Source organism: Lepidothrix coronata, unplaced genomic scaffold (assembly GCF_001604755.1).
Source record: "Lepidothrix coronata isolate B3197 unplaced genomic scaffold, Lepidothrix_coronata-1.0 Scaffold64, whole genome shotgun sequence".
NCBI lineage: Eukaryota > Metazoa > Chordata > Aves > Passeriformes > Pipridae > Lepidothrix > Lepidothrix coronata.
The window spans coordinates 3,355,631-3,427,719 of NW_016690244.1; the positions used below are offsets into that span (position 1 = coordinate 3,355,631).

General features: G+C 38.7%; 1 protein-coding gene and 1 long non-coding RNA gene across 8 annotated transcripts; one reads left to right on the top strand and one right to left on the bottom strand.

Annotated features, from left to right (window-relative positions):
* Positions 1-837: 837 nt before the first annotated feature.
* TOPAZ1 (testis and ovary specific PAZ domain containing 1) lies at positions 838-44,138 on the bottom strand. 7 transcript variants are annotated; one of them, XM_017817989.1, is made up of 21 exons: positions 42,070-43,449; positions 38,033-40,670; positions 33,291-33,352; positions 30,787-30,917; positions 28,829-28,890; positions 26,926-27,038; positions 24,594-24,664; positions 23,737-23,874; positions 19,486-19,549; positions 18,190-18,341; positions 17,877-17,969; positions 17,479-17,594; positions 15,984-16,053; positions 14,803-14,977; positions 13,278-13,378; positions 9,224-9,389; positions 8,252-8,416; positions 7,007-7,210; positions 5,756-5,939; positions 4,319-4,514; positions 839-1,548 (listed from the first exon to the last, which is right to left on the bottom strand). In XM_017817989.1, exons 1-21 carry the CDS (start codon positions 43,223-43,225, stop codon positions 1,366-1,368), a joined length of 6,240 nt encoding a protein of 2,079 aa, XP_017673478.1. In that variant the 5' UTR covers positions 43,226-43,449; the 3' UTR covers positions 839-1,365. The 7 variants fall into 7 exon arrangements, with proteins under 7 accessions (XP_017673481.1, XP_017673478.1, XP_017673477.1 ...); XM_017817988.1 differs by having other exon boundaries at positions 840-1,548; positions 24,594-24,679; positions 38,033-40,667; XM_017817987.1 differs by having other exon boundaries at positions 840-1,548; positions 24,594-24,679.
* Positions 43,007-51,380, top strand: LOC108498817. Its single transcript, XR_001875322.1, has 3 exons — positions 43,007-43,056; positions 49,869-49,941; positions 50,323-51,380. It is a non-coding gene; the product is annotated as an uncharacterized LOC108498817 (long non-coding RNA).
* Positions 51,381-72,089: the final 20,709 nt, after the last annotated feature.

The window sequence follows — 72,089 nt, forward strand, 5'->3', positions numbered from 1 at the left end:
CACTTGTCCCCTAACAGAATGAGAATTTTAAGCATTCTTTTTGCTTAATTCTAAGTTGCTACAAGTGGCAATGGAGCTGTTTTCTCCTTACTCCTTTGTTTGTTCCGGTCCTGGATCTGCACGTCAAAAAGGAGCATCAGTTTCTTGGAGAAACAGTTCCATCACAGGCAATGGCACAGAACTCAGACCAATCACGTCAGCATTAATTTTTGATACTACTCATCATCCTAGCAATTTTAGAAGAAGTTACGCAGAAGGAGCTAAGACTGAAAAATGTAGATCTGGGATCTGCAAAAAACCCTCCCAAAAAACCCAAGCCCATGATGACGCAAGATACATCTGGAGAATGTGAAAGGACAAGAGATGTGAAGTAGTCATTGCTTTTAATGTGGCCGTATTTTACTAAGATGAGGAATATGGCATTAAGATTTTAGTAATTAAAGTTCCATTACTATACCAGGGACATTTTATTATTTTTCCTGAAGTGAAACTCTCACTGACATCCACTTGAATTCTTCAGTAAACTGAGCACAGCCTGTAACCCTGGCTGTAGCCTCATCTCAAGTCTACAGTTACAACTGGAAGCTGGCCATCTCCACAGCTGGGAGTTTCAGCCCAATTTATTCATGAGCATTTGCTACACTATGTGCTCTGGTGTGGTTAAAAACTGCACAGTCTGACTGATTTCACACTTTCTTAACCTCCCCATGCAGCATATCATACTCCAGATTCTTGTAGTAGCTACAAGATATTAAACTGTCCACATCTACTTTGCTGTTTCCCCATCCTCCCACATACCTAAGAACGTTAATTACAGGGATCTGAATAGGGATCTGAATAGAATTAAATAATTTAATGACAATACAGACACTCAGATATCTTGAATATTTTATATAAAGAATAAAAAACCATTTATTAACATCTTAACAACTTCTCCAAAGGGACCCCCCCAATTGCTCTTTATAAAACACAGTGTCAAGCTCCTATTTCCAGCTTTTCACCTCCGTCCCCCACGTGGGTTCAGAAACTCTCAAAACTATCAATGCTTTGAAATAAAACTGTGGTAAGCCTTTCAAACCCCATTATTCTGTTTTAGTTACAAGAAACTGTCCATACCTAACAAAAGCAATCTTTCCAAGAGCATACCGTGTAATCAGTGAAAACTGAAAAATATTTTCAGAGGCAATTTCTCATGCATCTAACAACATTCCAGCGTTGTCTACACCAAGCTACCAAGCACAACATAGGAAAGTTTTTATTTGCACATTTTTCTGTCTGTCTCTGCAAAAAGGTACACATACATTTTATTTCCTGTATGAAAAACTTTATCAAATTAGTTGCTTAAAGTCAAACACAGAAGTTCTTTCAGTTTAACTTACATCTGGGAAAAAGCAAAAATATGGATATCGTCAATATATTGAGTGGCTGGCTCTGCAAAACAGCATTGTCTCTATTGTACTTAACTTTACTCTTCAGAACATTTTTCCATCTTTCCAGGCTTGTTTCCATTCCACACTGGAGTTTTGTCTTGTTTGGCCCATGGAATTTCTGTTACCAAAATACCGAGAATGTTACTCAAGAAACCTTTCTGGCCTTTTGATACACATCAAAATGGCCAGAATTGTACTGTATTTCATGTAGACCTAGACAGGACAAAAATGTGAAACACAGGACTTAACAGCAAAGTTTTTTAAATTGCCTACTGGTTTGTCACGTGGGTATATATATATATTTCCCATGTATATATATATTTCTCATGTATATATATATACACACATATATATATATATATCTACAGGGAGAAACACTATATTGCCAGAAAGACCAGAAGCCCCAGCTGTAACAAAAGTTCTGAGCAATGATATGGGGAGCTTGCATTGCTGGTTAATATAAAACATGACAGAGACTGCATCCTATCAGCTGAAGATGATACTCAGGAGATGGAGCCAAAACATTGCAAAAATTTTACACAGTTCCAAGTTAAACCTGAAGGTCAATGATTAACCTCTGTCTGAAAAAGAAAGCAACATTTGGGTTTTTTTTCTGGGGATGACCTAAGTGAAAATTCAAGGTTGCTTACAGTGGAAAGAATTCTGCTGTCTCTAGAACATCCCAAGATTTGAAGCCATACAGATTACAAAGAGAATTTTGTCCTTCTGCATCTCTCAAACACAGTATTAGCCACATCTGGTACTGCTTACAGAAATGTGGGATTTAGCTGAGGGTCAGATAGCCTCTTAATTTCCCAGGGAAATTAAGCTACAAAGGATCTTACAAAAAGTAATTATCAAAAATTACTTAGTTTCTCACTACCAGTTTTAGTTCGTTGAAACCTTCCAAAATTGCTCTTGTCACTAATGCTGGAGTGGCTGCAAGAACATCAGTTTAGATCCCTCACTGGAAACCTGGTCACTTCTTACCCAGTCTTTCAGCTCCTGGGAAGCAAATGCAATTGGATTTGACCAGGTAGATGGCCTTACAAATGGCAGAGCCATCTCGGTGAATACCAAGGGGTGGAACCCAAAGTTTGTTTGAACAAGTGCCAACTGTACTTCAAGAAATTTTGAGGTAAGGGGCTTTTAAAGAAATGCCATTTGATTGTTATTACTGAATCCACCATTTTTTAGAGGGAAGACAGATGAGATCCTCACAGAAGAATGAAAACACAAGAGCCTCTATCTTTGCATTTTTTTCTGTACAGGTGGCACAGGAGGAAAGTAGTGATCTTGGCTGTCACCGCAGTCAATACTCTCCTCCAGTAGCAACTCCCAGACAGACTGGATGAGCAGTGGTATTGAAGAAGGTCAGAACCTGGCCCTGAAGAGGGTCAGGAATCTAAGAACTGATAATCAGGTTCATGACATCAGATTAATGGCATGAACCTTAAGACGAGAGTGGCAACCTCCCCCAGAGAGAAGAACCACCAACACCCTTTCAAAACCCTCCACAACCATCCAGGAACAAGATCATGGCGGCTTTCATAATTCAGAGGTACTCTGTGGCTCAAACTGCCACAAAAGGACACCTGCAATAATGCTCTTGGAACTGGGAAGAGACTTACGCTGCCCGAAGGGAGGGAAAGATTTTTCAAACATTCAGGTCTTATGCCACCATCTTGATCTCCCTTATGATGGAACAGCCTTAAAAACACGTGAATTTCTCTACCCAAAAGAGCAGAACTGTTCAGAACAAAAAGCTTTGGAAGGGATGGAGAGCAGGACGAAAAGAGCTGTATTACTGGCATGTTTGTGAAGGTTGGTACTGGAGATATAAACTAACACTACACAAAGTGGGGAGCTCAGGCAACTATCAGCTTTGACAGAGGTCCCACTGATTTGCCACAAGAGCTTTTCTGATATGAAATGTGTGTCTCTTCTTACTCAGCCTGCAGATCAGTAGATGGAAGTGTGACTTGAGCGATTCATGCTCCGAATCTGATTCAGAATTTGCAGGTGGGAAAAAAGAAATCCTGAAGAACCAGGGATGGTGGTACAAGCTTGCTAGAAGCCTCCATCTCATCGTGCATTTGGCAGAAACTAAAAAATGGGCTAACTCACCTTCCTCTAAGAGCATAACCAAGGGAGAAAGCAAGTTTTCCTTTTCAGTGGAAGTACCCATATATACAAATGTGAAGCTACACATGAGCTATTATCAAGATACAACTAACCCTTCATCTGTGAGCAACATGTGTCTGTGAAGAAAGGTGTCCTAAGTCAGGCATATCTCAAGTGATTTTGAAGTTATTTTCATCTCAGTGCTTTTTATTGGGATCTTGCAGTAAGGAAGTTAACATCTAAGGTGCACACAGATGGGTCAACATCCTCACAAGTTACTGTGAGGAAGACAAAAGGAAACATATTACTTCTACAGACTGTGAAGCAATGTGGAAAATACCTCACACAAGAACAGCAGATACACTCAATCAGTGCACTTACCTATACTTATACTACACTTACACTATCACCTGCTGGGAGAAACAAGTCAGTACTAGATTCTCTGTAAAAAAGGAGAATGTAGGTTCTGAGGCTGCAGCTTCCTCAATATCTAATGATGTCATTACAGAACATCTATATAAGTCAGTGTGACATTTATATACTTAGGGAAAAAAATTACTCTTTTTGTGCTACTATCTGCATTATCATCAATATCAGTATTTAAAAACACAACTTGAGTTTGAAACATTGCTGTCAATCTGTAAGGCACAGTCTGAACACAGTGGGAACTGCCTTTATTACTCTGTATTATTTTGAAGAATGATTGCTTTAACCATTAAAAAACAAAAGTCTTAACTATTTAATAACTACCGAAACAGCCAGACCTCCTCAGCCCATTTCATATTCTCCTGAAGCCATTTTAGAGCAGATGAAAGCTCCAGGCTGTAAACCTCTTCCATATGAACATTCATTGTCATATGCTTAAGAAAAAGCTTTGGATCAGATAAACGAGCTGCTAGAATCAGTCTCTCCACTGCCATTTGATAGGCACTGTTATCCTGAACTGTCTGATCTTCACATCTGTAAGAGAATTTTCACAAATACAAAATTAGGTACCATACAGGCCTTGTGTTGCTTGCCTGGCAGCAACACTACTGGCAGCAAGATTACAGAAATATTAAAATAAATCCATGTATTCACTTCACTGATAATACATTATGTTAATTTCTAGACAGATTTTAGATTATTATTCTGAAGAATTAAAAAGTCAGAAAAAGTATATTTTTAATATATTTTACAGTAATGAAATGTAGTAGGCTTTAATGCCAGTGCAAAGTAGCTCTGCAATATTCACAATTCATGAAAAAATATTTGTCTCTGGGCTGGAAAATTCAGTAAAGGAATGCAAACCAAAAAGGTTTAATCATTTTTGGCATGTAATCACTTTTGGAACAAGGCTGTGCCTAAGTTACATGCCTTTATTTTTTTGCAAGAGCAGAACTTACTCTTTAAGAAAACAAGCAGAGGTACAATAGCATACATATGAAAACAAGAGATAAAAACCTCCTCATTTATCAAAGGAACAAAATTAAGAGGTGTATTCCTTGGGAAGGATACAGAGGAAGGAAGACAAAATACTAAAGTTTTGGAGATGCACGTGTTCATAGTTCTTAACAAATGTAGCTTTTCTATGCAGTTACATTATGATGCTGAGCCAGTCAGTCTCAGAGAAAAGTGGGTCTTGAAAAATAAAATTACAGGTATAACCTAGTGACAATGGTTGGTGGTTTACAGACAAATGGAAAAAAAAGCAACAAAACACATTTCTAATCTGGATGTATTAAGACTCACAGAAAGTGGGAAAAGAAAACACTAATAAACTTAATATTGAGCTATTCCTCATAAAGAAAATTAAATAAAATGGCTTCATGCACTTTCCAAAAAACAGCCAAGAAATGTTAAGAGTTGGTTTTTGAAAGAATCAACATTTTGACTGTGCCCTTCTACTCCAGTACTTAACCACAACACAACAATCTATATAGCAAGGTATTAAGTCATCCCGTTTTTGAATATACAGTACATTCTTAGTGCGGCAGACACATTCAGTTAGGAAACACAAGTCACTATCACTCTGGAACTACTACTTTTCTGCTACACACGTGTAGAAATTATAATGATAAAAAAAACCCCAATTCCGAAACAAAGATTAAAAACAAGTTTAAAACCAAGCATCCTCTTTCCTAGACAGTGGGAAATAGGATCTCTTGTTAATTACCTCATAACATGAACAATCAAAATAGTACATTTATATGACAACAAACCTTTTCAGTATTATTTGAAGAGTCTGACTAGTAGTCATTGGACTTTGAATATAACTGGCATTTGAAACAAGAAATATTTCAATGGCCAACAGCATCTCAACTTCAGACAGGTAAGATGGAATCTTCAAAAGTTTGTGGTATGAATTTCCCTGCAGCTGTGGGTAGCAACCCAATGATAAAGCATCTGAGAATAAATGCAGAAACATGAGGAATTAGGACCACCAGTACTTAACACAGATCTGTTTTCTTCTCTGTGTGACTAAATGTGGAAAAAACCCAAACCCTTAATAGATTTTACTATTTCACCGATGAAGTGGCCTGATTTGAGAACTTAGCAAATAGTATTCACACATAATATTCACTGTTGTAAAATGTTATTTTTTTCCATGAGTATTATCAGCTATGATTAAAAAGCTCTGACAGAAATCTGGAGACACCAAGTGTGTAATAACACAAGTACAACTTATGGCAGGTCAGACAGAAGCTCTATTAATCATGATCAAAGTGAGAGAACATTTGAACAGCACCTCCTGCTTTTTTCCCCTAACTTCTGTTAAGTGATCCCAGCAACCCAACCTACATATACAGCATTTTAGGGGGGGAGAAAAAAAGAGAGATGAGGAAAAACTATCATTTTAAGGTTAAAAAAGAACAAGAGGGATGGACTCAAAGTAGACTGCTAACCACCACAATTCTAAGACAGAATCAAACAGTAAATAATGTGACAATGTGGAGCGACAACTCTTGGTGGACCCCAGCAGAGTGGCACACCCAGTATTATCTTAGCTCAGAAATGGGGAGTTGAAAACAATTTCTGACTATTAGCTTTTAGTTGAAAGGCATTTTCTTATAGTTAGGATAAACTTCTTAGCCAGACTTCTCAAATCTTACATATTAATAATTTTAGCACCACAGCTCTAAACAGATGTATAAGGAAATATAATTTGCCTAGATGAAAAAGTGAAGATGATGCAATTTTCAATCATTTCAAGGGTTCACATTTCTGAAAATCTGAAACTGAATATAAAAAATTTATTTAATCAAAATTACATTTACTTCAATGCCAGGTAGTATGCAATGATTCTTATTTTCAACTATTTCCTAATAAATACTTTGGTTACAAATAAATTCCTGAGAGTGACACAGAAAGTACTGTTTTTCTCTTACCCATTTCTTCCCAACATACTGAGATGTTATAAGCATGTTATCCAAAGACTGTAAGGGAAGGACATTGTTTAAGAAGCCACTTACTTTTGTAATATGTCCTAGCTTTAGACCACAAAGAACTTCTTCCCAAAGCTGTGATTAATCTTCTAAGTAAAATAAAATCAATAGCAATATTTTTTGAAAGCATGAAGTCTACTGCAGAAGATGAGACCCCAAGGCTCTTGTTCTCAAAACAGGCATTTATCAGCTTGTTAAAAAGGCAGCTGTACTGAGAAACATCTACAATATCTGAAATGAAATGAAGAATATTAACTACTGAAGTCAAATGCAAATCTAATTGAAGAATCACTTCCCAATCAGTATCTAAATGAGGACTCTTGCTTCTATCAGTAAAATGGAACATGGGATAACATGAATGCTTTTTTCATCAGAAGTCTTTTCATACACTAGTTCATTTATATTGTGAAAGAGAAGTGTTAAGGTCCAAGTAACAATTTGCTGCCCAAACCAAGAGGATCAGATAAAAATACATTCACTTGCTCAAACTTATAAATACAATCTTTACCTGATCTCTTGGGCTTAAAACTCCCACCAATAAAAATCACCTCAGTGCTTCCAGTTCTGCTTCGACTCTGAACTGTCCCTTTCCTGGCAGGACTGAGCAGCCTTGTTTGTATCCACCTCATGCCTCAAAGAACTGGATCCTTTCAGTACTCTCTAAGTAGATGGTCTTCCAACCAACCTCTCCTAACATTCCTAAAAGCACACACTGGCAACAGACTGAGACCTAAACAGAGGAATCAGCTGAGGTTTCCTCAGTGGAGCTTAAGCAACTATGCATCTCATTCTGAAGTACGTGTCCAGAATTTGCAAGATAAATTGAGCCCAAAAGAGCACTTAGTTCTTAGCATGGTATGTAAAAGATGTCTAGGTTAGCTAGCTCAGTTATAGGAAAAAAAAACCCCTAAGGCATTCATCTGAAATTAGGATAAAATTAATCATGCCAATTATATCCCTATTTGATTTCACTGTATAGACTCTGTGTGATCCTTAAAAATTTAATGGGTCTTTCCTGTTGCCCTGTGTAATTGAGTCAATTGGAAAAAGAGGACAGGTGTATAAACACTGTGTGTGTGAGAGTGAGTGTGTGTGGCAAGAGCTGCAGAGTAAAATACGAATTTAAACTAACACAACACTCTGGAAAAAAAACCAGGCTTGTCTAAAACCATCTTACTTCTTCAACAAATTTTAGCTGGAAAACAGAAAGAAGAGCACAGAATTATCTTTTAAATTTTTAAGTCTTAACACAGTACCTTTTTCTTTACTTACCAGAATGTTTTTGCAAGCCTGGGAAGTTCTGCAGAACTTCAAAAGCCTGCCTGTACAAACTCTTACTCAAGTATTTGTGCACTAGGGTATGTAACAGATTGCGTCGATTGAGGATGTCCATTTTATCACAAGGCCACAATGGTGCATTTGTGGTCCACTCTGACTCTGTGGCAAACAACAGTGCAGTGTTATTTCTGTGAACTGAAACTGCTGGGCGCTGAGATTTTTGGCCATTAAGAATATACTGTAAACTGTAACATAAATTTCAGATCTGCACAGAAAATGCAGTTCTAGTTATTAATAATTCATTCCTTATGACAAATGCTCTTCTGATGGATTCTCTGAACCTTTATATTGTAAAATACTGTTAAACATCACAAAAGTAAAATGGACTGTCAGTGACATATATACATTTGTAAATACCTATATATATCTATAAAACTGAGTAGCAAATTTTAGATCCTAATATTAATTTATAGAACACATTCTATTCTTTATACTTCTGAGTTTCTTCTCCTTTCAGGAGATCAGAATTCCAAAAAGCCGGAAATAATATGTTATTTAACTGCAGAAATATGGTACTATTCCAAAGTAATTATATTAAATGGGGATACTGATAGGCATAAAGAAACACTGTATTGACCCAAGCCTGAAATTTTTTGACATTGAATGTCCCCTGGCTCAAAGGAAATCTACATGGAGCAGGGTCATTTTCCAAGCTGCACTCCTCCCTCATTACAGCAGACTTTTGTGTAGAACGGTGTTGATACCAGACTACTGCAAAAACTTTTCTGAAAAATATTATGTATTATATTATTTCTTATACATATCAAGACTACTACTAACCAGTAAGATGGATCACATTTGCTTTTGTTGTCCCAGTATTATTAACTTTATTTAGTAACATAAAGCAGCTTGTATCTTTTATCTAAAATTTGTCATAGAAGGGACAAATTTAAGTCAAAAGCTTACCTCTCAATACCCTTGTCGCTCCATCCAAACTTCCACAATTAAGGAAGATTTCTGCAGCTTTATTAACAATCTGACATCTTGATGCTGACTTCCCTGCACCTATAAGTCCTTTCATGAGTGTAAAATGTATCTGTAGCTCGTGCAGTTTATCCAAAACCTTCCTTCCCTAGTGTTAAGAGGGAGAAGGGAAACGGGGAAGGTCAGAGAAAGCAGTGGTATCAGTGAACAAGGAGTGTATTTACACAAAATACAGCAGATTTAATTTAGTGGTATAGATTTACAGGCATCAGTTCAGTTATCCAAACTGAGTCAGGGGAGAAAACTTCTAAAGCAAAACTTCTAAAGAAGGGTTAAGTTTTTTTTGTTTTACTATGTAGGCAAAAAACCTTGACCAACCCCTCGTTGAAGAGTTCCCAGCACACTATTCCCCACTATTTCTATTATATAATGTCCCTATACAGTATTTTTAATATACTTTGTAATTAATTTCTATCTGCTTAGTTAATTTTTTTATTTTTGATTCCATTCAGCACTACATAATCTGCAAAATTCTAAAAAGATCATACAAGGATTTTTCTTTTTGCAGTAGAGCTATAATTGTTAAATTGAAATCATTACTCCAACATAAGCGAAAGCAAACACTGATAGTTGTATGCAGCAGGACAATAAACTGGAAAAAGTTGGGCCTATCTGGCCAACAGTGTAACAACCAACAACTTGGTTGACTGCCAAGATTCCAGGCTGATACTCAGACTGGTTTCCTAGAGAAGCTTCGTCTTAACTTTTTCATTGTTCTTTTCAGTCAAAACCGGAAGAAAGGTAGCAGTCTCAAAGATAATTAAGATCTGACCAATCTAAAATAGGTAATGATGAAGTCAAGGTGGGATATCACAATAATGTTCCCAGCAAGGCAAGGCCAGGCAGAATTCAGTACTTGCCCTGTCTGGCCGCACCTTGCTAGTCAAGCAACACGGACCAAGCTCCAAACGAGATGTGTTTCAGCTCTTGTTTAGTGGGTGCATCAATGAGGAAGCAGCTTATTAAAAATTGTGGTTTTGTGTGAGCATGCATTGTGGTGGCAGAATAAGGGTCATGAAGGTAGAGAGAAAGGGAAGTTTAGGAGAACAGAGAAGCTGACAGAAAATGAAACTCACTTGCAAGAAGCTCATGATTTGAAAATGCTTTATGCATATGTACATACATACTGCAGACTGGCATGTGCTCAAAACTGGAGACTTTCAAAGCCCTACAGGTATCTGCAATTGTTTATCTCAGCAAAACGCATAAAAATACTAGAAGTATCACTGCAGTTAACATTTAAAGTGTGAAGAACCCATTCAACTGTAGATGTACGCAGCTGAAGGGGAAACTTACATACCAGAAAGACTCAGATGAGAGCAAAACAGAAACTTGAAAATCTAAGTGCAAACCAGAGACAAAATATAAAATTTAGGAGGAACTGCATCTATTCCATCCTTCTGGCAAAAGGAGGGGCCACTGAGAAGTCTTCTTTATAGGAAGACGGAAAGCATGCAGCTATAAGCAGAGAAATAATCTATAAAGGAAGGGCACTCAAAATCCAGTTGTGGAATGAGATCCTTAATTGGACTAGAACCTCTGACCAATTCTCTGAAATATTAAAAAGCTGGAAAAAAAATAAACCATAGCAAAGTCCTGCAAGATAGGAAATAGATGAAATAGGAAGCGGGTGAAATAACTGGCAAAGGAGCATTAATGTTACAGGATTCTCTACAAGTACATATCCAGAAAGCAGTCTAATGTTGCTTGAAGAGCCACTTCCATGGAAGACGTATTCATGTTTCAAATCTGCATGTTTTTTTCAAAGTACATCTGTTTTATGAACCTTCCTTACCTCCTACAAAGAACGCTCTCTTCAGGACCAAGGAGCATACATATTTCCCCCCTGAGAGCCACCAATCATCAAAGCTATGCAATAAAGGGGTTTGATGTTCATGAAAGAAAAGCGAGCTGAAAAGCATATCTAGAGTTTCAGATAGTCCAGCATATTCATAAAATGGCACAGGGCATGTCCTAAAGCACAGTATCAAGTAGATACTAGCCTCTAACCACAGGATTAGGGATTTATCTGATACATATAATGGAGTGAAACTGATTGGAGAATGGTAGAAATGATAGATCCCTGAAGCGGAGATCAATTTGGGACCTGCTAGTTCTGATAAAAATCATTCAGAGCAGAGCCTCATTCACATTCCCATATGGTCAGCACAGGTTGTCTATAAGGCTGTTTGAAGATCTTGGTCAGCAGTCCGTTGAAAAGTGGGTTTGATACCTAATGCAACATTTTCAAAGAAATCATGATCTTTTGCTCCAGACATGAAAAAAATCATAGTATTGAAAGAAGCATCTACTTTTAGTAACTCATGTTGTACAAGAAAAACACTACACATGCTTTTGACAACTTCCACCTCTGAAATTAGGACATGAAGATGAATGTCCTTGGAATATTAGGGATTATGCAATCCAAGTATCAGGATCACCCTTAAGAAGTATCTGTAAAACAGCTAAAATGTATGAATGCATATGAACACTATATGCTGAAGAAGACAGCCAAATCCCAAGCCAAACTAAACTCTTCAATGGGCATGTGAGCACTACCACTCCTCAATGCCAAAAATTTATATCACCTCTTCTATGGTTAGGACTATCTTAACTGTTCTATCTGCTAAGTTTTGTGGAACAAAAATGCCTAAAAACGTTCTAGCGCAGTATTACGTAAGTGCTAATGCAAAGAGCCTCTCTCCTTCCCTTTACTCTTAAACAGTACCACACTGTGCTGTAGCTTGACAGGGACCTGCTAAATTCAACTCAACAAGCTGATGCTGAAAAATTAATGATTCATCAGAACAGGTGTACTGCTTCTAGACTAATCACCTCTATCAAATATCTCCTGGGACCTGGCTTAACCATTAGCACAAAAGACAATTTTATTCCTTGAGGTGAACCAAAATGGGTTCCTTGATGACAATTCACAAAAAAACCCAACCCCAAACTTCAAGAGACAAAGGGAAGAAGACAAAGAGAGCATTTCCTTTTGTTCATAACAATTCATGCTGGAAATCATCTTGTATGGGATGAGGAACATCCCAGTACAGCATAATTATTAGCTGAAAGGATCAGGCCCAAGTTCAGAATTTGATCACTGAACAAAATACACTCCAAAATCGCTGGTGGTTTATATTATTTCTTATGCTGTCACTTGTCATGTTGCATTGTATAGGAGATTCTGTCTGGTATACACCGCTTCCTTCCAGGAAGAAAAAGATGAATTTAACACTGAAGTAGATATTGCTACAGTGAAAGTATGACCAATACTGCATGAGGCCTAAGGAGCGTAAAACATCCAGTCAAAAGTCCAGTCTCTTAGTCCTGGCCCTTTATAATATTTGACAGCAAAGAAAGCATTGTAAAGGGTATTTCTTTGGGATGTCCGAGTTTTGCAAGATTCACAGAATTTAGAAATTTATTTTCTACCAAAGAAAAGCACTTCCAGTGGAGTTCTGAGGAACAGTTCACCAAGAGCAGCAGCAGCCTTGCTACGCTGCTTTTCTGTCTTTCTGGCCTTATCCATGCTATTTGAGGCCAGATGCAGAAGCACCAGTGCAGGAAATTGCCGAAACTTCTCTAAATATCACTTGAGTTGTGAGGTCTCAAAACGCAGCATTATTGCCAGACAGAAGAAACACACATTTCCGGGAAACAATCCCATCAGCACCTCACCCTAGAATATCAGGAAGACTGGTCTCCTAATTCAGATTCAACCTCAGCTCAGAAATATCACAAGCTGAACCTGAACAATCAAATTCCTAGGTCGCAAGACAAAGTTATGATGGGCTCCACAGAAGCCCACTGCTCAGAAAGGCACAGTGAAATGCTTTGATCCAGCTGGACAATTAAGAAGTATTAAGATGGTGAGGAGGCAGGTGGAGCCATTCAACTAGAGAAACACAATTTAACATCTAGAAGAGAAATTACTACTTTTTCTTCACGTCAGGTTCCCATAGTCCAAGTATACCTTCGTCCACTGCAGTACTTCATGATAAGAATACATTACGCTTATTCCAGTCCTTCCAATGAAAAGTCTGTCTGCTTCGTTAGGTTGTGAATTTTTCATTACTGGAAAGAAAACGAAAAGCATTTTTAAAAAAAATTTACATGTAAATGCAGTTTAAAAGAAATTAAATGCTTGAAAAACACAGTCGTGAAAATATCAAATCCGTTTTCTGAAATATTTACCAGTAAAAGTAGTAACTCCTTAAGTCCTAACCCTGGAAGTAGGGTAAGTAACTACAGTTTATTCAGACAGTATTTCATAGTAGTCTAAGTCATCTATAAAATAACTGGACATATAATGGCATAATTTAGCAACATCATTATTTGTAAAGTAAGCTTTACATTTTCTGGCAACATGAAGAAATTTTGGTAATTGCAGAACTGAGTAATTACAAGTTTTTCCAAACGTATTGTACCACCTCTTTGGTCTCAACCCATTCAGGTGTGGGAATATTTTTTGTACCATTAGAAAATAAAAATAAATATTTTAAAATGTAGTGTTTATTTACCTTGTATTTGCAATTTCTATTTTTGTATATGCTCTCTAATGCATTTAATATATTAGCGCAGTAGTACATAAAAAATTGGGGGTGAGTGCTCAAAAATCTTTTACTGATGGAGGTGCCTATCAGTTTGGAGACCACTGCTCTAGGGAAGACAGACTAAGTTCCAAGCTCTGCCAAAATATTCTCTCTGTGTCACAACTGGAAGCTGTGATAGCCATTTAGTAATACAGAAGTCTGTGGTCAGAAAGGTCATGTCACATATCTGGAATAAGTATTCATCATGTTTTAGTAGTTAATACAGGATGAAAAGTATCTGAGTCGTCCCTTATAAAACACTTAAATATCCCACTGACACTTCACTGAGCCTCAGTAATTTGTGAGCTTATCAGGAAGAATGATACAGATATGCAAATGAAGGGGCATACGGAGGAAAGGGGCAACTAGAAGGTGTTTTGTGGACACAGCACTTGGAGAAACTCTTGGTTCTTTAGAGAATACTTCTAAAATCCAAATTACTAAGGAAAAGCAATAAATTATGTATATGATGTAACCCTGTTCAAGGTGTTTTAAAATACACGACTATATATATATATTGACAACTCTAAAGTTTATTTATGCTATTAATAGTGTGACACTTCACATGACAATACTTAAATACATTTGCCTTTTTCCTGAGTATAGGCCATTCTTATTAAAAGACCACAAATTTTGGGTTCTCTTCTTGATTTCACAAAGATCAAGTGTTCCTCCTTCAGAATTTTCTTCTGACTTTAAGTGTAAGCTCTGTGGACTTTACTTCTAGTAGAAAATGTCTTCTACTGAACATTACAGCTGATTGCATTTGCAACTCAAGAAATTCTGAACACTGTAACATAAAATTAACTAATAATCATAAAACCATACAAAACAATTTTTTATCTCTTTTAAAACTCTACAAAGAAAAGGGATGAACAAAAAGTATTTATTGTATCTTAATTTTACCTGCATCAGCAAAATCACAGAAAGGAACTTCTGGTCTGTCTGACTCAGAATCTCTGGTTAGTATTTCAGCAATAGATAAAAATAATTTCTGAAAATCCTCAAAACATTCACATCCAGTTCTTGCATTAAGATACAAAGTTCCCAGCTTGGTCCAATCCCTTTTTTCCTTACAATGCTGTGAAGAAGGCAAGGGATAAAGATAAGCAAACCTGCTTCTAGAACACCAAACAGAAAATATATTGAAATTTGAGAGATACACCTGGGATAGACTAAAGCAGAAAAAAGATAGAGATGAAATGGTACTGCCAAGAACCTTCATGTTCATATGGTACAGTTTCATGTTGCCTAACTTGCATGGACTACTAATTACTTCTGTCCCTCAAGAAATAAAATTTCTTTTTTCATGTCATGACCTCAAACTGAGGAAGCTCATAACTTATGCATCTTATTTAAGAACTGGCATTCATCCAGTATTTACTATCCTTTTTTTTTGACAGGATACACACCGGATTTATGGTTATTTTCTATATGAGTCAGTCGTTTGCTTGTCAGATCACTTGGTAACTTTGGTGTTGAAGGAGTAAAAGAAGGTTCTTCCCTTCTTATATTTCAGTGTCTGGATTTGAGCACTATGTGTGATAATATGTAAACCATAATTGAGCATAATAAGTAATCTGACCTTGAATATGAAACACACAAGTGTCCAACTAAAGAATGTTTTACAGTATTTTCATATTCTTTAAAATTCCTGCTTAGTGTTGTCAAATGCAGCCTTTTACAATTGTGTGTTTTTATACTAGATGTGAATTCTATCTGCTAAATAATATAAATAAATTTTTGGTGAGGAATGATGCACCACTACCAACTACAAGCATAACAAACGTAAGGAATAGGAAATAACTGCTTTAAGTTATAAAATCTTTAAATTAGATGCAAAACCAAGATACAAACTACAAGTATGTAAATTAAAATACTGACATCACAGAAAAGCCAAAGACAGTATTCCCTTGCATGTGAAGCCTTCCCAAACATGGCTTTACATAAAAGCATTTGATCATAAGCTCAATATACTCCATAATAAAGCCCACTAATTTAGAAAGGTGTAGAAATTGCTATTTCTTGTACGTTTCAAGGGCATAGTTTAAGTATTCCAACAAGTCTGAAGAATGCACATACTGTACCTGAATTTCATCTGCTGCTAAGTTGAAATCAAAAAGCCAGTTCTTTTCAAAATGGTGTCTTTCTCTAAATCTTCCATATGAAAAAAATATTAATACTTAATTTTAATACACCCTATTGAACTAAATTATGCACTAGCAGAAGATAAACAACAAAAGACCATATATGAACAATAAACTGATCTGATTTTTGATTCTGTTTACTTCACATTACGCAAACTGCACACTGAAAACACTCATTTACAATCTTGCCAAGGGAAGACAGTAAATGTATTAAACAAATAATTGAGCAGAGCTAGTTTTACAGAATATATTCCCTTGTCTCAGTTGAAGTGTAACTGAAAAGGTACAAATGAGACTTGCAAATCCAGTAAGTAAACACAGAACTGCATTGTATGTATTTCTGACATAAAATGACAACTGCAAATCACCTTCAAATACCTAGGAGCACAACACTTTATTCTGATGCCACCACTGAAATGATGGATACATCTACTCAGTGCGATGCTACGACATAGAAACGCATAACCTACACAGGGCATGTGCTAGCACAGGTAACTGAAGTAGCACAGGTGCTCAGTCTTCAGAGATACAGACCATTTCTCACCTTCAGCCGAACTCACATACATACTGAGGCAACCCGGAAGAAGTCATTACTTTGTGAATCAGATTCCCGATACAAAAAGTGATTAAAATGACCTCCAGCATTTGTGGTAAATTGCATAGGTAAAAAAAACAGAGATCCATGGCTGAAAGTACTCTATGGGAAAAGTATGCAAAAGCAGAAAATAATTTCTACAGTTCTTTCAGTTGGAACACTGGTGGCTTGTTTTCAGATAGTAGATGCTGCATATTTGGTCTCCTCTAAGAATCAAAGGTGTGTTTATGAATCACAAATCTAGTATCTCAGTTTGCACGTGTGTATACGATGCAGATGATACAAAAAAGAAGAAGGATCACAATCTCGTTCAAGCGATGCGGAGGTATCAACAGTTTTGGAACAGATTTGACATTTTGCCCAGCATAATCCAGCAGTACTTAAAAATGATCCTCCTCCCTAGCAGTGTTGGCACAAGTGTTTATCTAATCACACCATAAAGGAAACTAGAAAACTACTTCAGATTGTAACCAATCCTCGTATTGTCTAGAAGGGTTATTTTTTGCAGAAGTATTGTTTGCTTATGTGGGCATAAATGTTATATTAAACCATGATGTTTTGAATTTGACTAGTTATATAAACCTGTAGCACAGCAGGGAGCAGATTGTACAATGATGGTTGATATGGAAAAAAAATAATAATCAGAATCTAAGTTTTGACTTAACATTCCTTGATCTTTGAAGCACAGTAGATTGACACCACTTTAAATACAATTAGGCATGATACGACAGTATTTTAATTCAAAACATCTTTTAAAGATTTTACATAAATTTATAAAAATAGAATCTAAAGCAGGAACTAGACAGATATAATTAGAAAAACAGTTCCTTAAAGACATACCTGGATTTTATGTTCAAAACAACACTTATTTCCCAACTAGAAACTTGCAATTGGTGAAGTAACTTAACAATATAGTCAAAATGGTCTAACTCAAGGAACATACCAGCATCAACGAGCTGTAATATCAAAAAAAGTAAGAAAAGTAAGCATACAAAAAATTGTGATCACTTAACGCATTTTCAGAGGTAAGTGGCAAACAACATTGGGAAAAACATGTCACAGTGAATCTTACTCAAAAAAGAATGGATTAAATAAAAACCCGTACAACCAATTCAGCTACTCACAATAACACTTTTAATATTATTTCAGTACAATTTTTTTAAAGTAATGTGTTTGAGTTTTAAAACAGGGAAAGTATTTCAGAAATTCCAACAAGTAGCAGTAGTACAAACTCATACCTTACGAAAGGTACGGATTAATGTAGGCACAGCATCTCTTAAATTCAAAGAAGCCACTTGCTCAAAAACTTTCAGAAGAACATCTGTAGTTGGCTAATTTAAACAAAAAAAAAAAAGCACAATCAGTTTTGCAATTCTGTTCAGTAACGAAGCTTAGAGATTTTATAATGGGAACTTTTGAACTGCTCCCCTCACCCGAGATTTGAGCACCAGAGTAAAACCAAACTTATTAATACAAATGGCATAATAACTCAAACTTGGAGTGTGGAGAAACTACGGAACAAAGATTTAAAAATATTCCAAAGTCACCTACCAGTGTCTTGATTTCTACGGTTACATTCAATATCCAAAATACCTCCTGCAACAAGCAGTTCTTGAGCAGAGAAACAAGAAGATCATTCAACACTTGAGAAGAAAAATCCACACCAGGAATAACTCCTCTGTAATACCGCACAAATATTTGAACTGAAAAAGCAATTAAATTAATTTCACTTTGGGGTAACTGATGCTAACTATTTAAGCAAGTTATTTCCTTACATTTTAAATGCAGTGTAACAACCCTTAATTATCCAAGATATTATGGGACAGCGATATGGAGAAAAATGTGTGAAAGAATCTAGTTTGAATACAGTGTTAACCTTACTAGATCCAGACTGACTATTATGAAATCCCTCATATAACTGAACTGAACACTGTAAGCCCTGTAGATTTCAAGAAAGCTTAGCTGATTTGGTGCAGGACAAGAAGAATGCACAAAATCAGGTCTGATAACATATGTGTGTCAAGGTAGTAAGGCCTTTCCAGACATGAAGCTCTAGAAAGTGAAGTGCAGTGTTATGGCGGATGGTTTTACAACCTGTTGTATTAGCTAGCTTTCCTTGACAGACACGTACCATAGCTTGCTGGTACACAGTGTTACCCACATTAAAACGCCCAATATTTTAACATGGGAACAATACAGCACTGGGTGGAACTGAGTCCTCCGTTCACATTCTGCTACACCCCGAGAAGCTCTCAAAAACTTAAGACTGCTCAAGACAGGTACAAAAGGAATCGCTGTCCAGAGTGAAAAAAACCCAAACCAAAACAAAGTCCTCTCTGACTGAACTCAAAAGCTCAGATGGATCTGCATCAATTGCAGTTCTTAAAATGGGTTAATCATAATTGCCTGCATATACGGTAATGTGTAAGGACTAAACTAAAGCCGTTTGGGTGCAGTAGCAATACTTCAAGAGCTTCATTCTAAAGGTTTTGGGTTTGTGATGTTTGGCCAGGGTGTTCAAAAGCACCTTAACAAAATTTGAGTTCTGTTTAACATCCCCCCTGCCCCAGTCATGCATTTCTACTCTCAAATCTAGTTACAGTCAGGCTAAGTTCATTTTCTGTGGAAGTAGGTTTCTAACAACCTCCTGAGATAACTGTGTATTTAAATTTCTAGCCTGACTGGGAAATTTAAACACGACAATGCAGGGATTGAGCATATGCATATGAAATAGGAACTTCTTATTTACTGTTGAAGTGGTAACCATTTCTCTCTCGACAACCTATTTTATTTGCTTTAAATAAGCTAAGTATCAAAGATACATGAACAACTACTACTATACCATACCTGCACGTTTTAGGAGGCCTGGTTCTTTGATATTAATGTATGTCCTAAGAATTGCCATGCAAATCTAGGAACAAAAAAAAAAAACAAAAAACAAGCAAAAAAACTTATAATGAAATGTTACCTCAGTTTATGCCAAACAAAAGAACTACCCACAAACATGACTTCCATTATGAAATGAGCTTTACACTGAAAATGCAGTTACTTCAAGATTAGTTTTAATGTGGCAGACTGTAAACAAACAGAAAAAGGGAAGCAGAAAGGTTAAAGTGAAAGGTGGTACGAAAAATTACATGGAACATACCAACTCAGAAGTCAAAAAATCATCCAGATATGAAGACTGTAACATTGATTATCACAAAGAATCACTTATAAGGACACAGAACAAAAAACTCACTAACTTCATTTAATGAACCGTTTCACCCCACACCCACTTAATTAAGAAAAAAAAAAGTCCACATGAGTTATTTGGTATTGGAACGTTCTGTCAGCTTTGTAATACTTACACATTTTGTTCTACCTCTGCAGATGCAGAAAAAAAGACTACTGTGTTTAAATCTTAGAATTCTAAGTTAGGGAAAAAACCCACCTACCCTTTCAGATATCCTCTGTCACTTCTGGAACATTACAGTCTTTCTGCACAACAATGTAAATAGGTCATATTTAATACTATTTTGTGAAATAATGAAAAATCAAGAGACAGGGAATGCCCTAAATTAGTAATCATGTTATTAGAAAATTGAGTCAGGTTTATTTTTACACAAAACTTAAAAATTACAGAGGATCCCCTCATGGAGTTTGTTACACAGCAAATGAACTATCATCAAAGCTAAAGACACTGGCTTGTGGCCAAGACATCTTTCTTTTTTTAAAACCACTAACCTGTTCAGATCATCAAGCCCAAGAACACAAAAACTGTATGTCTAAGTATGTTAAATATAAATCTTACTGTTTTTACTTTGAAACAGTATCATAATGTTACTGAACTATAGTCCAAGATACACCTTTCAGAAAATCATGTCATCATTAATATATGTGAAGTGTGACTTGACAGTGGGTTAACTCATTTAATCCAAATCTATAATCCCAGGTGGCTCAGGGCATTTCCAAAACAAACTTTCATAAATGCTTATAGTACAGAAATTAGTTTGCTTTCTTTTGGAAGCTGTTTTTCTCCTTCCTTGGACTGACTCCCAAAAAAAGCCAAGACTGCATCTGGAGCTCTGACTGTTCCAAGTATTAGTGAAATTGCCTGGAAAACCCACTTGTAGTAGTATTTAATCATGGGACATGTTATATTACATTAGTAAAAGAAACTAAATGTGTTATTCCTTTACAGCTTCTAGAAGGCTTCAGTTGATTTAGCTGTTTCAATTTTAAAACATATAACTGCACATACAGACCATGTAAAAATCTGAGAATCTTTAAATTTTGAGTTAACTGTAATAGATTTTGAACGAAGGTACATGAAAGAGATGATTCCTATTTTCAAAAGGTAGTATAAATCCCACTCTTCTGTCACCTATCAGTTGATTCCATGACTTGTTCAACATGACAATTTAATAAAAACTATAATAAAATACTGTGTATCTTATACAAGCAACCAGCTGTCCAGTAAAACACGGTCCTACCACAGTAACACAGAGGTGCTTATTCAGAAGAACAAACACAGGAATGTATGAAATCCTTCACCATCTTCCAGCCAGTGTACACTCTGATGTTTAATAAGGGAGAAAACCTCATGCTGCAGCCTTTTGCTCAGTGAGATCAAAACCATGATCCTTTTAACAGGCGATTCTGTTTATGAACCCTGTGTAATCTTTAGGATGCACAGTCCCTACTAAATGTGGCTGAAACCGATCAACAAGTTCAAAAGTCATTTAATGGCTGTTAGAGGCAGTAACAGAAGAACAGTGTAAAGTCTAATTTCTTTAAAAATCCAGATTAAAAAAACTAAACCAAACCCCCACCACAAGTATATACTCAAGGCCCCAAAGCTGCAAGACAACACTAATGAAGACAGAAGTCTTGCTATTTTATATGCTGTTTGCTTCCAGTGAGAGGTTCATATGATCAAAGAAAAAGCAAGTACGAAGCCACAAAGAGTAATAATTTCTTTAGTGGATACAAGTCAAAATAAATGAGTAAGGTGCACAAAGCTAAAATAAAATGAGAGAGAAAAATACAGCTTGCATAAAGACATGTTTTCAAACCACTTATTTAACCATGCGATTATTATCTGTGCTACACTCTGAAGTGCCTTTTGAGCAAAACAATTTACTGTATTATGCCCACTGTCTCTTGCCCTTTCACTGTGCACCACTGAGAAGAGTCCAGCTTCATCTTCTTTATCCTCTCTCCATCAGACAATGATACATATTGTTAAGATCTGCCCTCCCTTCAAATACTTCAGGGAGTATTTAAAACACAGTCTTAATAGTTTTGTTTACTTTGCCTAGTACAAAAGAGATTTCACTGTTTGAAATTAAAGGCATCTTAAAAAAACCCAAAAAAACCAAAAATAGTAACTTGTACAACTTGCTGAGCAAAAGAGTACGCTGATTTTCAAACCATAGGATGTTTTTAGAAATTAAATCACTGCTGTGTTGTGTGATCAATCGCAGCTATAAAGTGTTACATACTAGGAAGTTATGCCTTAAAGCATCAACCATTTACCTAATGAAAAGGAAAGAATATCCATTATGGGGAAAGGTACTTCTCTTCAAAAACTCCAGTAACAATCATCACTGGAAACAAAGCATTAAGCAAGTGGACTACCAGTCTGCACAGCAGTTCCTGGAGAGATGTATTTCTCCTGTATATGACTGGATGACTTTTTTACTTTACCTGTTTTCCACTGATGTACTTTGGTGCCACCATGAGGTGCTTGGCCTATTATCGTTTTGAAAAGGACAGGTCTATAAATATAAATAAATATAAACCAAACAAAACTCAAAGTATACTTTCAGACTACCAGTAAAGTTTGGCTAGGTTTGGTGGGCAGAACAATAAAATTGTGCTGGACTGCTGCACCACCAGTAAAATTAAATGGAATGGATTTTTACTAGTTTGGGGCAAATAATTCTTTAAGGTGGCTGTATATAATGAAGCATTACAAACCACATTAATTCACATAAACTAGCTGAAAATTACTAATATTCACTACAGCCTGCCGAAGATACTTCACAATTGAGGAAAAGGGAAAATGTCCCATACAAAACTACTCTCGAATTATCTTACTGTCTTTAAGATGTAATATAAATTTTCAAAGGGTTTACAAAGCATTAGCAGAAAGTAAAGCAGCTTTTCCAGACATAGAAAGGAATAGAGAAAACATCAAGAAAAATAAAACTGAATTACACTGATGTATTTTAAAAATTCTGATGCAGAAGATGGATAAGCTTCTTTAGATGTTACTTTTTTTTTAGTAATTATATCTAACAGGTTCAATACAAGTTATTTTTTACATTTTGATTCTGAAACGTCTTACTGACACTAACGATGAAACTGCACTCATACCAAGAAGATGGCAGATAAGAAATATATCTTGTAATGTCTGATGAGGACAAGTTTAGGCATTTTTCTTTGTTTATCTGTTTTGACATTTGTGTTTGCTTCCAAGTGACTTACAAAACCACCCGAGTCTTGGTTTCATACAGCCAATTCCAAAATCTTATGACATGACCGCACGATTAGCTTGCCTTGCACAGTTCTTGGAAGTATTACAGACTCACAATGTCTCTGTTAAAAGGTTTGAAAACACATCTACTTTGCCCATCACTGGAAAACTATTTTTGCTTGCAAATATTATGTGAATTGTTGCTCCATTTAAAGAGATTACAGCACCTTTAAACAAACATGCCCATACTGCAAAAAACATGCAGGAAGTCATATACCATGGATAGCTTTTGACAACACATACAAAGTCTCTGGAAAGGTTTGCTGAAAGTCTCTGATGCTCAGGATAGAAATGTCTCAGAATCTGTGCAATCTACTACTCTATATCTGCACAGCCTAGTTCTTGCTCTTTTGCTGATGACTGTTATCTTTAAAAGTCTGCTAGCTCAAAATTGTACCATGTTTTAAAAAAATAACTTAAGAGACCTTGAGAGAAAGGTTTTCTGGACATTTTTTTAATCCATCAATCTCTGAAGTTTATTCCCTTTCCATATATAAATAAGCAAAGGAGATTATGTTTTGCATTTAAAGTGTTCACACTTACAACCTGTTCCTAACTTCAACAAAACTTGTTACCTTTTCATCCCCTTGTTCGGGGACATGGCAGAACCGACATCTTGCTCTTGCACACCCACGTGAAGTCATGAAATAGTATCTGCAGTATTTACGGGGCAAGTCAAGTGCATCGAGGATCTGCTGGACTGAATGAGAAGCCTGCAATAAAATAAAATTGCAACAAGCTGAAGAGAACAAACAAGTAGTACTTTTTGAAAGCAAACATGCTCTTTTTTTCTGAGAATTTCAAAATAACTACAAATTATAAATAAAAGCAAAAAATATGGGATCTATAATTAAACCTCTGAAACAATCCTCATGTCTAAATTGTCCTTGCAGCATTTCAAAGGGGACAAAGATCAATCTTGTCATGTCGTGTTAGTGTTTAACACAAAAAAAGCCTGTCCTGAAGACCACAGACAGGGACAATGCAAGAATTGCTAAATGAGATGGCCAATGAGTAGAGAGGAGGAAGAAAGAGAAAGGTGACAAGCTCCTGCATGGCTCTGAGTAGCAGTCTGAGAATTCTGGGGCATCAATTTCCTTTACCCCTTTTCAGTGCCCAGCATGATGGATAATGCAGGCTGTCTTAAACATGTGAAACCTTGTCTGCTTTTCAGTTCTATAAAAAAGGATAAAGTAATAAGCATTTTTAAATTTTGCTTAAGCTGAAAGTAAAATCAAGAAATTGAAGAGTTGTCCCATCATCACTGATTTTGTTCTCAGAAACTGTATTTACTCAGTGACAATATCTTTAAGGTGTAAAAACATAAACTCACATAGATTCATAATTTCTGACTCGATATATGGAGAACTGTCTGAATATTCATAAGAAATTTAGTGCCAAAGGATTAGAAATCAAAGATTTAATAACTCACATTTGCATTTTTCTCCATCCTCCATGGCTCAAAATCTCCAAAATTCTTCAATGTCTGTAAAGGACTCTTTCCTGACGGTTTGTAAACTAAAAATTAGGATGAGGGCAATAAATGGATCACATAATAAAAACGAATCATACTGAAACCACTCCAATTTATCATATTTTCCTTTATATTTATAGTTCCTTCAAGTCACAGCAATGATTAATGGAAATTTGATTAATACAGTCTAAAGCCAGTAATTTAAGTTACAGTTTTCTTAATTATCCCAGAAGTGAGACTTTACACAAACTTCAAGAGTAAGCACATTTAGTTTAAAAACTTCACTGCTTTATCCAAGGTTCCTAGTCTCTAACTTATAGAGATAAGAAATGGAATAAAAATATTCAGAAGTTTAAATTTCAAAAGGAAAAATAACCCACCCACTTTATCAGTAATCTTTGTGTTCCAACATCACTAGCCATAAATTTAAACTGTTTTTTTCAGAATTGAAAGAAAATCTTTCATATTCTTATGTTTTAAGCAGAGCAGCAGCAATCTTAAGCCCAATGTAAATTACTGGTTTCTTTACCATGAAAACTTGGTTTTATAACTTTAATTATTATTGAATAACAGATTTCTTTCTTTGAAAAATGAATAATGTCAATGGAAGATAAAAGTTCAAATTTTCAACTCCATATCTAAAGAGAAATAAGAGCTTTTGAAAGCCTTGCTTTCTAGGGTTCCCATCTAGCCCCTCCAAAGGAATGGCTGTTCAAAAGACAGGGTGCTTAGCCCTTTCTGACAAACTGTAGTTATTAAAGAGCATGAAATAATGAATGTTCTACTAGAGACTTGCACTAGGTACATGGTTCTTATTCTGCATGTCTTTCTAAACAGATAGGGCTATCCCAGGATAGGAAGGAGAAACCTAAGGTTGAATAATTAAATATTTAATGTTACATACTGTCACAGTTGCAAAACTTTGTGCAGTGATGGAGGGCAATTTGATAAATTCAGGATTGGATACAGTTAGTGATAAGAAAGACCAAGAAAACAGCCAACCACTAGCTGCAGAAAAACAGCACTAGGAACTTGATCTCAGAAGTCTTTCCTACAGATTCTTGCCATCCCCAAAGCATAGAGTTTCTGATCAGGTCCCTTCTAGAGTTTGTACTCTCCTTGCTGACTGTAGGTCACACTTGTAGGGAAGATGGTACAAAAGTGAAATAGTTAACCCTGCCTGCACAGTTCTGGGAATAAATGGCTGGTTTGCCCTGTCCTAGCACAGGAACTCTTGCTTTGGCAACTGTTTTGAATGATTTTAAGACAGAAGATTTAGAAGAACTTTTCTGAAGATGTATACATTTTAAGGCCAAAGACACGAGCAGTTTCAAACAACTGGAGTCTGAAGAAGTATTTCACAGTTGCTTTTTATAGCATGTTTCTTTGCACTTCCTGAAAATATTGTTAAATGACATGACGATAAAATCGTTCTACAAGCTCAGACTAGCATCAGAATTTGAAACTAAGCAAGAATCTCTGTCACTGATCTTAATTCAGGAAATCCATGTTTATAAATATCTATATTAATCAATAATTCTAAAAACATTAATTCCCAAAGCAGCTGTTGCAAAGGAACAGAATACAGTACCTCTCCATAAGTAATCAATTCCTGGTTTTTTCTATCTTGTACGCCAAATAAACCATGCATTTATGTAAGGCTAAATGTCAGATTTGTTATGTGCAGTGACTACAGCTCCATTACATTATGATTTCCCTGGTGGCAGAGATGCTGAAGAGGTATCTGTCCCAGGTGTGAAATATACTGAACATGAAGTGCTATTTATTAAATCTACATAATTTCCTTGATCCAGCCTAGCACATGCCTCACAAACATTTGAATTGGTACAAACAACCAAATTCTGACCTTCAGCAAAGTGGGTAAATCACTTTAGCAAGTTTAGTTAACAACAACCAACCAAGACGACCTGCAGTCATGTTCTCTGACCAAACAGAGAAAAACAAGTTACCTGCTGATGACATGGCTCAAACATAACGCATCAAACTACTAAGAACGCAGGCATTGCTGTACTATTAAAGTATCTGACAACCATAAATACCAAGACAGAATGACTGCTATTTGACCCTACCAAATAGAATTCTGCTAAAAACCAAACCAAAACCCCTCACTAACCTATCATATGAGAGCCTGCAGTTTTGCTTTTATATATGCAATCTAAAATTCCAGCCAACACTTTCAGGAAATGAAGACTATCCGTAAGATTTAATAAGTAAATAAAGCACATGAAAAAATAAATTCTGGAGGGTTCAACAATACAGCATACAATACCATTTGTCCAGGATTTCATCACTGGAGCTTCACTGAAGATATTTACTTTCGGGTCATTCAGTGGTGATCCTGACAGCAATTCACAGTTCACAAGATCTTTGTATTTACAGTCACTGTTGAGTATTAAAAAAATTTTAAAAATTCTTTAAGTAAACAGGTGCTTCTCACATATACTGTATGCCTAAAAAGACAGATTAAGTATATAAAACATGAGAATTTCTTCCACAATTTATACAACACTTCAAAACTTGCTGTAAATTTAAAAAGCTAGCAGTCCCAGCAACTTGACTTTCATTACTCACGTTGCCTGGTCCGATATGATTATCATCTTAGCTCATATTGTTCTGCCCTGAAGCATAACCATATGAAATTCAATAAATAAGTAGCAAAGGCACCCATGTACCACTTTCAGGTTTTTTGTTGTTTTTTTTTTTTTCCCACTATGCTGACAGGAAGACTGAGATGATTTCTGTCATCTCTGAAGAAGCTGTTTACCATAGTCTGTTATGTAATATCTGACAAAGAAGTAAACCACAAAGCTTTTCAAATTACATTTGAAGAGCCGACTGTTTTCTTTTCTAAAACCCGATTTTACTGGGCAGAAGATTTAGGTGATTTCAAAGGGAACTCCAATTCAGGACTGTTCTGCCTTTAACTATCCCAAATACGTTCATTCCAGATAATTAAACTGCTAAAATGTGACACTTTCAAAAATAATCAAAAAATATTGTTAGCCAAATACTTGGTATTCTCTTTCTTATTTGGAAACAAAGCCACAGGAAAAAAACCATCCCCTTTCATGAGTTCTTCCTCCCCTCCCCCTTTCAATTAAGAATCCTGATCCAGTACAAAGGACATTTCACTCTGCTTGCCTCTCTATAGAGACAGAAGCAGAGTTGCTATCCCCTATGAGGGGCACATTCTAGCTATTTACACAGCCAAGATAATTTGAATTGTTCCTAAAGTGCAGGCTGTTTTTAATAAATTTGAAATGAAAATGCTGTGGCAGAGAAGACGAAATTCCATCTAATAAACCCCCAAATTCTTCAGGATCAGTCTTTATTTTTAAATGTATTGGGTTGGTTTCCAGAGGGAAAAAAAAATCTGCAGATTTAGTTAATCAGAAATTTCAAGTTACCATGTAAATTTTTTTTTATACTTCCTTGTGATGCCAGCCTCAGGTCTGACAACAGGATTTTCATAGTAACTTACCTTCAGGATAACAATCTCAGGTCTCTTTTTAATCTAGACATGAAACTACACACAATTTTGCCATGGACTGTAAACTATATAGCTCTGCAATCGATTTATTTTTTTAAGTAACAGCATCACTAGAAGTGAAGTTTGCTAAGTAAGAACAGCAACTCTGTTTTCTTCTACATGAAACTCTGCAATGGTAACATTTTTGAGTAAAACTAGAGAAAATAGTTTGACTCCAAATGAAGGCCTCTTCTTTAACCACATAGAGTGCTGCATTTCAACTAAAGTAGTGAAGTAATGCAGAATCACTTGCACAAACATATTTTAATCAGCATAATCTTCTTATTCTATAGCATAAAGAAGGTAAATTCAAACAATATTTTACCAGGAGGAGGAGTTTGGAGCTCTCTAGTGGATTAATGAAAACACGCAGTATTCTCCACTAACAGACTTCTTTCTGGCACACCTCACACCTCTCACAGATTGTGACTGGTGTTGGAAAAAAAACAATACTCGCTCTGTCACCTAAGGTTTCTTGATTATTTTGAAAATTACTCTGTGTCCTGGTTCTAGTCAGGACAGGGTTAACTTTTGCAGTAGAAAAACTGTATTAAATACTGACGGTGTTTTGGTAAAAACATCATGTTTTGTTTGTACAGTAACTAGGGAACACCACAGGTTACATGAAGGACATTATATATACCTTTTCTCAGCTTCACTCTTTTTTTCTTCTTTAACATTAGGCACTCCATCTGCAATCTTGAACTGTGAAGATATCTAAAAGTTATTTTCAGGTACAGCCAAGCACTACTAAGCCTGTTATGCTTTACTCTACAGACTTAAAACTGTTAGTGATTATTGAAAGGTGTGATAATATAGTCTTGACTGTAGAAACTGTAATTTGGATTGTAGGGTTACTCTTACAACATGTTTTAAAATGGACATATTGCCATTACGCTCTTGATCTTTAAAATGGTGACTGCTAATTGGAAAAAAAGCGATGTGACCATCTTGACTTCTCTGCTCCCATCGATAATCCCAGAAATTTTTAGGCCTACTGCCCAATTTTAACTGTGCCTGACAGATGCGTAGAAACCCACAAAAGACTTCATCAAGAAACCCACTTCACCAAGTTTGATGAAATTTAAAGCTGTACCAGGGAGGAATTTAAGGCTTTTGCTCAACTATATACCATGTTGTATAGTTAAAAAATCCCCAATTATATGGAGAAAATAGACAGCGCCAAATATATTTGGGGGTAAGAATGTGAAAGGACTAATACAGAACAAAGTCATGGGATCCTGGCTTTGTTTTGTTCATTACTCATGCAAGTAACTGGAACTTCACAATCTATCACAAATTTATGATAGCCAAAGAATTAGATATAGATGCACTCTCATCAGATTTCCAAACTTCATTTTAGCAGTTCCCCAAATGTTTATAGCACTTTCTCCACGGTTAGTCTTTGTCCTTCTCACAGGATTATCAACTGGAAAAGCCATCAAAAAAGCAAAATACAAAAATCACCCCAAATGGTAGAGTACTTGCAACAAGTGTTCTGCCATTGCATTCCCTGCCCAAGTCGGCACAGCTAGTTTTCTGTCCACATACAGAACAGTAGGACACTGGTTTTATAAAGACAACACTATGAAGCAGCCCAGCTGGGACTGACCTGGCAATATTACAACAAGTACTACACCTTCAGCAAACTGTACTATCTGACAGACCCTTTTAGATTCTCTAAGAGATCAAGGAACAAAGTGGTGCTGTTAACTTTGTGAATCAGATGTTAGCAGCCCAAACTCCATTCACTGAAGGAAATGCTTCTATTCTTCTAAATAATGATTTTGAAAAGGAGATAGATTCTCTTCTGTTTGATTAACTGATTACTTATAAATTTTTAACCATGTGAATTTTAACTCACCCAGTATAAACCATTATCCACTCTTGAAGCAGTGGAAAACAGTAAATGCTATCAGCAGCTATGTCTGAGTGGCAGAGAGATGTAAATTCCAATCCCTTATTAAAGAAGTAAACACTATAAAACTTCAGCAAGTATTAAAAGACTTAGACTTATTATTTAGAAGAAGGAGGACAGAGACAGTAGAAAGGTCAGATAAAGTCAGTAAGCATGAAAATGTCTTAACATTCCCTTCTGAACTGCCGGGAAGTCAGTATGTTAATAAAATGGCCCCTTTGCCCATGTAATGAGGCACAGAAGGATCGTCCTAGGAAGCATGATGGCTGTGCAGCTCCCCAGCTTTCCAACACCATGCCATCCTTCACAGATTATGTGGTGAGAAGCATTTAACAGCAACTTTTAAAACTAGATATGTCATGTAAAATGTCACATGCACAGCAGTACTCTTAGGTGTTCACTGGAACAGTAATTTTCATACTGCTGGTGGTACAGCATTAACAACTGATGTAACAATATCCTGTTTCATTTCAAGTGTGAACATGAATTATTAGTAACAACAAAAAAATCAAGCACAAATTACATTGTCAATGGCACAGAAATCTATGAAATGCTAATATTCTTTTTATTACAGGAAATTAAGAATTTTGTTGATAAAACAACATTAGTAATTGAAATCACCCAATTATGTGGACTGCAATTTCTTAAACTATTTAAGGAGAGAAAGCATAATTTCTCAGTACCTTTTCATTCACATCAAAACTCTTCAAAAGTTCATCCAGTTCACTTGGTCGCCCATCTTTAAGAAAGTCCTCAGTAACATCTCCCAAAGGACTGCTTCCTCTGGAGGAGTTGTGCGTTTTAATATCTTCAGCTAAAAATGTATAAACACATTGCTTTATGTGTTTTCCATGCTAAATACTACAAAATCTGACATTTAAGAACTCCTAAGGAGTTCTCCTAAGAACTCCTAGGACTTCCTAAATGTGAAATTTATAAGGAAAAATAGTTCACGTTTAAGACAGGAACCATTTCAAATAAATATTAAGCTGAATCTGCAATTAAAATTCTATCCAGGCTGTATGTACTATAATGGTCCCTGTAGAACAGTACAACAGGTTTACTTATAGAATATTGAATTCAGTATTTTAGAAATAAATTCAGTTAAGCTTTTTTATTAAAACCCAGCCAAAGATATGTGTGGTAATTTGCTACGCAAAAAGACTCAGCCTTTGCTAGAAAAGGGCATAAGTTAATCGTAATGATACGATGCTCTGAGAAACTCCAAATTCCTGTAATATAGTAAACTCAGTAAGAATTCAGTGTCAGGAAATTTCAGCACCTTTTGCCGATGCCACAAGAAATTAATAAAACACCTGACTGCAACTTCCTGAAGCAGCTGTTTATGTACAACAGCAGAGTTCTGCATAGAAAAGAAATTCACATGAATTAAATTTCAACTGCACCGCATTGTCCAGATGCAGGAAGAAAGAATCAGATTAATACTGGAAAGGCTTTTGTCTTATAGCGACTGATCTCTGTATGATCACCAGTACAAGACACATCTGGCAAAAGACAACGTACATAAGATTTCCACTTACAAGGTAAAGAGGATTGATGTCATCCTGAGTACTTTAATGGTAGTATTTTTTTCCCTGCTTAGATGGTGAAGCCACTGAAGCATGCAGCCATGACCTCACTAAGTAACACGACACCAGAACAGTAACTTATTTTATTTACAAAGCAGTAAATAATTTTATGTACTAAATAAAATAATGCTAAATAATGCATAAATAGTCAGTAATTACCAAACCCAAGCAATTTTTTTTGTTCCGTGCGGATCTTTTTTAAAAGTCATATATTAAACATTAAGTTACCATGTGCATATTCATCTAAGAGTGTGATGTGATCCTAAGTTTCTCAAATATGGGAAGGACTTACTGAAACCTCTTCCTTTATTTTAAGCACCACAGAAAGAATTAAAGACTCTAAGCCTCAAACTTTACTAGTACATGAAGTTAAACAACAAAGAAAATGCAGAAGTTACTAAACGTACAGGACTTGCTCCCAGGTTTGGTTTCAGTCATCTCAGTATTGCAGATGCATGGCTTTTTACATCACCACAGGCCTAACTGTGCACTTCCTCCTCAGGGAATTTCTGTCTGTTTTTTAGTATCTGAGCTCTTAAAACCTCATTACCTTTTATTTTCCCTTCTAATCCCTGAAGCCTGAAACCTTCCCTCCCCCAGATAGTCACTAGCCCCTCCTTTCTCTCCAGGAGACTAGATCTGCCCAAACCACTCCTTCTAGATGAACATAAATCATTAACGTGGAAAACTAGCACAAGAGGTACTGTCACAGACATCTTGCAAGCCTGCAGCCAAATCAACACATAACTTCAGAATGTCACATTAACAGTAAGTTGACAAACTGATACCAGAAAGGGAAATACCGTGAACTTTCAAAACCAGTCTCAGCACTCTGTGTGTTCTCCGCTAGGCCAATAACGCGCTTCTGTTCAAAGTCAAAATCCTGTTCCTCCAGCCTATCTAATATATAGATATAATATATCAGATATAACTGAAAAGTAGGTCTGGTATGTAAGCTGTAGAAAACAAAACAAATCACATTCACATGCTGCCTAGCTGGACTGTTATGCTTTAAATCGGAAGAAAAAAACCCCATTAAGTCAGAATTAACCTTCTCTTATTAAAAAAAAACAACCATCCTTTAACAAAACAACAGTGTCTCAGAAGAATGAGCAAAGCATCCACAAAAAGACCAAAAGGACAACCTGGAAAAAAAAATGATTACAAAATTTTGTGTGCTGATGAACACAAGAGAACAACCAACTCTAAAGGTGAGCCAGACTCCAAAGCAGTATCACAGTACTCAGTGTCCTACTATAATCTCAACTACCAGAATTCCTAAAGTATCAGAGAGATGTCAAAAAAAGTTCATTAACAAAAAAACCCAACCAAACAAGAAACCCCAACCCCCAGTACTACCAACAGACAGGTATTACAGAGAAGTAGATCCCTGTATAACTCAGGTTTGTACCATTTCGAAAGACGTCAATTTTAGACACATTATGACACAAACTGCCATTACAATAAAAAGATATTACAGGAACTGACAAGTTCCTCTTTTTTTGCAGGGAGCAGAAAGTCTAGGTTTTGCCACAAAACATCTTTGTGGTTACTTTCACGTTCTGATTACGTATGAAAAAATTTCCTATGACTCTCACCTTTTAGCACCAAATCACAGGAATTTTCAATATCATTTGATATTCCAAATTCTTGCATGCATCTGTTTTGAACAAAAAGAGTATTTAAGATTTCTGTCTTGAACAAAAACAAAATTAATGTACCACTTACATTAAGGTTCTCAGTATCAGTTTTAGCTATGGACAGAATCCTTACATAAAACACACAAAGCACATAAAATACAAAGTAAGACTGTTCTTAACTTTTGGCTTTCTTATGTCCACCCCTACAGCTATACGCCTTAACATGTTAAGTAAAACCGAGACATTTCAAATCCCCAAATTTTCAGTAAAAGCTCATTATCTCATTTAATTAATAAAATTAGGAAATTATGGAAATACTGTGCTAATGAGCCAATTAATGAGTTTCTAAAAAATGAGATTTATAGCATTTTTATATTTGAGACCAGAGTAAATTTATATTCAAGATCATCTGCATAACAATATATCTTAAAGAGAGTCGCAAAAACATTTGTTCATAGATACTTACTTCACCTATTTCAAGGATAAATTAGGAAACAGTAACTATTTCTCCTTAGAAAAGCTCAGAAGTAAAAGTACCTGTTGAAGTATTATATACAGAATATATAAATCATCATCAGCACAGATTTTGGAAGCTTGTACCTGGCGAATGACACAACATCTGACAGCAAGCTGTCTACTAAAATGCAACAAAGGAGATTTGCAGCAACCTAGTGGAAATGAAAAAGTTCCACAGTATGTGCAACTTGGAACTATACAAACATTCAAGCACAGATAGGAGATATATTAAGAAGCAGAGTTTAGTAAGCTTCAGCAAGTTTGCAGAGATGGGAGGGATTATTACTATTAGAGGTCTTTGTAGGCTTATTTCCCCTCTCCCCCACATTTTATGTGAAATGTAAAGATGGAGTGATTTTGCCTACAACTACTGACTTTCTTTTTTGCAAAACTGTCATACAGACAGTTGCAGAAAGCTGTCATCTTCATATACATTGCTTAAAACTGAAAATATTTTACAGCATCAAGAGACTGAAATCTTCACATTCAGGTCAAAAGCCACTTTCCAATCTTTACCAGATTCTGCTAATTGTGCAGTGTGAAATAGTTATGGAAATACTTTATTACTGCTTGTACAGAAGGTACCAAAAACACATACAGAAAACTACATTTATTACAGTACTTGGCATTTGCTCACCAGTCTGACAAACCTAGGAGCACTGACAGAACAAGAAGTCATCAACATATTTTAGAGATGTAGAAAGGGAGATAGACCAGTCCATGTCAGAACGCGGGATGCTTTGTGGGCTTCTGGTGATTAAACAAACCTCTCTTTACAGCCCAAGTTACACATAGTCTTGTTTCCTATTTTGCATATGAAAAATGGATTCAATTTAAGGTTTTATTCAAGAGGAAAACAATAAAACAACAAAGTCTCCTAAGGGCAAGAATGGCTCCTGATGCGCTTTCAAAGGTATCCACTGAACCTACTAGAGTTCTGTTGGGGCGAAATGACACAAAGGATCCACCTGAGGTGTGCAGATTCCCCACATGAGAGGAAAGAAATACCTCAGGCGATTGATTCAAAACTCTGCACTATTGGCAGTCACCTAGGGGGAAGCAATAGAAAATAGTAAACAGAAGTATGCGTGAAAACTGAGTTTCACTGCCCTGCTCAGGCCACAGGTCAGAATCTTTTCCTGATGACTGGCAACTAATACCCGGAAGTGACCAGCACTCGCTCTTCTCTTCGAAAAATGCAAGCACCGGAGGAATGACCAGTCCTACTCATCCTAAAGGTCAGAACATGCTAACTGAATCAAACCATTCAGGACATACACACACAGAGCCTCTGCTGAACCTTCCTGAATAAAGGCAGGACCCGTTTGTTCTACTTAAACCTACTTTTTCACAGATACCAGTTCTGGGCATATGCACAAGTACAACTACAGTAGTTCAGAAATTTTAAGTCGGAGATATGCAGCAACAGCCAAATCAAACCAGAACAAGACTTACCTGAATTTTGGACCTCAATCACTGTTCTGACCAGCTTTTGAAGGACAAGTGCTCTCGTAACTGGTGTTTTGACAAGCTGTTAAATCTCAGATTTTTGTTGTTGGAAGAACACTACAAACTAAGACACCAGTTGTTTCCTTTACATTGCTGTTAAACTCACAAGTAACACTCAACACAGTTTTAAAAAGCTTTTTAACAACCCAGCTATACTTTTCAGCATAAGTTGCTTCTAGCAGAAACACAGTTCTTGCTGGTCTGTACCAATGCCAGGCTAAAATATCAGTACATAAAAAGTAACATACTAAAGTCCATTCCCATGCATACATGTACTAAATAGCTTTAGCAAAGATCTAGGTTCTTTCTGTGATCATGCTCTTATTAAACTGAAGGTAAATCGTAACAGAAGCCATATACTGATAACAGCTAAAGGGAATACTCAGCTTGCATTAATCTTCTATCTAAAATCACCTAGATGACATTCATCTAGGAGCAAACAGCTAACATGACCCAAATGTTAAACAAAACCTGTATATAAACTAATATTTATACAAGTTAGAGATGCTTTAGAATAGCAGAGTTCTGATTCGTCGTTCTACCTGAACAGACTGGTGTTAGAAACTAATATTGCAACAATGCAAAACTGAGGATGCATAAAATAAGAAGCCAAACAAGAAAACACAGACAGTAGTCTAGACCATATCTAAAGAAAAAAAAAAAAGAACACGAACAGAGTCAGTATTTTAAAATATGTAGTACGATGTGAGTGTAATTCTAACAGCATAATCACTTTTTTTTTAGTTGGCCAAACAAAGTTGAAGTACCAGTTGTATTTGGTGAAAGTCAACAAAATAAACTCCCAGTATGAACTGGCCATGATCTGGTATTATCTGGGGATACCATAGTTTTATCAGGTAGCTTATGATAAGGTCTACTGCCTTATTTTAATGTTCTTAAATTCAATTCATTAATATGTTCCTGACTGTTACCAACCATGACTAGTCATCATCTAATGATCTTTGCATCCAAATTATGGAAGGCAAAAAGAAAAATAAGAGAATTTTGCCTGCCTGTTTCTTTAGCAAATTAAGGGGAAATTCTAAGAAACAAGAACCATGTATTCTTATTTTCCTTGGCTAATGGTGAACAAATTCACAAGGATATCAGAAGAAAGCTGAAATTATGACTTCAAACAAGTTCATTTTTCATCTATCTAATGATCTCTAATGTTGCTCTAATTCAATGTAATTACTAATTAAAGGAAGTATTTGCCCTTCCCTACAAAGTACTTACAAGATCCAATAGAATTTTCAGTTACTATTTAGGTAAATTGCAAACCATATTACCATAAACAATACATGAGCATAAAGGGCTCAGAAGTTCTGGTCCTCCATTCTGTGCAACAACTGTCTTAACAGTCAGCTGGAACCCACCTCTGGACAGACATTATTACCCTGGGTAATAATGCAAAATGTACAAATACAGCAAATACTAATTCTAATATACAAAGATATCATAGACACTGTACCCAAAATGAATACTCATTCTAATAAATTTACTATGACACAGCCTAGCTGCTTCTTAAGAAGTTGGACGTTGCTACTACAGGCTTGCCCTGTTCTCCAGAGGCTTGTTTTGGCAGAAATTTTATTCTTTTAACATCTTAAAGTTTTATATTCTTATGTCCAAAACACTGTTCATCACCACAAAAAAGAGTCCTTTCCGCTTTTGCACATGGGAGTAGGAAAGCAGAGAGTAAAAAAAAAAAAAACAGAAAGCATTTATAAGGTGGTTGGTACAACACTGAAAATAATTAAAACATTACACAAAATATGGATAACATAAAGCCACCCAGAAAGAGCACACAAAGAAAATTAAAACACCCACCCCAATAAGAAAACTAATTTTCAGAGGAAAAGCTTGTATTCTTTTCTATCTAGACTTTGCGTTTTCCTTTGTAAGATGAAAAATTCAATCTTAAAACTCTTCCACTGAACACAAGTATCAAACCTTAGAAAGAAAACAGACTAGACAGTCAATGAGTTCATCTACTCCACAAAGAACTACTACCTCATTTACAAAAGTTTGTTTCTACTTTAAACTTCTCTTCCTCTTTCAGTGACTTTTACTATCATCTCAAAACCCAGAAAACCATTAATACCTAATGATTTACACTGGGAACTTGTTGAATAAAGACGCAGGATCATAAACATCTGTAACACTTTAGCCAAGTTATGCATTTGAAAACTATTCACATGTCTGGGGATAGGAGAAAAATACGGAAGGAGAATGGCAGAATGGAATACTACTGTAGGGACAACCATTTACTCTTACAGATCCAGCAAAAAAATAAGCTATCTAGAAAGTAATTACATTTCTAAGTATTATACCACTTTACAAACAAGAAAAATGCCCCCAAAAATCTGCTATCTCAAATCAGGTCATATTAAGAATATTACTTCCAATTATCTTTGTTTATATTTTCATATTTCACTTCACTTGGTCTAAATCAGTCTTTTAAGACTTTACTTCAATCCAGTTTATCCAAGCTCTTAGGAAGAACAAATTAATTTATCTGCATTCAGAATACTGACATAGCTTAATCAAATTTAGCACTTCGAAGCAACACAGAAATTATTCTTTAAAGAAGCCTGACCACTACAACCAAAGTATATTGATATGAGAAAAAAGTACTTAGGAGTATTGTAAGAAAAAAAGAATAATATGCATACCCAGAACTATTCTCAACCGAATGTCTCTTTTCTGAGGTAATGGGAGACTCGGGATTTGTGTCTTTAATGCAGATATTAGTACAGGACGCTTTCACTGGACAATTCTCACATGCAAGGGCTAGCTCCTCTTCATTACTGGTTCCAAAAAGATCAGGGTCATCCTGAATCACATCAATGACAAGAATATCTTGCTTGTAAGCTTCAAGAATATCTGGTGAATTTTGACTTTCATGTTGTGAAAGAATCTCTTGTGATTTGCTATCGTCATTTATTTGCAATCCAACAGGGCGGTCAACTGAATTCCAAGAATGATCAGGAAAACTAGGTTTCAGCACACATTCAGAACCGGAGAAATCAGGCACAGATGACTCTGGTTGTCCATCAAGAAGAGGATGTCGATATGCAGAAAAATTTTTGGGGAGCACAAATATCCCATTTGAGAAGTTTTCAGAGCCATTGTGCTGAAAGTCCTTACTATCAATCTCATATGCTGTTTTCTTTACAGAGGCTGCAGATGTAGCATCACTCATGACAGGAAAAGGGTGCTGCTCATAATTTACCACCACAGTCTCTTCACCTGTCTTCTGTCTTGAAACACCAGTGCTTTCAAGCTCTAGTGGACTACAGGTTTTTCTTTCAAATGAATGGACGGATTTCAATTTCCTGGATTCAGGTCTGTTTCTACATAAAGGAATTCTGAATTTTGTCAGGTTTTCAGGGTTTAACCCTTTAATTAGCTGTAAATCAGAAAATGTCTGGTTCACTAGTGACACTTTAGAGCTAAAGTTTATTCTATTTGTGTTACCTGTAGATGTACCTTTCTGGACTGTCAGAGACAGGTTTCTTTTTGTTACATCTTCTTCATTTCTATCTTTTTGTTTTGTTGTACCCTTCTGGACTGTCATAGACAGGTTTTCAGTTGTTACATCTCCTTCACTTTTGTTTTTTTGTTTTGTTATACCCTTCTTGACTGTCACAGACAGGTTTTCAGTTGTTACATCTCCTTCACTTTTATTTTTTTGTTTTGTTATACCCTTCTTGACTGTCACAGACAAGTTTCTGTTTGTTACATCTCTGTCATTTTTACCTTTTCGTTTGGTTGTAAAATTCCAGGTTCCTTTAACTTCTTGCACATCATCATGGTTAAAAGCCAAACAACTTCTATCTACATTAACTGATGATTCCCCATTTTCATTACTCATTCTCGAAGTCTTGTAAATATCTACAGAAGAGGATTCTGGTGTTTCAAGTGAAGTCTGACATTCAGTATTTGGATCAATTCTTTTATGTGCAGATTCTTTTGTAGTTTCTGCCAATGACACAGGCAAATCCAACTGTCTCAAACTCCCAGTCACAGCACTACCTCCTACAGCTTTAACACTGCTTTTATCAGAGAAATCCTCAAAGGCAGCTTTTAAAAGTCTTTTTCCTTCTGAGATGGACCCATGATTTTTATAAACCCATTCAGAAGTCCTGGCACAAGATTCAACAGGCCAAACTTTTTTACCAGTCATGGGTACTGCTCTTTGACAGGTAAACTGCTGAAATTCCTTATTCACATTGTTCAATTTTCCCCCTGTCTTGCTTTTGTGACAGTCACAAGTATCATGGACCTGAGCTAGCGCTCTCAGGGTACCTGAGGCAGCTGACTGATGTGCCACAAGGCTTGAATTTTCTCCTTTCACTATTACAGAGAGCTCAGATCTCTTCTTAACGGCATTTTCAAATGCAGGTACTTTGGTACTCTTCATTCTCCAGGCTGATATATTTTGTGCTTCATGAGTATTTTTTCCCATATGAAGATTTAATTCATGATCACGTGAATCTGACAGAGTATGATTTAGCCCTGAAACTGCAAAGGAGCTTGATATTGCAACTGCTGCCTCTGCTTGTAACTCACACTTACTGCATTCATTAGCCATGCCTGTGAAAGTATCCTGCACTTCTAATTTCTCTGTGATTTTCATCTTTTTTCTAGGCTTCCTACCAATATTCCACTTTTTTTCCCTTAAACACTTATTGCTTTCACTCAGACAACACGAAAGACGGCCTTCTCCATTTTCATTTTTTTCTTCATTAGACGATAAACCACCTTTTACGGGTGATATCTCATTTAGCATTCTACTATTGCTGCAAATTGTATCACTCACTTCTACAGTACCATGGGCTACATGGAAGAATCCATTTAATTTATAACTGCTGGTAGTTCCACTAGTTGAAAGCTTCACTAATGTATTGATGTAACTACAGTCTTCTAATCTCACATATGGATTCTTTTCTGTTGCACAGAGCAAGCCACTACAATGTTTAAGGGCATTTCTGCAATGTTCAGCATCACATTTTACAGATGTGTTCACTTTTTCAGCTGCAGTCAAACTTTGCAAGTGCTTGATTTGACCATTTCTGGGTTTTCTTTTCTTAGGCTGACTTACTTTACACTGCACACCAGACTTTTTTGTTACACCATGGCATAGAAAGCTCTTGCTTTGAGTCCCACCTAAAACAGCAACCATAGGAGATTTAGAGTAGTGAGATTCCATTTCCTTAGAATCTTCTGGTCTGTTTTGCTCTGCGTTTACATTCTTTACAGCCCATGAAGTACCGGAATCTTGCTCAATTGCTTTCAACTGCTCCTCTGCTGATTAAAAAAAGCACAGAAAACAGTAAAAGACTACCCTATTGCAATATTTTAGGAAAAGAACAACAAAAAAACCAAACCCCCAACATTCAAGGCTACTAAGAACATGACACTGGATGAGGCAAAGATATTTCTGTAAAGTTTTACCATTTTTTTTAAATGAACGCTACCAGCAGACTTAAAGTCTTATTTTAAGAAACAAATGCAAAGATTAACAAAACCTTAAGGCATCATAAGGACATTGCGAGTTGTAAATTTGTTATACATTCCACAGAGGTGGAAACCAAACTAGAGCAAGTCTGGCATGAAAATGCAGATGCTGTTTGCACACTCAGCCTTAAAATCTTTTGTTTACACAGCAGATTCTCTGTAACAGGAAAGCTTATTCAGAAGAATATATTTCAGATACAGAGTCCAACCAAATGCATTAGACTGAACAAGATCCAGCAAAACTACAGGACTTCCATTTTTATAGACTACTACTTTTTACTTCAAATACAGATTATGCAAAAAACAGTACATCTGAAAATTTAGACTAGAAAATGTACTCAAGAACACGCTAGTAGGTTTTTTTAGATCTTAGGTTTCAAAGATACAATTCTGGTCTCGGTTTTTCAGAATATGGTTTCTAGATAAAACATTTATTAATAATCTACAGTAAATATTTGTCATTTGAATGTACCCACATTGAAAGTAAGAAGAATGTCTTTTAGACAATCATTGTGAAAAATAAAGAAACTTTTAAAAATCCCCCTTCAAAATTGTTCCAGTTTGATATAACAGTCACTTAAAACGTGAAAATACAATCATTGTTTCTACATCTTTTAGGATTTTAGAGAATAGCAATTAAAAAGCAAAAAGTTTTGGAAAAAAACTCCAGCATCCTGTAAAGGCAGGCACTGAAACAAGACAGCATGATACACATTCAAAAATAAATGGACAATATACAGATGAATGAAGAACTGACTTATTTTGGCTTTGCTGAAACTACTGCCTCCTTTCCTGCTTGTGCCTGACCTTCTCTGAAGGAATGGGCAGACTGCTTTTAAGAGAAGCAAATTCCAGTACTCCTTACCCAGGGCCTGTTGCTGCCAATACTCCTTCTCTCTCCCCCTCACCCTTTCTCCCTCCTGATAACCCCCCAAAAGGTAACTGGTCTCCTCTCCTTTATGTTAAAGGCTGCTTCTCCTTCAAGAAAAGCCTTTCCTCTTTCTAAAAATCTGTTTTCTTCCAAGACTTCCATTTACAGTACTTTAAAGCACACTCCAGCTCTTACCTCTACACTTCTTGAACTAAGTTAACAGCCAGTTTTTAAAGGTCATCTGCAGCACTAGTCCCTTGTTCTGGGAGCCCAAATTCTGCACCTGTGCTTCTACAGTGGGGGTCTCCAAGTGCTTACCATTTTCCCCTGGGCTGTCTGCTCCTTTCTGAGGGACTGAGCTCTGCCACTCTTCTTTCATGCAGCGCTTGTACGTCTTTCGTCTGGTTGGTGGTTGTTCTTGTCCATCTACGCCCTGTACCAGTGCATTTCTATCCCTCTTCCTCATATTCACAAGTCCTTTCCTAGACTCTGGACACTGTGCATGCAGTTCTAGCAAAACAGAACTACCTTTCTTTCTGGGACCGTATAGTTTTGGTTTCATCAATGATATCCCGCCTTTCTTGCTCAAGCATTTCTTTTCTTTCTCCTGCATCCCTAGTTGTCTTGATCCAACTAAAGGACACCCATTCAGCTTCGCTAGTATATCAATCTCTTCCTGATGTTTTGTTTCAGTCATGGCTTCCTGACCCCCCAAATTCTCCCTAAAACCAGGGATTTGCCTATTCTGCATCATCGAGTTAGTGCATTTCATTTCAGTACTCCATGTGACCTCTCTGAGTCGCAGCCCTTCTGGTTCCGGAAGACAGGAAACGCCATGTCTTTTTGCGCTCTCAATTTCCTCCTCTGAGGATGGAATTTGTGATTTTATATCCATACAACCGTATTTGCCGTCTTTTTCTGAACTCCTTGAATCCTCTTGGAAAACTGAGAGGTCCACGTGGTCTGACCAGTGTTCTTTCCTCTCAATCCCTTCTGAGAACTTATTCTGCAAAGTAGTTCCTGAGAAAAACAGCTGTTGACTTCGCCCTGTCCCTCTCTTTACAGTCTCTTCACAGCCTACTGCTGCACCCGTACCTGCTGCCTGTCGATCTTCACACTCGGCTGCGTCTGAAATTGGCGGAGCTACACCGCTGCCGCTTCTGGCACCCCTCCTGTGCTGTATCCCCCTGTTTTTTCTACCTGGGAATTCCTGGCCGTTCTCACCTTGCTCCTCCTGCACGGGCAAAAGAGGAGCAAACTGCCCAAAGGAAGCGCTGGCGAGCCTGGCAGCTTGCACGCAGGTAGGTAAGGGCTGCTCTGGTTTTCTCTTCCGCGCCAGGCGAAGACTCCGCTTCGTTACGAGCTTTCTCCCTGGCTCACACCCTGCACCCTGGCAGCCGGGGCCGGCGCCTTCCGAGCCAAACGGCCCCACCTCGCTGGCCGATACCATTTTCCCCGACCTCAACCGCGGCATCTCGGGGGCGCAAAGACACCAGCAGAACCCCAAAAACCCACTCGCAGGTGCACCCCAGTGAAAGCCCGGCACCCGCGGCGGGCACAGGCCCACCTCCTAGGGGAGCACAACCCCTCTCAGGCCTCACGGGTCACCCGAGGGGGCCCTGGCTGACAGAAGAGCCAGGCCGCTCAGGAAAAGCACACGGCCACAGGCGAGCCCCTCCCGACAGCACCCCCACCCCCAGCCCGCAACAACCCCTTACAGAGCAGGGCGGTGGAGGAAGAAGCCCCGCGCCTCCCCAGACTCAAGGCAGCCGCAGACCGCAGCCACCCGCGACACCCTCTCACCCTCTCCCCTCGTCCACCGATCCGTTTCTCGACGCCTCCTCCAAGCGCCGCCTGCCCGCCCGCAGGGCCGAGATGCCGCCGCGGCGGGTAATGGCAGTAGCGGCGTAAGGGCGAGGCGGCGGGGCGAGGCGCGGAGCCCTACAGAACCTGACAGAAGCCCCGTCCCCGCAGCGCTCGCCCTCCCGCCGACACAGCACTGCCGCCCTCACGCCTAACCCCCACCGCCGGGGCGGGGCTCGGCATGGGGGTGGCAAGAGCGGCTCCTCCGCACCGCGGGGATTTGGTGTCGGCAACGCTGGGCCGGGTGGTGGTGCTGTGGTTTGGGTACACCGCCGGAGTGCTGCTCCCGTGTTGCCCGAGCCCCCTGCGAAGCTGCCGGGCCCGGCCGCAGCCGTGGCTCATGGGGCGCCCAAGGTAACGGGATTCTGTGTGGAGCTGCCACACCGTGCAGTTCCAAACGCCCGGCTCGCCTCGAGGTGAGAGCCGCGTAGGAAAATACCCAGGCTTGCCCGTTCCTTCAGGTGTTCCGTCCACCTCAGTGAAGCAGCATTACCTGCCTCATGCACAACGCTTCAGGAGCCCTCCAACTCTCCAACACTGAGGGGTCATGCACTTGTTCCACGGAATCACAGAATGGGTCAGGTTGGAAGGGACCACAGTGGGTCATCTGGTCCAACCTCCCTGCTCAAGCAGCATTGTGTTCCTTAATATCTCCATTGGGATTGCTCTCTGGGCAATCTCTTTCAGTGCACTCGCACAGTAAAGAAATTCTTATTCATATTCAGGTGGAACTTCTGTGCATCAGTTTCTGCGAGTTGCTTCTTGTCCTATTGCTTGGCACCACTAAGAGCTTGGCTCCATCTTCTTGGCACCTCTTCTTTAGATACTTACAAACACCGATGAAGTGCCCTCTCTGAAGGCTGAAGAGGCGCAGCTCCCTCAGCCTTTCCCCCTAAGACGCGTGCTCCGGTCTCTTGATCATCTTTGTAGCCCTCTGCTGGACCTGCTTCAGAAACTCCGTGTGTCTCTTGTACTGAGGACACCAACTTTGTATTTAAAATAACACAGATTCTCAGGGCTAGTGCTACAGAAAATAGCACTCAAACAGATTATATAGTCAGAAAACAATAAAAGTCAATGTTTGGGCTATGAGTGGGGTGAAGGTTTCAACACAGGTGGAGAACACTAAAATTTCGGGACCATCCACCATGTGATAACATAAACATATAGAAGTTGTACAAAGATTCAATCTAAGCAGCAGGTGCTATGAAAATCACAAGTTATTAAACTTAATAAGGTGATACTCTAACGCCAACAATGCAATTGGAAAAATTGCACGTGGTTGGTAAATGACCGTGTCCTGCAAGCAGTCCCTTTCTGTTCACAGGTGGTCTCTGAGGGATCAAGTGCCTTATTCAAATTCATTTCGCTCTGGCTTAGTGCTTTCTGGTTCACATCTAATGCATCCTCATTTGAGACCTGTGCATGGAAGTAAGGTGCTCTGTGTCACAGCTTTCTGGAAGTGCAGTACAATGGATGTAAAACAGTAGTCGAAAGGGCATATTTTACTAATTGGCATTGGCTCACTCTGTGACTTCAGTCCACGTAACTTTATTTCTGCTTCTCCATCTAGAGGTAGAGATAATACATCTCAGTACAAATAAAGACAGAGAACACTGGATTTTTGGTAAAAGCTCTTCATAGGTGAAGAAAGAACAGACAGGCTGGGAAATTGTTAACTTTTGTTTGCTTACCATCTTGCATGTACATACTTAAGTACAACAAATAAGTCAGTGAGTGGTTAACTAAAGCTAATTAAAGCAGAAAATACAGATGTCTTAGTTTCTCCATTGGCTCTGTATCGTGCTTCTGGTCCTTGTGGCAGAAAGGACCCAATAATAGGGGCTTAACAGCATTTATCATTGTCAGTGTTCTGCAAGGCCAATATTACAAATGACATTCAGCTCTGACAAAACTTAACCATTTAACCTTCTCCAGTGTGTAACAGAATCTTTTAAGCTTGATAGCGAGATGAGGAAGAAAAAGATATGCTGAAAAGCAGTAGTAAAGAAAATCTGGAAGAATGGCATATAAATTATTTTACTGCTCTCCAGTATAATTTTTGAGAGTTTAATATTTATTCAGTTATTTACAATGATGAGAACTCTACTCAAACCAGATTTTCATAAAATGAATAAAAATTTACTTGAAATGAATACTAATTAAAGACATTCTTCATTAAAATCCTTTGGAAAAAGGGCTAGAGCTTCAGAAAGGACACTTTGAAGCAGCTGTGGATTATGTTAAAAAACAGATTGTATTCAGTTTACAATACGGCTAAAAAGAGGTAGTATAAACATTGTCTTGCAAAGTGGATCAATTTAACCATCTTTTAAAAATACTTGAAAGAAGAGAGATTTTTAATATGTAGACATTTAAAGAAATTCTGTGTCAAGTGTTTATTAAAACTCTAGGTTATTAAAGTGGAAATAACTTTAAAAAATAAACAGCTTAAGGAGGAAAAATGAGTTATTTTCACATTCCAACAACATTTGAATTAATAATACTACAAGGAAATGTTTAAACTTTATTTTTAAATTATATATTGTTTAGAAATAAAGATAAAAGCTTGTTTCTCTTGAGTTTTGTAGTCCTATATGTCAACATCTAAATGCCATATCTAGGTTTTAGAACTGATTCAACTTTTGCTAATCTGTTGCTTAGTTTTAGTGATTTCTTGTTCATCATAGACACTTAAAGACAGTAATAGAAAGATAAAGTACTGAGTGTCTGAAAATAAAAAGGGAATCCTAGTCCCTAAAACATTTTTTGCCCAGAATAACCAGTACACTCAGAGGTGCCTGGCAATTTCCAAGCAGGCAAAAGGAACTTGTCTGACTACATTTATATAAAGTCCATAAAATTATTATTTTTTTCTCAGAGGAGTGTGTGCACTTAACTCCTGAACCAATATAATTTACATTGCTACTGTGGAGAAACTGAGGCTGCAGATCCAGCAATGATACATTTGAGTAATCTTCCAGAAGTTTTCAAAAGATTGAAATTTATAAACATATAATCTAGCTACATAGATGAGCAAATCATATAATTTTTTTGTTGGGCTCTATTTTAGACTTTGCTAATATACTCACGTAGCAATAGGAATTAAGTTGTCTTTTTTAGCTAGGGAACTGGAAAGAATTAACTTGAAAATGAACTGGGCTTTTTTTTGTGAGGCAATGTGAAAAATGTCCCCCTGGACCACTTATTTTTATACTGCTTGCATCTTCATGCTTGACTGAGGGATAGATTTGTTATCTCTAGCAAACCTTAGTGAAAAGAGTTTGGCTGTGCTGTAATAACTGAGACTGAGCTCTGAAGAATATTCCTGATCTGTTACATTCTTATAACACACCAAATTAAGCTCTTAAGTGATACAACTAAATTGAAAAAGGAAAAAGTTTTAGTCTAGCGTATTTAAGAACCTATCTTTTTTTAACCTCAAGGATTTATTTATTGACAGTTCTGAGCTATTGGGTTTGCAAAGGTAGAATCCAAAGATAGTAAACATTGATATGATTTTTAAATAACTTCTTTATCCTCTGCTTTCCGTTCAAATACACGAGTGTTTTGGAAATAGGTGTATTGCTAATCTGTTAAAGTAAGAAGTGGGTTTTTTTCTCAAGCCATTCATGTATATCCTTCTAAAACTGCCTTGGGTTTTCACTCTGAGGACTTAAGGCAGGAGCCACCTTTGACGCGGCATCTAATGAGAATCGTGCAAACTACTCGTGTTGGGCTTGAGGTACAATGTGCATGTTTGATTCATGTTCTCGGTAGCTCACCTGTGTAGGTGTTGATCCAGTTTATACTGAGAGCTGTCTGCTTGTCTGCCCTGACATTATGAGCCCTGCTGGACAAGGGCCAGTACGGTGCTGAGAGCAGAGGTACCTCGGTGGAAATACGTGATCTGTTTTGTGAAACAGCTGAGTGATTATGCTGCATGGCATCATGATGATAGACTGGATTCACCTGAATCCAGTGAGTAGCTGGATATCTCAACCTTTGTTTTGGTGTCTGTTTTTATTATAGAGCTGTACAGGGCAGATTAAAGTAACTTCTTTTCCACCAGTTTAAAATGAGCCAGTGGAGGAAAAAGGACAGCTGCTGTATTTCGTAATGAACCATCTGGCATTTCTTGATAGATCCTCTGATTCCTAATTTACTACTGAATTGTGGCAGCAAGAAAATCAAAATTATTGATTGTATGGAATCAATTTCCACTGGCAATTGTTGTGCTCCTTCGGTTTCTGTCAAAGGATAGTCATAGGAGGGATAAGGACCTCTCACACTGAGCTTTACAAGGCTTGAAAGTCATTTATACCACTTGCCTTTTTTTTGGTAATCATGCTGCTTGACATTTATTCTGGAAGACTGACTTTCCACATAATCACATCTGACCTGAACCTTACAGAAAGTGGCACTAATCAGTTTTAAGGTTCCACAAGGCAGCTCCTGTGTAAGGTTTGTATTCTGTTTTGTTCCTTTTCATTCACGGCTCTTTTTAAAACTTCCACTGCTAGAAGTTTAAGAAATAAACTAACTAGCTTGCTGGAATTAGAGATTCAAAAAATACAAATGCAGGAGAGAGATGCAGTAGAGGATTAACTAGTCAAATAGAGGACTACGTTTTCAGTCTGAATTTATTTTAAAATTCTCTAAATAAAACATATGTTTGCTTTAACTAGATAATACATAACCATGTACCTACCACTAAATCTGCCTTTAGAATCAACTTTTTCTGGTGGCTGGATGAAAAAGATGTGGGACTTAGAGGAAAGCATCTGCACACCAGCAAGTATGTGACACCCCCATCCTCCTGCCAAAAAAGATTATGAAGTGTGATTTCTAGATCAGAAAGTTAAAGGGAAAAAGGAAATGAAAGTTGAGTTAATCAGAGCTAGAAAAGGCATGGAATTAGTAATTGTAGGGGTGCAGTAAGGTGTAGATAGAATGCGATAAACCAGTAGATAATCAATGAAAACATTGCTAGAAAACAGAATAATAAAATGGCTTCAGAAAATCACTCTTAAAAAAAGAAAGGAGTGGTGAAGACTAAACAGAGTAATAGGAAACTTTTCTGTGATTCAGACTGACTGAAGAAACAGTGGGGGATCATCTTCAGCAGTGCTCCTAGGTAAAGTAAAGAGAGCCTGAACTTTGAATGGTGACAGTGATCAATCGCAAACTGGAACCCAAATCTGAGTCCTAATTAATCTTGCTGTTGGGCATTGAACAATGACTGGCTCCTAGGTTCAATTTCTTGTGCTATGGTCATCCATTAAGGCCTTCCATCTCTCTCTGCTTAGTAGTGCCAGGGTGGCTGACAAGTATAGAGTCTCAGAATAACTTGCTGTGTCTTTTCTTCCTTGAATGATTCATCCATAAGCATCAGATCACATCCCTTAATATGTTATATAGTTTGTATATGTAGTTTTGAACCTGAGGAGTGTATTTACAGTTCCTCTGTGTTTTTTAGAGCTCCAGATCTCTAGGAAATATCTGTTGCTTACTTTTTTTTTTGAGACTGTGTTACTCTTTAGCAGTGAAAGTACCTTTTACAGTTGATGAAACGTAATTGTTTCAGTCATGCTGACTGTATCGCACAATGCACTGACTATAAAGCTTCCCCTAACCAAAGCAGCGCACAACCCTTTTAAAATGTTTGCTTTCTTTAACACTGAACATTTTCCCACCAGCATATCCAGGATAATCTGTGGGAATAGTTGCATGAAAGCTGACATTATTGGTTCATGTGTGCAACATCTTGCTGTGTAGGAAAGAGGAGACGAGAACAGAGATTTACTTACTTTTGCATTCATCTTCTTACTTTTTCATTTGTAATTAGTTTTGCTATTTGAAAACAGCAGAAAGTTATCTTCAGATAAACCAGGGACATACTAGGTGCTTTAGTGAGGGTTGGAGGTAAAATTCATTGGTGCTAAGCCAAAGCAAGGCATCCATTTAGCAGGGAGTTGCATTCAGCATACATTATTGGGTTAATATTGACATCACTTGCGTATCTTCATACTTTGATGGGCTGAGTGTCTGGGTCATAACCTCCAAGTGGTATCTTAGCTATTTGCATTCTGTGTATGAGAAGACAGGTTTATTTGAAATCTAAATACTCCCTGTCTGTATATCCTGCTGCTTAGCCAGCATTTGGGGACAGCTAATTTCTTTTTCATCTCTTCACCTAGATAAATATTTTTCTAATCAGCATGAGGATTGTTGATGTGTTTGTGTTGCCCCAGGTTCCATACTGTGTTAACTGCAAGAGTGTCCACTCTTCAGCTTGGCTGTCATTTGGTGGGTCAGACTGAGCACGTAAGTAATTATGGAAAGTGTTATTTCTGGAGTAATTTTCCCACAAACAACAACTCCGTGACTGAGGAGAGCTGATCAGAATGCAGAATGCCTCAGTACCTGTTGGTGTAGACAAATATGTAATTACTGAAGAAATTAGATGTTTCACTGTTAAAGGAGGAATTATTTGCTGGACTGCCCTTCAGCCTTGTCATTTTCTAGAACAATTCTTTTGACACCAAATAGGAAAACATCCTTTAATAATGTAACACCACAGCTCTGAAACCTCATTATAAGTCATGATTCTACTGTAGTTTTTTTGCATAATAACAAATAATAATAATATTAGTAGTATTACATTGGTAGAATTCTAAAGTGAGTAGTTATATTCCTGATCCCCAGGTCAGTCAGCGACAACAACTGAATGAGCCATCTCAAGAAGATGAGATGACATGGCGAAGACATGAAGACATGAACATGAACACTTGCTGAGCAGAGACTGTACATAGATGGTTTAAAGACTTTTATTCATTATGATAATTGAAACTGTACTTTCACTTCTTATTTGGCATGTTGCTCAACATGAGAATTGGTGTGCTCTGCATTAATCATATTGTGATGATCAGGCGAGAAGTGAGGTTATGTATTCACATAGCACAGGGTACAGAAATAAAGAGTAGGTCTTCTCTGATGTTACAGTATCTATGCAGAAGTACATTCCTTGCAGCTCAGGAGTCTCTTTCAAATGCTTACTCACCTGTAATAAGACTGGCCATAAGTGATAATTCTCAGTTAATAACAATGTTGTTGTCACTGTTCCACAGACAAGTCAGAACAGCAAGGCAGTCTGTTTCCTTTTTGGCTGCAGTGATTGTGTTGCATTCGCTTTTTGTGTGTCTGCATATGTATGTCATTCATTCCTTCCTGGCCTCTGAGTAGGCATTGGGCAATTTTGTCTAAATTTGACTGTGGTGGGACAGAGACCACAGAGCTATTAAGTTCCTGCATATTTCATGAAGATGGACATCCATATAAATGGGAAATCATCCATGGAAAGAAAGGTTCACCCTTTATTAAACATGAGAGAATCCACAGAAAAGAGACATGTCAGATATCTGGTCTTGTCCTACTGCTTACACAGCTTCTGATTATAAGATCTTGAACAGAGTTCCAGGCAGGACTGGGTGTCAGGGAACATCTTGCTTCGGAGAAGACCTGCTGGAGGGGAGAGAGCTTACACTTGCTGACAGAGCTTTATGACTAGAAGTGTCTAAATATTCCTGAGAGTTTCCTAAAGTCGAGGTACACAGGCTAGTAGTCGTAAAGCTGTATTAATCCCTAGGTGGAATAATATATTTCCATACGTGGTGCATCTGAATGATTTTTCAGGAGTGTTCCAACAAATGAGCCTCTTCCTTGGTCCATGTGAATTTACAGAAAAATCATTTATATATATAGTTAGTGCTGTGTAATGAAATTATAAATAAATGTAAACAATATATTTATTTACATTAAAAGTATATAAGTTGCTCTTGTATATATGCAAATAGTTATTTATCTTTGCACCTTGTGTTTGAGTTTCCTATTCTGTTTTGAACCTTGAAAACAGACAGGTAATAATTTGTATTCGTTTTGTATGCTCAACAGTCTGAAAAGAGACAAGTGAAATCAGTCAGTTGCCTTACGTGGGCTAAGAATGATGCCTTCAGGGATTCAAGGTGATTGGGGCTAGGCACATGCTGAACTGAAACCTTTTCCTCTGCCGCAGGATACACTTGATACCTTGTTTTTTCTCCACCATCCCATAACATTTACACATTTATGTTTGTCACATAAATCTGCATTGGGGTCTTCCTGAGGGCTGTTAGCTTTTTGTTCCTGGCCACTGAGGAAATTAAAAGTTATAACCAAAGACAAATAATTATTTCTAATCAGGAATCTGTTTGGATATTTTTAACTAACATCTTTCCTTTGGTGTGGTTACAGGCTTCTGTGAATAAAATATGTTCCCTTACTCTATAGGTGGTATCTGTTAAAACAGAAAGATAAACAAACACATTGCTGCCTCATTAAAAAAGTCAAGAACTATGTGCAGCATTTAATTTTGTTGCTGCTTTTTCGGAGACCTGTTTTCCGATACCCTCGTCCTCCTATTCTCTTTCCCCAAATAAATATTTTGTGTGGAGTGGGATAGGAAGGAGGTTATTATGAGGGGTTCAGAGGCTGCATTGAGTCCTTACATTCACTTTGGAATTTGTTGGTGCACTGGATGTACTGCGCTGCTGGGAGGCCACACATGGAGTTGAATAGAGCTCTGCAATGGATTTTCTTGGTATAGCTTAACTCCAGAGAACGAGCAATGAGTCCTGTACAAGTCACTGCCTGATCTCTTAGTAAAAAACCCTTGCACCCCAGTGGTACTCCTTTTGTCCCCAGCAGTCTTGAGCAGGGAATGCTAGGCAGAGACTGTCAGTTTTGGTTGGATTCAACTGGATGTTATTAGCAGGACAAAAACCAACCCAAGTGTTGCTTAAATATAAAAATTATGCAGGACCCTCTGGCACCTGTTTCTGGCAGGCACAGCCATCCAGTACTGGGCTGGGGGCTTGCTAGGAAGCTCTGCTCTCACTTCTGCAGAGCACTGGCCTCGGGCTTTGAAGCCTTAGGTGATGTTTTATCCAACCCTTTGCTTTGAATGGGTGATGTAAGGATTGGAAGATGGCCTGAAAGCTGTTGGAAATCAATGGCCAGGTAACCATTTCCCTGACATCTATGTCTTTTATGTGTGAGTGGATGCTAACGGCATACCCCAGTGTGAATGAGAACAACAAATTCCTCCATGCCAGAACCAGTATGCTGGAACACTCACCTCGGATTTTGTATCTGTTGTTCTCTTTCAGGGTGACAGCAAACTTTGCTGACCAGCATGTGTTGGCTCCATGAGCTGGAGTTTGTGCTCTGCCATCACAGTCAGACTTCACACATGTACAAGCCCCTGCATTTTGGGAGAAGGAAAAGAAACAGGAGAAGCAGGAGACTGTGGAAAGAGAAATCCTGGCATGCTCTGTGAGGAGACTGCCATTTCTGTTCCTTCTGCTTGCTGTTCCACCGTGCATGAAAGCTTCAAGCTATATAATATGAATTAGTACATAGCCTATAAAAAGGCTATAGTATATAGTCTGTTTTTGCCATAAGAACCAAACTAAACCAACACGCCTCATTAGTCAAGTGGAGATTGAGAGGTACTGTTCTGAGAAGGAATTATATACGCTGCAATAGTATTCACTAGGACGCACAACCTAAACATTTTTATTATCCCCTCCCAGGTAACTTCTCATATCATCCTTTCGGGAAGACTCACCATTTTAATTGCAGGCGTTTGGGTCAGGGACCATTATTTTCAGTGACTTTGGTTCCCAGAGTGAGACATCAGCTGATGGAGCCTGGAAGTTGCCACTGTGCCCTGTACACGTGAGATAACAGCAGTAACATTTGCAGGGGCAACTAAACAAAGAATTTTATCATACATGGCCTTTAAATATTGACTAATTGATTTAGCGCTTGAAAAATATTTGGGGCTTGTGGATTTGTCTACTTAAACTGTAAATAGCTGCTGCTAGCAGTCTCCAGCTGGATTCAGGAACACTGCTGGTCTCAGTGACCTTCCCTCCTGTTCATTTTTTGTTGCTAAAAGTAGTTGGAAAAAAGAATTAATCAGGACTGTCATTCAGAATATTCAAATTATAGTAATCCCTCTGTTCAAATGTATCTTTTGTGAAATAAAACCATTTTTATGAGAAGGAAACTAAATTATGTTGAGTTAAAATGCCAGAGGTTGTTACAGCTGGGTATTTATATAGATTCATATGCTCAATTTTCCTTGCTATTTTATGAAATTCTCATGATAGGAATTGTTTTTCCAGAATCATAAAATGTTTTAGGAGAAATATAGGTTGTGGATTTTTCGGGAATGAATGGCTGCCTTGCTTGCAAATTCCATCGTGAAGCAAATGACACGTCAGTGTAGTGAATTTGCAAAGCTGTAGCCAGATAGTGATGAAAACATAGTAATACTTTGATACACTGATAAACAGGAAGCACTTCTCTGAAAAACATAATGGATGACCCTTTCTTGATTGTTAATCTATGGTGATATTCTTAGGGAATAGAAAGTTAGTTCTTGCTGAAAGTCTGAACACACAAGCAGACTTGTCTGTACAATAGGAGTGGAAGAGTTTCTTTAAGAAACTAGATGAATTGGCTCTCCAATTGGCTCTCCTAAGTGCGTCTGGTCTCTAACTGTGATATATTCTGTCATCTTTAATCACTTTACAGCATGTATAACTGGTTGGCTGATACCAAATAATGCCTACCACTCCACTGGGAATTCCTGGGCGTTTTTGCTGTATCTTTTACTCAGTGTAAAGTTTATACCTTAAGATAATATAATGTAGTTCAACTCACTCTAAGATATATCATACTAAGGGATCCTTAGTTTTCAAAGGTTGTGTTTTCCTTTTGAAGGAGATCCAAGAATTTAGGTTTTGCCAAAAATGCCTCACCCCAAACCCATGAAACCTTCACTGAATAGAGTATTTCTTTCTGTAAGCAACAAGTTTGGACATTTTTCAGTAATGTCTTTCTGGTCCTGCCTGTGCCACATAATGGAATGGGGTGAGAAGATCCCAGAGGAAGGACAAATGGAGGTATTTCCTGCAGCAGCAGCAGTATAGTTGTCTCAGTGTGTTGCCCTAACCAGAAGGGCCTAACCAGCCCTTCTGAGGTTGCAGAAATTGTGTCCTGGAGTACTCTTTCAGGGTAGAATCTTTCTGATTTCCACCAAAGGTTCAGACCCCTCCAATGGATGTTTTTCTGAGCAAAAAAAAAAAATCTGAGAGAAAAATAAAAAAAAAGCCTGCCAAAATTTTCCAGCTGGCTCTTGTTGTTAATGTGGGGAGGGTGCATGGTGTTTTTCATAGCTAATAAAGATGTAGATGTGCTACTTTATAATGAAGCTTAGTTTTGACTGTGGAAATGTGACTAATTCTTCCACAGATTTAACACTGACACAACAACACAGCTAGTGCTATTCTCACTAGCTTAGATCTCTCACCTAGCAGCACCTTCTGCTAAATTAATCCTTGCCTTTTCTGTCTTACTTTTGGATGTCTGAAACTAGTCTCCTTGGAAGGGTTGAACGCCGAAAAACATTGCTCAGTGCAAGGGGCCCTGCCTCAGGTTCCTGGCTTCATTTTAGCATCATTGACCTGTACCAATCTCTTGAAAATGTCTGCCCATGAAGTTAACCCGTGGACACAAGAGACCACTGTGTTGAAATGACTTCTTGAATAGGACCTTAAAATGCAAACTTTCTGTGTGCTGTATTGTGCTTTATGCCAAGTCCTCCAAGCTGCCAATTGCTCAGTTAGCAGTCTGATTAGCTTGTGGTGGTTAATCATGTCATCTTTGCTGAAAAAAAGGGCATAAAAGCAGAGGGCTGGAAATTTTCTGGGTGTCATGTGTTTAGGAGGACAGGTGGTGACAAACGCTGGTGCTGGAAAGATATATCCAAAGTGTGTGTGTTCCCAGCAGATGGTGCTGCGCTGGTGGCCATGAGCGAGGGATGTGTCCAGGACTGACAGCTCCTCATCCAGGTACCAGCCCTTCTGCAGCACTCTGTGAGATGCAACATTTATTGAGGGAAGGGGATCCCGAGGACACTGGAAATTGCCATCATGCAATGTGGAAGGAGCCTGTTTACACATGTGCATAGGTGCTGCACAGTCTGAATTTCCCCTTATGGTGTTTTGTTGTATTTGTGTTAATCTTTTAGTTAATTTGCACTATGAGTTTTGTATTGTATTCCCTCAAGGTTTGCATAATTTGTATAAATATACAGCATACTTCTGGGGCTAGAAAGGATGTGCACTCTCATTTCGTTAGTCCTCTTAGATGAGCCAGGGCAGTGCTCCTATTTCATTCTTGATTAAAGAATTATAAAGCCTTATGGTAAAGAAAGAAAAAAAAATCTTCAGCTCACTTCATACTCTGCCATTTTGGAGTGATTTGTGGATGTGAAAAGCACTTAGCAGTAAAGTAAGCAAAACTGCAGTTTTCATATTTGTTTTATAAAAATCACATACGAGCACTGTACTCAGAAATCAACACTAAAATTGTGAGTTTTCATTAAGCTCTGGCTTGTGTTTCTCGAACAGGAAGACAATGGCAACAGCCAGAAATTATTTTGATGTCCTCCTACAATATGACCAGTTGCCTGTGACCCATGTGGTGCCTAATAGGGGGCCAAGGTTCCTGTGCAGTGGGGAAGGGACCCCATGGCTGATAAGACCAGCCCTAGAAATAGTAACTTTTTAATATTAAATTCTTCTCACAGAATTTGTCAATAGTCTGAGCAGACAGACTTTTTAGGGCAGCTTTCATATCACTGGCGTCTTTTATGCCTCGACTTGATGATCCTTGTAAGTCCCTTCCAACTCAGAATATTCTGTGAAATCTAAACATGTTTCATAGTGTTTAAATGCTGTGTTGTAAGTATGGGGGAGGAACAAAAAGTTTACGCAAAATGCTGTGGATTACCCTGTGCTTTGAAATACCACCTGATTTTTAAAGACCTTATTACAAAGATCATAGTAACAATATATTAAAACCCCTAGTGTTATTTAGTAATAATTTTTTAACCCTGGAGTCAAAAGACCTGGTTATCAATGTGGAATGTAATCAAGTAGAATGAGCATATAAGAAATCTTCATAAGCAACAAAACAAAGCAGCTCAGTGTTGTTTCCCTTGCAAGGCCATGGCCTTTTCATCATGTTGACTGCACAGATATAGCAAAGCTTGCAGTATTTTCTTCCTTGCCTTTTGTGATTATCACTAAGCAACTGGCCCCTCACTGTTTCTGTGCTCAGAACCGGTTTAGAGAGATTTGCATAATTTCAAACTTTTTCTCTTTTAAAAACTGTATCACAAATTAATGGACTAAAAGGAAAGTGCTTTGAATGAGTGACATTTCTTTGTTGAAGAATTAGAAATTACATTATCTTCTCTAGCCCTCTGTGGAGGGAACATGAAAAGTGTCTCTGCCGCCTCCACAGCATCCTACTGCTGTTGATATTTTACAGGTTTGGAGAAGGTGAATTTTAAGGGTGCCTACAAGCAATGTACTGTATGTATAGGCTTGCATATGTGTCCCACTTCAGTAGTTGAGTAAATCGTATGTTGTCAGTGCAATTCAGATGGTTTGCTACATTGCAGCACAAGATATTTCTGTGCAGAGATCCAATTTATATAACCTGTTTCCCCGAAAGATGAAATTTACTGCAACAAAATGTGTCTGTACTACTTCTTGTAAGCCTCTTCCTGGGAGTAGGGAGTTCTCTTTAATCACAGAGGTTGAACTGGACTGGAACATAGAATCATAGAATTTAGAGTATTAAGGTGTTGGAATGGGCCTTAAAGATCATCTAGTCCCAGCCCTTCCTGACATAATCAATAAACCTTTCTGTCCCAATCCAACATCTATGTTGGAGACATGTTAGCTGTGGAAGAAATGATTTTTAGAGGTATGTCTAGATTTTCTTTCTAAACACTGGGCATAAAAATGAGTGCAACAAGAAGTGTGTGTCCTACACTAGCTCTATTGCATGCTCACAGAATCTGTTTAAAAAGAATGGTAGCTTTTTACAGGGATTCTAAGCTCTTAAAAACTGCATCGCAGATTGTTCAGGATATCATCTGAGTAAAGCCTTTTGTTAGCCTCAATTTAGTATCAACAAAGAGAGATAAGAGAAAAGGATGTCCTGGAGATTTTCCTAGTGTGGACTTCATCCCTTTTTATTCCACCGTGAAATGAAGAGACATCCCTAAAGGTACCACACATTTCTGATATAGGAAGCACTGAAATGCTTTGTATAAAGCTGCAAGATGCAAAAAATGATGTGCAACCCTGTCATCGTGAAACGGCATACATGTCATGTTTATAGAATGGCTGTTGCTGACATGAGTTCCCTGGTTAGTTCCTGGGTGAAGCTGACCACCTGCAGTGTCAAATATCTTCAGGTAATAAAGGAAAATCAAGTGACTCTCAGCTCCTCCTTTTTTTGTGCTTTAATCCATTTCTGAATGTTATGGAAATACGGGTTGCTGTGTAGCAAAAGTCTGTATTTTTAATTCAAATGTTAATTCCATAAATGATCACGATCTTCAGTTCATCCTTATAGCAGACTTTCATTAACAAGTAGTAGGAAATTATCTGAGAAACTTCATTGCTTGATACAGATGATTATGGCAAGCTAATTGCCAGTTCAAAATTTCCCTCCTATGATTAAAGTTTTAGAGAGCCTGATGACACAGTTATGGGACACTGCTTTTCTTTGAGATTAGTTGTCTTTCATTAAAGACTAGTTTTACAGCTTCTGGTATTGGATGTTTCATTTGAAGAAACCTCATTTTTTCGAAGCAGATAAGAGCCATTCTGCTCTCTCAATTGAAATTGTGTGGAAGGGGACCATACTGTCTTGTGAAGATGGTATGAAAAATCCCATTTCTAGACTACTGGTATAATAGGAAATGCCATTCCCACACTCCACGGAAACAGCAGGGAAAGCGTGGTCCTGACCCAGACAATCAAAACTTTAATTGTAAGGCTAATTCTGATTTATTGCAGACTTCAGTGTAATTTTTTTTTCACTGGCACACACTCAGAAGAGCTAGGTCTCTCCCCTTTCCCTCATGCCATTCCTCGTGCATGGCATGAGCCATGAACTAAGGTAGCTGCGCTCATGCCTGGAGTCTCAAAACTTCCCCTTACAGCAGCGCAGCAAGCTACCATTTATTTTTAATTGCTCCCCACCGTGTAGGCCAATTAAGGATGAAGCCAGCAGGGCAAGGATCACTGGCAAAGCCTTTGAAGGGAGCAGACCCAGCATTTGCTTCGCCGGAAGGCTGCCATTCACACATTTGTGCAAGAATGCAAACAATTGGGCTCACTCAGTGGGATCGAGTGCTATCTAGTTCAGTCTGAACCACTTTCTAGTGCAGATGGCAGTGAGAATGGCAGCACCACTGAATATTATCCCCGGGGTTAGAAACTTTCCAAATGAGATTTCCATTCCTGACCCTCCCCATTTCAGCAGGAAACACCTGCTAAAGCAGCTTTAGGAAATGCCTCTCATTAGCAGCTTCTGTTTGAGCTCAGGTTTTCCTAGCCATTGGAATTTAGCAGGTTTAAGAACTTGATCTTTTGATAATAGGAAATAGAAAATATTAGAGGATAGTGGGTACAGCCTCCATTTTTGGTTCATGTATCCTGGTACCTTGATTATTCCTTTAAAATCCTCTTTTGGCACATTTATTTTTCCTAGCTTTTGAACCTCCCAGAAAAGAGAGTTGCCAGGTATCCTAAATAGCTTCGTAATTTCCAGGAAATCCTGGATGGAGGATTTGCTGGGTAGATTGGAATTAGCAACCCAGTATTTTAGATGCTTTGGGAAAGGTATGAGTCTGCAAATTTGGTCATGAGTGTTGTGAGCAGTCTGTGCTTTCCTGCTTCTGTGGAAGAGACCTAGCATTCACGTCCAGTTTCACACAGAACTGTGAAATATCAGTGTGCACAAACCCAAAAAGCATTGAGGAAAAGTAGGAAACCAAAACGGGGGAAACTCGGTTTTATCCTGGGAAAAGTTTCCGGGAGGGCTTGCTGTTCCTTGTGGTGGGCTTTTACAGGCTGTCGGCTGTGGCTCGCACACTGGCAAAGTTGTGTCTGCTCTGTGTGAGGGACACACAGACGCTGGGCTCGAGAGGGGTTTGGTGTCTCTTCATGTCTGAACGTACATTGTGCAGGTAAATTTTAGTCAAAATAAGCCCAAGTTCTGGCTTTGTTCTTCTGTTCATTGCACCTGCTGGTGTCTCCATGAGCCTTAGGAAAGTCTCCCAGTTATCCACTGGTTGGGATGGTGGAAGCAGTGGGTGCAGCCAGTCTGTCTGGCTGATGGCACTGACCTCCCCTGCTGTTTGTCAGCACATCTCAGGGATGCCAATTCCACAGTTCCCAACCTTTAAAAAAATATTTAATTTATAAATCTCTCTGGATTTTGTACTGGAGAGGAAGACCCTATATGAGACCTCTTAGATTATTAACAACTAGCCTTTTAAGAATCACTTAAAATTCTGGCCACAGTCCATATATATGGACAGGGGGCTTATCTAGACAAAGATAGCCTTCAAAGTACTCATTAAACCTCTTACCTGGGCAATTGCTTAGACTATCTGGGGAAGCCCTGTATGACTAAAAGGGCTGATGTCAGGTTTTAAATGCTATTCTTCATACAGCAGCAATGGAAAATGATGCAGGTAAATTGAGACTGCAATTCCATCATGACTAGGCAGGTTTCATTTTACATGTATGCCATGTAGCCTGATTTTGCACATTATAGAAAACAGCCATTCCCTGGCTTGTCTGTAGGTTGGATTTTCCCCACAGAAACTTCTGCAAACACTGTAAGGCAGAAGGCCAGTGTGGTTTGGGTTATTCCCAGGTGCTTCCCACCTCCCCAGGTCCTTGCAGCACATCTCCCTCCTCTGCTCTCTGAGCTTCTCCCACTGCGAGTGCAGCCACTGCAGCCCAGCCAGCGGAAAAGAGGAGGAATTTCCTGACACATGCCGAGCCCCAGGAGCATCAGCTCCCTGAGCTGCCGGGCTCTCACTGACCTGGCTTTGCACAGAAACATTGATACTGCAGATGAGAGGACTGGCATGCCTCTAGGACTAAAAAAGAAATGGAACTACTGGGCTTACTTTTGTTCTGGTCCTGGTTTATCTCTCCCTGTGTGACTGCTTTTAAGATTTCCCTGCATGTAGACTTCTGGGGATGCTGTAGCTTTCTGTGCCACATGAAGTCATTGTGAGGATCAGTTAGTGATGGCTGTTAGAGCAAGTCATTAACATATTAACATTGCTAAGGGCATTTTTGTTGTATTTACAGTAAATGTATTTCAGCAGTAATGTAAAATTTAAATTAAATTTCATCTTTCTTGACAACAAGAAAAGCACTTATTTTACAAATTGTTCACCTCTCTGACAGGTGTAACTTTGTCCTAATTTTTAAAAAGCTAATAATTATATACAAAATGTGTATAAAACAAATTGCTTCATTTGTAGGTTTTTTTTTCCTTTAGATACCTGTAACATTGCTATATTATAAACATTTCTTCCTTTATATTATAAAAATTTCTTTCTTTTCCAGAAAGAAATTCAGCTTCTTAAAACTGTATAAATAATAACAACTGAAAGAAGACGTATTTGTGCTCTCCTGATAATGGAGTAATATGGTGCCTATGTACATATTAATCTGGCATTCAGTGATTGTAGAGCATGGTGATCTAACAGTCTTCAGACTTCAGAGCCTGCATTCAGCAGTACATGCAGAATTGTTTTCAACATGGTAGAGAATTGTAGTGAAGGAAGAGACAAAGCTGTCCAGTGTTAGACAAAGGGTTTATCATTCTGATTGTCAGTAGTGTATGTTTTGTAAGTTAGGATATGACTGAGTGTCTATTTATATGGCTGTTATAGAAATATATGTGTGTGTATGTTTGGAATGGGATTTTTCAAAAGCAAGCTGGATGTGCACTCTTCTATGTAGTTAATCATTTCACTATGGTGCTTATATCATGCAAGCTCAACAATTGTGTTACAAAACCCCCAATATTATGATTGTTTGTCTTGTTTTCCCTGTGATTGATAAGTTCTTGGTTCCATCAATACATCAAGACCACATTTATATACTAGAACAGGAGCCTGTCATTTCTGAGGAAAAGAAAAACATTAGATAAAAGTAAACTGCTAACTTATATTCATGAGCACCTATCAGCATTTAATAAGATGGCATCCAGTTCAGACCAAAAGCCATATCCTGCCTTGTATTGACTATGTTATCTCAGTCTGGGGATTTGACTTGTATTTGCTTCCCATGTTTTTGGAGTCAGAAAGTCTTTGAAAGAAAACTTTAATTCTGATTTCTTACTGAGATGATAATCATATTTCAATCAACAGGGAGTAGCTGGGTCTGCAGTTGCTGCAGTAGTTCTGGGTATTTTTGTGCCTGTGGTCTGGAAAGTGCTCCATTGCTTCTCCAGAGCCTGAATATGTGTTAAAGCAGCTGAAATGGAAAGACAGAGAGTCAGCCTACCATGACTGTCCATGCTGCTAAAACAGCATGTAGAGAACATAGCAGGTGTTGGAGGCATTAGGTATTGCACCCATAATGTCTGAGTCAGCGCTTGCTGGGGAGGGAGGATGGTCACGGGAGTACAGGCAGGGATCGGCAGGGAGAGAGGATGACCACGCCGCAGGAAAGCAAGTACAGATGGAAAGAACAATCAAATTTTGGAAACAAGTGATGGGAAGAAAAGGAGGCTTTGGCTGAAGTCGTGAGCTGAGACTCCAGGACCTGGGTTTGGTATTTGCTTTAGCTTGGACTACCTGTGTCATAGTGGGTAAAACTGCAGAGTTTCTGTCTTTCAGTCACCCATGTGCACCTGAGAAGCAGCAGAGTATCTGCATGCAATGCCAAATGGATGAGAAGCTACATGTAGCTGCAAATACAAGATGAGTTGCCCCTCAAGACTTAAGGTGATCATAATGTGGGAGGGCTTCTGGTCAACAAGCTCCAAACACCTTAACAGAATTCTTTGTTTAGATACTTCCCTGGGAATTTCCTCATCAGGGTTCTGGCCAGTTCAAGCCTCTACCCCTTGTTTCAGGAGTTGTATGTTGTTTTCAAAACAGAGGTTTGTCCTGTCTGGGCAGAAATATTTACCTTTCAGCTTTCATCTGATTTCAATATATGGGCAACATCTACCATTCAAGAAATGTATGTTTTCTTTTGCTAGAGGGATTGATTTTCTTTTCCCTGAATAAACCAATCACAGAATCAAACGTGTTCCTGAATCCATGCTTGGGTTAGGAAGCTGCAAAACCACCACTGCAAGGGAGGATGAACCTAAACCTGTGTTGGCTCAAAAAAACAGAAACAGTCTCCCACCTCTCTTTTAAATCCATAGTGAGGGAAGGGAGCATAAAACTGGAATTAATGCATCTCAGCAAGTATCTGGAATAGCACAAATGAGGATGTATGTTTCAGATAGGAACTGGGCATCTAAATCTCCAGTTTGAGATTTTTCATAGTCATACTGAGCAGCAGTCATACAGGGGATGGTCAATGGTATTTCATAAGAACAGTCCTATAAGACTTTTTTTTATCTGTGTATTTCAAATCCCCACTTCTATCACATAAACTAAAATTAGAAATGTCCTTTCAAAAATCATTATGCCCAAAATGTTAGCAAAAATTACTTTTGCTAACATTGGTGCATTTTGTTCTCCTAGTGCAGCCCAGCATCTATCTTATTAGCCCGAATTTGCATTTGATGTAACTGCATGCCATGGATTTTGTCACCAATTATCATTCTTTTCCAGGGAGGATGTTTGTGATTTGGGCTGAAATATGCTAATTACTGAAAACCATCGACACGTGAAGAACTCAGTATTTCAGCGTATTCCCCACACCAGCAAGAGCGGTGAATGTGAAATACCACCTGTCAAGCACTTGCAGCAGATAGGGTGTACTTTCTGCAGTGTCCTGTGGAGTACAGGAGGTACGGGAAATGAAACTGCTGGAGGATGCGATGCTGTTGCTTGTCTTTGCGATCTGTACAAGGAGCAGCCTGGCAACGTGGTGTGGCAGGAATTCCTCAGCTGAGTAGGAAAGGCAGCACCACAGCAAGCTGCTGAGCTTGGTAATGCTTCCTGTACCAAAAGGGGAAAAAGTTTGCAGGGGGATTTTTTGTTTCTTTAAAAATCCATACTTGCAAAACAGCAACTTCCACACAAGAATAACACTGAGGATTATTTTGAAAGTGCTTTAAAAAGATTGCAAGAGAAGGGGATTGCTGATTTTTCAGAGCAATGCAAAGTTGTTGCTGCCTATTCATTTCATTCATCCTAAATACCCAGTCGCAGTTTAATTCCTAGATGTAGTGTATGCCCTTTCGTGTATAATCAGCCTAATTTGTCTTCAGCTGCAAGCAAGTGAACCAAGATTCATTTAGTTAAGCAAGCTAAGCAAAAACATTCTTTGCTCACAGATGGGTAAGCCAGCCGATATCTTAAGATAAATGAAAGGAATTTTGTTTTCTTTTCTTAGCTACTGTAAGGACTCCTATGGGTGGAAGAATGACAAAACAAATTTTGTCCTCCGTGTTTTTAATTAGTTAAACAGGAAAGACTAATAGATCTTATCCTGGAATCTGTAATCCTAATTTGCAATACTGGATGTTGTTTTGACTTCAACTGGCACTTTTAACAAATAGACTTTTCACTAGAGGTTTTCAGAAAGACCGCATGTAATATTAGATGAGAGGTACTTAATTAATGTAGGAAAGCGCCAACAAACTATCAGCCAGCACCAACTTGTCTTGGATTTGAAATAAAAGGTATTTGGTCTGTGCTGCCTGCCTAGCAATTACCATTAAATGTGTGTGGATTTAGGCCAATTCTTAATGAAAAAGGGCCAGCTCACAATAAATGTCACCCATGTTGTCTTGAGTTACGGTGGTAGCATGGTGAATGAATAACACAAAATGCAAACATCAATTTAGCTGACCCCAGGGCAACCAGTGGGAGGCAGAGATCGACTATGACACCCCTTATCCCTGTGCCCTGTCTAAGGGCACAAGCCAATAGCCAAATCTGCCCATCACACCTCTCTCCCAGAGAGCAAAAAGATTTGCAAAATAATTGCAGTAGGACATCACATTGTCAAAAGGGAGTGTACACAGAGGAAAGTGCTGAGAATTGAAACCCTTTTAATCCCAACAATCAATTTGAATATAAGTAGGACTTGCTACTAAGAGAACTGTACAACCATTTTTCAGCTATATCCTTCCTTCTGACTGAATGTAGATGAAAGCAGATAGGGAGGGGAGAAAAGTGTACCTTTCCAGGCTCTGTAGAAAAAAGGTCCTCACTCTACACCATTTGTGGCGAATGAATTCAAGTGGGACAGACTTTTGTCCAGGAAGAATGCTCTTGTAACTTTATTACTCCATACCTATATACAGACTGTCTACTGACCCTGGGTCTGAGCTCTCCAGCCAGCAAGATGTTTACTTATCTCCCCATATACCACACGCACCCATGTGACTGCTTCCAGCCACAGAGAACAACCATGCTTCAAGCAGCTTTGACCTCGTGATTCTTTTCACAAACACACTAATCTTAGTTCTGGCTATCTTAGGACCACAATATTTTTGCTTTAGTATTTTCTTCTTCTTCTTTTATCATCCAAGTGGCTGGTAGGCTCTGGCATTTTCTTGGTAGAGGAACAAAGTTCAGGACAAGTTGGAAGTGTCTCAGCCCTGCATCTCAATGTCGCATCCTCACAGGGTCAGAGAATAAGTGAACATGAACAACTCTTGCTGCTCATCTCTATCTTTCCAGGAGGAATTCCAGAAGGTGCAGGAGCAAGGGAGGACAAGTCCTGTTCTGTCCCCTGGCACAGAGGGGGCAGTGAGCCCCTTTAACTAGGAGTGCAGGGGAAGGAGGCACAGTTTGCTCTACACCTGATGGAGAAGTAAACTGCAGTGAAGAGGTTAGTTTAGGAAGGAGGAGGCTAGATCTCCCCAAGACTATAGAGGGAACCCAAATATTGTGAAAACTGCAGAAATCCTGCCCTTGGTGAAAGGATTGTCTTTGTTAGAGAGCAGGCTGATTGCCTTGGGACTGGTAAGAAGCTAGGGAGCTGGATCCCTCTTTTCTGTCTTCCACTCCCTGTGGTCATGAACTGACACCGTGGGGATCCACTCCCTAATTTCTCACCCATGTGCACCCAGTGGGCAGCAGGGAGCAGGCTGGCAGCTCTCATGAGCTTCAACATACAGCAGAGTTAAAAATCTGCTAATTCCCCAGCCCAAGGTCTTATGTCATCATCATTACCTTCCTTTTCTTTTTGAACACTTTGCAGATGATAGCTTAAGGTAAGAATTTTCTCTGTCACTGTTCTACTATCTTTCCCCTGTCCTCACCTGCTCTTGGCCAGTCTCTACAATAGACACTACAAGAGACACTTTTTGCACGTTCATATGTATTTTCCTAATTCCAGCACTGTGCAAAATGGATTTAAGCCCTGCTTGGGGCCAGGACTCTGCATGTCCTGCTGGCGGACAGAGCCTCTTCTCCATTTCAAGCTCCTTAAGGTCTTTCAGCTCCTCTTGGACCACCTGAAAGCCAAAGTGTGCCCTGTGTATTGCTCCCTCTGGCAAACAACGGCTCATCCTGAAGCAGGTCAAGATAATTACTTGGAAAATAAATTCTTTTTAGAGAACTTGTTATTTCTTAAGGTTAGACAGGTACAGCAGTCAAATGGGAATTATCCTCATAATCTTCAGGTCAGAAGTGTGGAATATGCACACTTATCTGAGAAGGTATGATTATGTTTTGCACTGGCTACTCATCAGTGTAATCACAGCTTTAGTCTCACAGCCTCAGCTTTTCTGTGGTAGTTGTGCTCAGCAAGCCTTTCTCATCCAAATGAGCTTCAGATGCACCGAGGGAGCAACCTTTGGTACCCACCTGCAGACCTGGTTGCCTCCCATTAATCCCCTCTGGCCCCCTGCCATTTGGATGAGCAAACTACTGTTCTTCCTGTTATTATCTTCCCCTCCCCCCCCAAAAAAGCAATCAAACTTGTAATAAATCGAATTACTTTTTCGGCTACCTGGTTGTTTTTGTAATTGAAGGAAGTGGTTAATTTTTGAGCACAGTGGGTTATTCACAGCATTAAAATTAGTTTTGCTTTTGTTAGACCAGAGATCCATTTGTCGCTAACACAGTTGAGGCACAAACCAGTATTTAGAGGAGAGATGAAAAATTCATTGATTGACCAAAACCTTCTGTGCCACTGAACACCGTGCAGTGATCTAACTAGCGGTGAAACAAATAACTTATCACAGCATTGGAATTACGTGCACGTAATGGGAAATTCTCTTTTTTTTTTTTTTTGTTCACAAAAGGACTTGATCACATGCCATTATTCAGAGAGTAGCTGAAATCTCTGCAGGCCTTTGCTCTGTAATCCAAAAAGCTCTTTGCTTTTTACTGTCGTAGGCTTTGGCAGCTACAAGAAAATGCAAAATGATGGCTGTGCTTGTATCGATTATCATCCTAATTCTGCTCTCAGTGAAGTCCATCACAAACCTGCCACAGCCTCCCATGGGAGTGAGTGCAGGCTGTGTATAATTGCAGTTACTTTAATACAAATTTACTTACTTGACACTTGAAATTCTGCATTCTTGCTGCAGTTATGCTGTGAGCAGCATTAAATTAACTGTCTCCCAGAAACAGGCTGAGGCTGCTCATGCTCACCTATCCTCCTGTTTTCTGAGAGAGGAGTGACAGCTCCTTTCCCTATAGCAGGTCCTCTACCAGAGCAAGGCTTTTTCTGCTTCCCTTGGTCACCTGTGGGATTCCTCCGATGTACTATGTCTTTGTGATGGATGTGCTGCCCACTGGCAATTGCTCATTTTGATGCTCTGCATGACGTCTCTGCTTCACGTCTGGCTCCTTATCTGCTTATTTATTTTATGACCTCTCTACCCATTCTGGTCTTCAGTCACTCCAAATTCTCTTTGCTGCCTACTTCTCCTGCTTGGTTTGCTCAGTTAGCGGCCCTGCATCTGGTTTTTGGGTCTCAGGGAATGAACAGGGTCTGGTTGAATGCCTCCTTCTTCAGGTGGAGAACAAGGTGACATCTTTGAACAGTTTTAAAGCTGTTCATTGCCTTTTATCAGTTCTTTGCATTGTCCAAACGTAGTATAGCCATTTAGCTTTGCCAATAGAGCATCCTCAGTGATATCTTTAATTCAGTCTGCACAAGAGGGGGTCATGAGGCTGTGGCTTTTTCCACAGTCTATTTAAGGTTTGTAGGTTGGGCAGAGAAACAGAAATTCAGCAGTTTCTACCATCTCTTTAAGAGGTACGGTGTAAACCTGCACAGCCCTGATGCCGTGTTGCACTGGCGAAGATTCACCTGCTCCCAGCTGCTCTGTAAGTGTGTGCCTGGAGCAAGGCCCCTTGATAATAACCCTTGAATTACCTGCTTCTGCTGCAAGCCTGGCAAGGTCAGGACTTTGATTTAGCCTCATATTAGACCCAAGGTGCCTCCATGCGCCTGCTTTTTGCATACAAGAATCAGCAACCTATGCAACTTAAAAACTGGCCGTTCCTTCTGCCTGCAGTTCACCAGCAGCCTGCCAGTGTGACATCAGGTTCTGCAGAGAGCTGCTGAAGGGGGAAGCAGAGCAATGTTTCACAGCTGACTTAGTTTGCCTTTCAGAGAAATCTACAAGCTTGCAATTGAGCACTGTAGATGCTTCTGTGTTGGTTCACGAAGCAACATGTTTTATTCCTTTTTTTAAGTGGCCTACAAAACTCATTTTACCTGACAAATGCACATAGACAAGAAATTTATTTTAGGCAGCAAACTCTCAGCTGCAAGTTTTTCCCCCTCCCAAAGCAGTGTACTTGAGGACCAGTGTCCCAGCCCTCTCCTTCCCAAAGCTCAGGCACCAATTTACCCACAGAGGCTGAGGCTGGAGACACAGCTGATCATCTGTTGAGGATGGAGAGACTTTTTCTGGTTGAGACTTTTGAGTTTTGTTCAGCTGACAAACAGGAATTATTGGAAACTCATCTGCATTGCAAGTGTGCATTAAAATGCATGAGGCGTGTAAGGCTGGAGCTGGTGGAAGAAAAATGTGTGCAATTTGTGGAAACTGTGGATTGTTATGACTCCTGAATTGGCATATTTATATGCTTCATTGTTCTTAGATTTGGGATTTTCTGTTTGTCAAATCTAGTGTGTGTGACATACATACCATGACAGACTTTTTGTTGCTTTTCTTTCACAGAAGACCTTTCAGTGAAATCAAGGCCACAGCATAACCTTCACTAATGGGCAGTGGGCTAGATGACCCAAGAGAAATCCCATCCAGCCTGAATCATTCTTTTTCAGGAATACAGTTGCCAAGCTAAGATATTTCTTGACAATTCATCACACTACAAATAACAGTTGGGGAATGAATACAAATCCTGTATGATATATCCAACGGAGACAGTATTTTTAATCCTCCTTTCTCAGTTGTCTAAAGGCAGTAAAATGGAAGGCAAGATTAAGACCTGTTATGCACAGGATCAAAAGATGTTTTCTGAGGCATAACAATGAGGTGTTTTTTGATTTGGGCATCCCAAATGTTTTCCAGCAGAGGTGCCTTGGAAATGTAATATAAGCAGACATGTACTGAGTAACAGATAACCTCGTTTATCTCAGTTCTCTTTCGCAGGACAGTTGGAGGAGCTTTATAGATCCTGAAAAAGCTTCAGACTCTTGCAGGTAGAAAAATCACTGATGTTGAGAGAACAGATTTTAAACTCTTAACCACTTTTTGTATGCTGCTGTATGGGATCAAGAAGTCATAATATGCCATAGCATGTAAAATGTTATGTCACTGATTATATAAATTGTATTTCTTCTGGTCTTGCAAATATACCAGTGAAAGTTATGAGACTGTACCACAAGTTGGATATTGCCACATAAAGATGATAGATATTGCTTTTCCATTAGATGTATTCCTCTCAGGGTACAGATTTCCTGGATAAGGTCCTTTTCATCCTCAGAATGATGCAGGGCAGCCTTACCATTACCTCCATGGGCTCACCGCTGTTCAAATGTACCTGTTGCAAGTCACCTGGGTCACTGTCATGACTCAAACCATGTGGTTGTAAGGTGGGTTACAGTGCATATCTCTAGTGCCAGGCAGAGAATGAGCTTATTGGCAGCATGAGCGAAGTGTCAATGGAAAAGAAAAAAGAAATTTAGTATCTCGTAGTTCTTATTGTACAGGCAGCAGGACCAGCTGCCAAAGAAAAGATTGATTGACCACTGCTGGTGTTGTCTAATGCTGGCCTTGGACTTCAGTAGCCAGGAATATGGCAGGTGTGTGGGAGTTGTGGATGGATGGGGAGAAGAAGGAGCCAGGGAAGTTCCTTTTGTTCAGAGCTGCTCTGAGTGAGAGGCCATAAAACTGGCATCCTGTGGCATGACAGAGGGGTGACAGAAACACCCTAATTCTCGTGAGGGATAGTACAAAGGGAAGTTGTACTGCTTCAGGTGAGAACAAGCTATCCCTGAAAAACACAGGGAAAAATTCAGTGTATTTTTAATGTTTGTGTGGCACTTCTAAGCTAGAAATTGTTATGAGTGCTAAATATTATGTTCTCTAATGTGTAAAACGGTGACTAATACTATTACATTCTGTCATACAAGAGCCCTTGGGATGCAAATTCAAAGAGGCACAGTAAATAACCGTAAAAGAAAAAAAAAGGAAAGAAGGAGAACAGAACCCCATTTCCCATTTCAGCAGGAATGTGCTGATTGACAGCAGACTTACAGAGACAATTCTCCTCTCTGCTTGGGCTGCAGAGCCCAGACCCCATTCAGGGAGAAGGAGGTAGCAAGAAAAAGGGTCTGGCTGGCTGCTGCCTCACAGAGGAGCTGTGGACGGGCACTGCCTGACATCAGGTATCCTCTGTCTGTGCAGGACCCATGGTTACAGACCTGACTCTTTTCCCTTCATCTATTTCAAACCAGTGAACATAAGCAGCCATGCTACCTGAGCCATGCTCTTCTGAGCTGTTAAAGCAAAGCTCTCAGTGGGTTTTTGAGAGCCCATCAGCAGCTTTTTCTACAATAGCTCTGTTTCAAAACTTTTTGCTGCCACCCACTCTCCTGACTCCTGCTGGACACCGTCAGTTCTCTGCAGTCAGGGATACAGCCTTCCTTCCTCCTACACTGTGCCTGCATTCATTTTTTTCCCTGAGATTTTATATTGTGTGTGCTGTTGTCAAATGAAATCTCTACAGGCTGAGGGAAGAGTGGCTGGAAAGCTGCCCAGTGGAAAAGGACCTGGGGATGCTGATTGACAGCCAGCTGAACGTGAGCCAGCAGTGTGCCCAGGTGCCCAAGAAGGCCACTGGCATCTTGGCTTGTATCAGGAATAGTGTGACCAGCAGGACTAGGGCAGTGATTGTCTCTCTGTACTCGGCACTGGTGAGGCCACACCTTGAGTGCTGTGTTCAGTTCTGGGTCCTTCTCTACAAGAAAGACATTGAGGTGCTGGAGCATGTCCAGAAGGGCAACAAAGCTGGTGAAGGGTCTGGAGCACAAGTCCTATGAGGAGTGGCTGAGGGAGCTGGGGTTGTTTAGCCTGGAGAAGAGGAGGCTCAGGGGAGACTTTATTGCTCTCTATGACTACCTGAAAGGAGGTTGTAGCAAGGTGCCTCTTATTCCCAGGCAACTAGCAACAGGGCAAGGAGAAATGGCCTCAAAGTGCTCCAGGGGAGAATCAAGTTGGATATCAGCAAAAATTTCTTCACTGAAAGAGTGACTAAGCAATGGAATGGGCTGCCCAGGAAGTGGTGGAGTCACCATCCCTGGTGGTGTTCAAGAAACAGCTGGATGTGCACTTTGTGCTATGGTTTAGTTTACATGCCAGTGTTTGGCCAAAGGTTGGACTCGATGATCTTGGAGGTCTTTTCCAACCTTAATGATTCCATAAATCTATGACACATTTGTAATCAGTAATGGGAGGTTTCAGGATCTGTGCCTGGCCAGATTGTTCACTGCATAGAGATGACTGCCTTGGTGGCCAGGGAGGAGGGAATGGTGGTGGATGCCATTTGTCCCTGCTTTAGCAGGGATTTTTCCATAATAGCCCACAGTACCCTTGTAGCCAAACTGGTGAGATGTGGTTAGGGGGTTGTTTCTGGGAATAGTACAGCTTAATCTTTCTACCAGTGAACTGGTTAAGGGGACAGAGCACACCTATCACAAGTTCCTGATGGCACTCTGGCAGGTGTCAAACCTTAAAAGCTCTGCTGCAGGCATGGTCTCGACTCAGTCTCCTTTAATGCCCTGGGCCATTGGTGATGCCTGGCCAAAGCCCAGACAGGTCACACCAATGCACATCCCTGCAGGTCCTGCTGGTTGCTGCTGCTGGCTCTGCAGAGGGGCAGGATGCTGGAAGGCAACGTGAAG

Coding starts and splice junctions, on each gene's coding strand:
- TOPAZ1 (XM_017817987.1), bottom strand. CDS start 43,225: ATGCCGCGGTTGAGGTCGGGGAAAATGGTATCGGCCAGCGAGGTGGGG. Junction 7,211..8,251: donor AGGCTTGCAAAAACATTCTG/GTAAGTAAAGAA, acceptor ATTTCATTTCAG/ATATTGTAGATGTTTCTCAG. Junction 4,515..5,755: donor CTTCAAATAATACTGAAAAG/GTTTGTTGTCAT, acceptor ATTCTCTTACAG/ATGTGAAGATCAGACAGTTC.